General features: G+C 36.8%; 1 long non-coding RNA gene across 2 annotated transcripts; it reads right to left on the minus strand.

Moving 5' to 3' along the window:
* Positions 1-1634: 1634 nt before the first annotated feature.
* Positions 1635-26189, minus strand: LOC147575947 (uncharacterized). 2 transcript variants are annotated; one of them, XR_015241980.1, is made up of 4 exons: positions 26023-26189; positions 10976-11066; positions 8387-8464; positions 1635-1974 (listed from the first exon to the last, which is right to left on the minus strand). It is a non-coding gene; the product is annotated as an uncharacterized LOC147575947 (long non-coding RNA). The 2 variants fall into 2 exon arrangements; XR_015241981.1 differs by lacking the exons at positions 1635-1974; positions 8387-8464; positions 10976-11066 and adding an exon at positions 14902-15263.
* Positions 26190-72089: the final 45900 nt, after the last annotated feature.

A 72089-nucleotide genomic window follows, 5' to 3' on the forward strand; every position in this document is an offset into this window, starting at 1 on the left:
TATTTTTCAGAATCCAGTATTACTGATAGGAAGTTTCATGTACATCTCATTGTCTTCTCTTTGTAGATAAGTATTTTTTAATCTCTGGAATTATTAGGATTTTTTCAAATCCCTGGAATGTTTATCATTTGAATGTGTGTAAATAGATATTGGACTTTTTCCATTTACACTACCCTACAGATTAGTCTTGTTTCTTTATTTAGGAAAGTTGATCTTCTGTTACTTCTTTGATAATTTCTTCCCTATTGTTTCTGTTTTCTCCTTCTGGAATGCTTTATATTTTCCATTTTTGTCTTTTTGATCTATGTTCTGATAGAGCTTCCTAACTTTCTCTTCCCGATGTCTGACTTAATCTTCAGATGATTTTATCTTATTGTTCAACTCTATCAGTGTTTCTTTTGGCCAATTTATTTTGTAACAAGCCTTTCTTATTAACTGCTTAATTAATTGATATCCCATTTTTTTCATAGCAGCTTGTTATCATTTGATGGATGCAATAGCTTTTAAAATTCCTTTACTATTATTCATAATTTTATCTTTCCTGATGATCATTTCTGCTTTCACTTCATTGATTGCTCAGTTTTTATTCATTCCTTCTTTCACTTTCAGGGTTTTATAATCTGGTGATCTTCAAAAAATAGGATGATTCTTTGTTGTCCATTTATATTTGCAAACAATGAACTAGGCTGGCCAAGAGACAAATTTGGTAGAGGTGTTCTGAGTTGCTGTCTACTGAATGAGAGAGTCGGTTATGGACCTAAGGACTAGGGCAGGATACATTTGTCAGATCAGCTTCCCTATGGGATTCAGTGAGGAGAAGCAGACTGTGATGTCAAGGTAAGGAGAGTTCCTCTGAGAGCTGGTGCTTAGGGTATTCATTCAGTCCTTGATAGAGCATCCTTGATCTATATTCTCTGTCATTCCCCAGCCCTGGCTACTGTAAATATCCATATCCACTCCTCATGAATGCTCTGACTTTCTTATACTTTTACTAGGAGTCTCACCCCACTCCCATCTTTCTCAAAAGTACAGCTCTCAGATTTTAGCTTGACATCATCAATGACTCTGAGTAAGGAAGCAGAGAAGATCCTCAACCATTTCCACTGTCCTGAGTAGAGTTAATGTGTAAATCCCTTGAGAACAACTTCTGTTTGCTCTTGCTGGTATGACTTCAGCTTCTATGGGGCTCTCACAGAAGGCCTGTGCTCACTTCTGCTTAGCTCAGGCTATTTTCTTCCCCTCTGGTTTCTCCACTGACACCAATCCTGCTTGTCCAATTCTATCTTCCTGAAAGTCCTCAAAAGTCCTGGTCCACCCCCTCACACTTTTCCAGTACTGTTTTTATTGTGTCCTCTTTGTTTTTAAAAATTAATTCTATCATTTCAAAGGTGAAATCTTAGTTTCTAGATCAAAATTTGAATCGAAAAACTCAGATTTCTTGGCTGTTCTGAAATATGTGGATTAAATAGAACAGCAACTGTTTCACATTATGTATAATAGTGGAGCAAAAGGAGAGTTCTATTAAGTTAGCAGTAATAGTAATGATTACTCTTCTTTAAAAAATTAAGTAAATTTCAGTGGTAATTATCAATTTTCAGACACTTCAAATTTTGTTTAACCTTTATTTATTTTTTTTGAGACAGAGAGAGACAGAGCATGAACGGGGGAGGGTCAGAGAGAGAGGGAGACACAGAATCTGAAACAGGCTCCAGGCTCTGAGCTGTCGGCATAGAGCCCGACGTAGGGCTCAAACTCACAGACTGTGAGATCATGACCCTCAACCAACTGAGCCACCCAGGCCCCCCATTTTTCAGACACTTCAAAAGCTAGCAAAGAAGATAAATCTAAAGTGTAGGTGAAGGACTTGGAGGAAGGTTGCCTTCTTCAAACTGCTTTCTTCAGGCTCTGGCTTCACCTCCTAAGTGATGCAGTTGTAGGCAAATTACTTAATCTCCTTGAGCCTTGGTTTCTTCTCTATAAAATAAGAATAATGATAGTACCTTTGTATTTATTGTAAGGATTAAATTGGTTGATATTTCAATAGTGCCTATAAAAATGCCTGAAATATAGCAGGCACTCAGTAAATAATTGTTGAATAAATAAATGAAGATATGCATGAGGGTTGAATAAACAACACCTTAAAACAGAATTGTGTGACTGCCCAGCTGGTAGATACCATAGCTGAGTCTTCTTCTAGGGCTAGCTGCTTGTAAATGATAAGGTAAGTAATAAAGCTGGTAAATGTCATTGGTATGAGCTCAAGGCCTCATTCCTGAAGGAGACGACAGATAAGTGGAGTCACTGCATGGTTGGTTGTGAAGATAACAGCAAGTCTGACAATGCTGGTCGTTTTTACTGCCTGGAATAGTGTGAGACTCATCTGCCAGGATTGCTGAGTAATTAAGATTTTGACTCTGGAGTCATAGGGCTTGGGTTTGAATCACAGCTCCTATTATGAACTGAATTATGCCCCCCACCCCAGTCTACATATTAAATCCTAACCTCTAGTGCCTCAGAATGTAACCGGATTTCAAGATAATATCTTTAGAGGTGATTGAATAAATTCGCAGCCATTAAGGTGGGTCCTAATCCAATTTGACTAGTGTCCTTCTAAAGGGAGGAAATTTGGGCACACAGGGAAACACCAGGGATGCACAAGCACAGAAGAAAGACCGTGTGAAGACATAACAAGACGGCAGTCATCTGCAAGCCAAGGACAGAGGCTTCAGAAGAAACTCAACCTCCCAATCTCAGACTTTTTGCAATCCAGACTGTGAGAAAGTAAATGTCTACTCTTTAGACCACCCCATCTGTGCTGTTTTGTTACAGTAGCCTGAGCAAACTAAACACTTCAAGCATGTGATATCTGTAAACGTGGGTGGGTAGGTTTCTCTCTCTGAGCCTCAGTTTCCTCATTGGCAGAATGAGGATATTAGTAGGACTTAATCCATAGATTTTGAGGATGAAATGAGATTGACATTTAGCACAAAGCCTGCCTCACAGGCAGAGCTAAATATGTTAGCTATTATTATTATTATTATTATTATTATTATTTTTGCTATAATTATAAAAAGTGATCTTTATTATTGCTGTTATTAGTGTCTTCAGAGGGACAGTTATCAGGTTCCCTCCCCATCTGATTGAAAAGTGATTCACACATTTGTTCTGAAACAAAATGTCACATCCTTTTGTAATCACAAGCTTATTTTATGGATGAGAAAACAACCTTCTTTCGAATGATTTTTGGGGTTTGGTAAGAAAGCCTGAATATTTACAAAAGTAAAGTATGACTATCAAACACAATATAATCAGCTTGAAAAAGAAAGTTTATTCAAAACACGAATTTAGATCATGATATTAGTTTATGTAGTTCATGTACTTGATTCATTTAAGTGGGCATTTTGACCCATTTTAAATTTTTTCAAACAAGCCTACGGTTACAGCTATGATTTGAATATACTCTATAGCATTTAATCATGAAAACTTATTTTAAGTTTTTTTTTTATTGATGTGTAGTTGACATACAATATTATATTAGTTTCAGGTGTACAACACAGTGATTCAACAATTATATACATTATTTGGTGCTCACCCTGGTCATTGTAGTTACCATCTGTCATCATACAAAGTTATTACAATATTATTGTCTACATTCCCTATGCTGTACTTGCCATTCCAATGACTTGTTTATTTTATTTTATTTTTAATTTCATTTAAATTTAAGTTAGTTAACATAGTGTAATAATGATTTCAGGAACAGAATTTAGTGATTCATCACTTACGTATAACACCCAGTGCTAATCCCAACAAATGCCCTCCTTAAATGCCCATCACCCATTTAGTCTATCCCCTCGCTCAACACCCCTCTAGCAACCCTCAGTTTCTTCTCTGTATTTAAGAATCTCTTATGGTTTGTTTCCATCTCTCTCTTTTTATTTTATTTATTTTATAACTGGAATTTTGTTACTTATTTTCCACTTCATCTATTTCACCCATACCCCTATGCACCTCCCTCTGGCAGCCAGTAATTTGCTCTTTGTATTTGTGAGTCTATTTCTACTTTTTTGTGTTTGTTCACTTGGTATGTTTTTAGGTTCTATATATAAGTGAAATCGTATGATAATTTTTTTTCATCTGACTTATTTCACTTAGCATAATATCTTGTAGATCCATCCATGTTGTTATAAATGGCAAGATTTCATTTTTTATGGCTGAGTAATATTCCATTGTGAATATATACTACATCTTCTTTATTCATTTATCTATCAGTAGACACTTAGGATGCTTCCATACTTTGGCTACTGTAAATAATGCTGCTCTATAAACACAGAGGGATGCATCTCTTCTTGGTTTAGTGTTTTTGTTTTCTTTGGTCAATACCAAGAAGTGGAATTACTGGGTCATGTTAATCATGGAAATTATTAACCACAGGAACACTAAAAGGAGTTTACACTGAAAAGCATTGTAATGTGTTACTTCCTATAAATGCTTCTTCTAGATATGATTTAGAAGGTGGGTAGGGTGCTGTGAAGAGATTGATGAGGTGGCAGTCCTAATGCCTTAGTTCTAGCCCTGCCTTGGGGTCTTTCTTTGTAAAATCGAGCTGAAAGGGCCAGCCTTGCACACTCCATGATCCTTAAAAGAATCACATGAGGAAATGAACATGAAGATGCTCTGTGAAAATACATTGGGGTCAAAGTTAGCATTACAATGCCAAGTCATGATGATAGTATGTGCCCTTGATGTGATGTGATGAGAATGGCACCTTATCTCTGAGGTCTTCCTCCCCAAAGCCCATACTCCTAGTCCAACCATGAGACAAACTCAAAATGAGGGACATTCTGTTGGATACCCTACCAGTATTTCTCAAAATCGTCAAGGTCATGAAGAATAAGCAAAAGACTAAGAAACTCTCACAGACCAGAGGAAGCAGACAAGATAACTAAATGTAATGTAGTTTCTTGGATGGGGACAAAAAGCATATTGCTGGAAAAACTAGTGAAATCCAAATAAGGTCTACAGTCTGATTGCTAGTAATATATCAATGTGGGTTCTGTAGTTGTGACTAATGTAACATGGTAACATAAGTTGTTAGGAAGAAAGAAACTGGATGAGGGGTATATGGGAAGTCTTTGAATTATCCCTGAAATGTTTATGTAATCTAAAACTATTACAATATTAAAAGGTTTATTTTAAAATGCTTATAATATTTTATTTGGTTATTTCATTTTATTTCAAAGTAGCTTAAAAATTCAAATTCTCACTTTAAAAATATCAGATAAAGGAATTATGTGATAATGTGAGAATACTTGCAGAATAGCAGAGTCAATTATTCATTTGTCATCTCCCATAACTAGAGTCTCTGCTTTATTATCATTGTCATTGACAAAATTATCTCAGTGCTGAAGAGACCACAGAGCTTATCATTCTTCTCACTGCAAACTGAGGCCCAGAATGGGCAGGTGACTTGTCCAAAATCACAAGTCATTTAGTTTTTCGTGGTGGTAAGAATGTGAAAGAAAATATGTTTTTTATTGCATGTAAAGTACTAAGAAATATGAATATATACATGTGTTTGTGTATAAATATGTACATACATAATATATATCATATAGTGAATTATGTATATAATCTTTCTTTTTAATAGAAATAAAATGTAAAAGCTTAAGACAGGCTCCTTAGTGAGTCTGTTGATCTGGTGGGGGTGTTGTTGATCTGGTGTTTAACATCCAGCTAAGTTAAAGAAGGAAGTTTGAGAACAAAAACAAGTAAGTAAAACTGTGTCCCCTTTTATGTGACAGGTCTGCAGGAAGCATTGAGGATTTAAAGGGGATCAGACCCAGTCTCTAACCTTGAGGACTTCATATCCTGGTCTAGGAAGCAAACACCCAAGTGGCTTTACCCTAGAACCTGACAAGCACAGGGGCAGACATAGGTGCCGAGAAAGCTCCAAGGAGAGGCACCTAGTCCAACTACAGGACCAATTTTAAGGAATCCTTCATGGAAGAATGACCACCCTAGATGCCTTAGGAGATAATTGAAGAGTTAGCCAGATGGAGAGAAAGGAGGTAGGGATACCAGGCAAAAGTAATTTGTCCTCTGAGATTGCAAGGAAGGAAGGAAGGGTGTGAGTTTAGATAAAGCAGGGGTTGAAGGGCAATGGGAAGTCAGCCGAGATCAGCCCTGAGGACACCACTCATCACAGTGAAGTAGGATCTGAGACCGTGTGCTGAATTGAGTGGGCAACTTGGGGAGAGTGATAAAGATTTGGACTGTGGCTGAAGGAAAAGTCAAATGTAAGAAAAGGTAAATAAAGGGCTAGTGAACAATTCTGAGCTGGTTTGAACACAAACAGGGGAATAAGCAATTTCCTTTGGCAGCGTTCAGCTGTCCAAGTGTAGAGAAGGTACAGAGGAAGTGGATCTTGGGTTCAGTACTCCCAGGCAGGATGTGCAGACTATAGGGATCTAAAGGAGCCAAGAATGGCTGGTGTCAGTTGTTCAGTCATCAGCTGTAAAGTCCAGAATCGGCAGGGCAAAAAGGGAAATTGAAGAAGCCAATGGACTAAAAGAAAATTGAGGTAGCAAGACATTTGATGTTTCTCTAGGGATAAGGGCAAGTAAAAAGAAATCTCTTAAAAGAAAATTTAGTAGAAAATAAGACCAATCAATGTATGAAGCTTCTGAGTAAATAAAATGAGATGCCCAGAGAGTTGAGAGAGGCAGAGGCCGTTCAACCCAGGTGACACTGACTTCAACAGAGGATACCTGAGGGTAAGAACTCGATGGGGTGCCAGGAGAATGCATCCTGGGTGTTGGTGCTGTTGGGGGTGCAGAATGGCAAGGCAGTAAGGGATGGAAATGTAACAAGAAGAGGAGATAGGTGGAGATGCCTTCTGCCTAGTGACCAAGGGTTACAGAAATGGGAAGAATGGCTAGAAGGGATTGCTTCTAATGTGGCCAGGATGGAATCAGTTCATGTTGAAGGCATGGGCTTTGGGATCAGGCCAACCTACCTCTGTTAACTACAGGCAAGTACATTAACTCTCTAAGCCTCCCTGTCCTCACTTATAAGAGCTTTGCTCTCAGAGGCTATTGTGGCCCTAAAGAAGGCCAAGCGCTTGTACCACAGTAAGTGGGAGATACATACTAGGTGGGAGCCAGTGGGTTTTTTCTCAACTTTGAGTGTGGCTGAGCGTCCTGGTGGCCTGGCCTGTGTATGCAAGGCCTGCACACAGTGGGCAGAGAGCCCCAGTGGGCAGAGAGCCCCATGCTGCTGCCCTGGTGCCAGGCAGGGAGAGTAGCAGTGGCAGGTTCTGGTATAACTAAGGGCTCTGGTTTCAAAACCAGTAAGCAAGAGTTTAATATTGAAGGCTGTTTTGAGATACAAAACATGGGAGAGGCCAACATCCCAAATCATTTCTGTAGATATGTGTTCTAAAAACAATTCCCTTTGTGTCCCTGATTGTTTTCCAAAGGGCTAATCTCTTGTCCACAGGTAGGGGGGAGGCATAGACACAGTAGGAAATAAGGAGAGGGGAAAGAAGTTGAATTGAGGAAGTGGCAGGAATAGAGATGAGAAAAACCTGTGTAGAGGCAACACTGTCAAGTGAACTCAGTAGAATTCCATGGCTCTGGGTTTAGATTGTGTTTGTAAGGAAAGGGCCATTCATGAGATCCATGGGGTCTTTAATTCTCATTATATATAACATGTTGGTTATATTTATAAAATAGAATCATAACTACATCTGGAACCTTTACACAGAAATTAAGGTTGACGTATGTGCCAGATTGATTTATATTCTCTGATAAGATGGTAAAGTAAAGATTTATTTTACTTTGCACTCTTACAGCTTGGATTATTATTCATACTTTATTTTGCAAATTGGTGGTAACCCAACTGCAGCCAAATCAAGAGTTCACATGCCAAGTTTTGGTCTGAAAAATTTTTTGCATCCAATATATATTTGGCCACAAAAATAAGGAGATCGAATAATAGAAGAGAAAAGAAAGTGCTTTATGTACTTTGGAGGTCAAAAACAGATGTGAATAGGGTTCTCATGGAGTGTGGCTAGCTAACATCTGGTAATCCCTAATGCATTTCACTGTCCATTTGTAAGTTTCCCCCAATGTTTAATATCAACAGCTATATAGGAACGTAGTGACTTGCACAAAGAATAAAATTTATAGATATCAAGGACAAAGCCAGAAAATTACTCTGTTCTTGGCATCCATCCTTCCTGGGCAAGGACTTCATATTTTCTTTCTGTTGATGCTATGTTTAATAAAGCTATGTGATTGGTTCGGTTGAGACTGAGCTGAACATGTTTTGTTTTGTTTCTTCTCTACGACTCAGTGACAAAAGAAACATAAAACCTTCTGCTTACTTTAATCACAGACCTCAGGTTTCTTCTATGAAATCTGAAGAAGAATTGAGAAAACATCCCCAGAAGGACTAGTTGTACCTATAATGGGGGAGGAGGGTGAAAAAAAGGTGGTGAGGAATGTGGATAATTTAGCTTATTTTCTTCTCTTGGCACACAATCCGATTTCTTGTTCCCTTTCAAACAACTCTCTTCTACAAAGACAACTCCCATTTGCAATGAAATTTGCAGATGACAGCTGACCTGTCTGCATTTCTGACCACAAAGGTTAAAGATGGTGGGGGTTGTGCTGCAAAGCAGATGAAGAAGTTATGATTCTTATTGCTAAATGCAGTCACTGAGATTGGATATATATTATCCATCTCATCCACAGATCCATATTGCATTACATAAATTAACAGTAATCTACACATTCCTTTGACAGAGCAGGCTGGGCTGCAGAATTTCTGGATTTGTAACCAATTCAGAGATGACAGCAAGGTGTCAACTTGTGTGCCTACTCAGGTCCACTGATAGTGTCTGCCAGGAATAGGAGACATTAGAAGAATCCCAAAGTTCTTCACAAGCTCTGTGGGAAAGTGCCTTGTTGGTAGGTTTGATATGTTTGCCAAAGAGTAGGCATGGAGGGTAGCAGCATATGATCCCTGGTTTAACCAAAAGAGATTTTCATAATAAGATCTGTTTCCTAAAGTTGGGAATTTTAAATTTAAGATCAGCCTACAGTAACAAATGAACATGTGTATTATGCAGTAATAGTAATACATCCAATCATATGATGATGCTTTGTATCTTCAGAAGAATTTTCACATGAGACTCTAAAGTGATTTCATGAGATAAAACTGGGATGTATTTTTATCCCCATTTCCAAATGAGGAACTGAATTTCAGAAAAAAATAAGCAATTCATGCTAGGTCATGCAGCCAGTAAATTAGAGAATTTAGGAAATATTTTGTCATCATTTGAATATTTTGTAATCACTCAAATTTCTGACTCAAATTAGGAGTCAGAAAACTGTAAGAACTATGGCTATGATTTTCTGATTCCTAAATTGTGCAACAACAAACTGTAACCCTGACTACATAGGAGACATTTACAACAAATGTGTGCATATACGATTAAATGACAATAAGTTGGAGATAGCTGACCTTTGAAAGGTAGGGATGATTGTATCAGTCAACTTCTCCAGAAAAAAATACATAAAGAGATTTATTATAAACTGTTGATTTGTGTGATGATGGAGGCTGGCAAGATTAAAATCTGCACAGTTTGTGTCCCAGTTGGAATCTAAAGAATGGCAGGCTAAAGAACCAGGAAGAACAGATGTCCCAGTTTGAAGGCCATGAGACAGGAGAATTCACTCCTACTTGAGGGAGGTCCAGACTTTTGTTCTATGCAGACCTTCAACTGGTTGGATAAGGCTCACCCACATTATAGAGAACAATCTGCTTTACTCCATCAACTTAAATGTTAATCTCATTTAAAAACACCCTTACAGAAAAACCCAGAATAATGTTTGATTTGACAAAAAATCTGGGCCCATTCAAGTGGACACATAAAATTAGTCACCACCAGGGGCGCCTGGGTGGCTCAGTCAGTTGAGCGTCCAACTTCAGCTCAGGTCATGATCTCGTGGTCTGTGAGTTCGAGCCCTGCGTCGGGCTCTGTGCTGACAGCTCAGAGCCTGAAGCCTCCTTCTGATTCTGTGTCTCCCTCTCTCTCTGCCCCTCCCCCACTCATGCTCAGTCTCTCTCTGTCTCAGAAATAAATAAATCTTTAAAAAAATTTTTTTAATTAGTCACCACCAGTCCACCCTTGTCAACTTGTCACCCTTACATTTCTCCTTAAACCATACTTAACCTTAAAATAAGGCAAATAGCAAGATCGTTCTTCTACCTAACACAATATAACTATCCTGGGTACAACCCAAAATACTCTAACCCTTTTCCCAGAAGAGGAAACAAAACCCTTGAGTGATATTTACTCTTCTCTTTGATATCTCATAACTTAAGTACTTGGGAAATCAGATGTTATAGACTGAATTCCCTCAAAATTCCTGTATTGAAATCCTAATCCCCAATGTCACTGTACTTAGAGAAGACTTTTAAGGAGGGAATTAGAGTTAAATGAGGTCATAATGGTGGGACTCTAATCCGTTAGGACTGGTATCCTTGTAAGAAGAAGAGACACCAGATCTCTCTCTCTTTCTCTCTCTCTCTCAATCTGTGCATGCACAGAGGAAAGACCATGTAAGGACACAGCAAGAAGGTGGCATTTGCAAGCCAGGAAGAGAGGTCCCATCAGAAATCAACCCTGGAGACACTTTGTTCTTGGATTTTCGGCCTCCAGAACTGTGAGAAAGTAAAACTCTGTTGTCTAAGACCCCAGTGTGCGTTATCTTTCACAGCAGCCTGAGCTGACTACTACAGTGATCAAGCCTAACCTGAGATATTTGTTACTATCACAGAAGAGGGAATTTATTTGAAGTATATCAGTCCAATTATTGTCTGTATGTCTTAAACAATTCCATTAAACTTCCAGTCTGGCACAAACCCTAAATGAGGCTTTTTTTATAAAGGGTATCTGAAGACATACTTTCCTGGTATTTTGAGGGCTGGATTGCAAATTATAAATTTCTAAATCTTCCCATGTTTCTTCAACAAAATTTCCAATAGTAGGAGGATGACTGTGAAAGAGAAGAGACAGTCAATATTATGGGGTGTTTACCATATGTTGAGCCTGGTAGATAAAATGGGGGAAAGACACACTTTATCCCCATCCTCAGGTACTGTTCTAGTGAGTGCCTTAGATTCCAGGGTGGGGATAGAGTATTTCTTCCTCTGAATCTTTTTTTTCTAATTTTATTTATTTATTAGGTGGGGGAGGTGCAGAGAGAGGGTGAGAGAGAACCCAAAAGAGACTATGCACTGCTAGCACAGAGCTCAATGCTGGGCTCAAACCCACAAAACTGTGGGATCATGACCTGAACCAAAATGAAGAGTTGGATGCTTAACCTACTAAGCCACCCAGGTGTCCCCTTCTTCTGAATCTTTAAGCTGTCATGGTAAAAAAAACCTGATTTTAAAGGGCTTATTTGGAGGGTCTAGCAGAGACCCCAGCTATGTGAATAGGCTTAATTGGAGGTTATTCCTCTCTGGCTGTGGGAATGATGCACTTATCATCTTTGGCCATCACCAGGAGTAACAGATGCCCTAGTTTGATCACCTTGACATCTCGACTTCATGCCACCAGCTGGGTTATAAAAAGTGTGATTTAGGTCTGAGGAATTTGCCATCAAAGACAGCGTGTGTGTGGGTGTGGGTGTGTGTGTGTGTGTGTGTGTGTGTGTGTAATTTAAAATTTACTTAAATTATAGTTACAGAGCCAACTTCTAATTTGTTGCAAGGCCCATGTTTGTATGGAGGTGGTTTTAATTCTTTGGACTATTTTTTGACAAAGTTGAAGAGAGAGCTCTTGAAATACTTTCAATGTTAATATAACACCTTTATGCAGTATGTCTTAAGGAAAAGCCAAACAAAGGCTGGTCTATAACAACACTAGGTGTTTCAAATTTTCACTGTGCTGCATTCATAGATTTTGGAGATGGCCTATGAAACTGTAAATAAAAGCAATACAATTTTTCTGTGAAACAATTTCTGAACTCTCCAATAGGTACAATGTTAGATTCATTTAATAGATTGGTACAGACTTTCCTTGGGGAAACTAAAGGTTTTTTTTTCCCCCTCTTTCTGTATCAAAAGTTGATAAAGCAGAAATATTGCACAAATTCCATGGCTACAGAATCTTTTCTTTTTATTGAACAGCAGTTGTGGTTTGAAGAGTAACTCTCTTCAGAAAATTGTGGAGACTTCATAGCAACGGCTGCAGCTATTTGGACTTGCCAAATTACCTAATGGAATAGGTAAGCTTTATGTCTTTAAAATGACCCACTTTTTTTTTCTTTGAAGCCTCTGGTACAGAATTTTTCAGCCCATAATATTCTTCAATTGAGTATTGAGTATGAAATTGACTGTAATTCTTAGTGTTTCATCTTTTCAAACCCCCAATATAGGGGGAAAAATTGGAATTTTTTAACAAGCCCACGATCTAAGAATTACACCAATGCTGCCTATGTTTCCCATAGACCCTTAGGAAAAATCATATATCAACACAGCTACGGCTAAGTTACTAACTTCTATCAACTTCTACAACAATGACGACAACAAATTCCCAAGGTTGTGGTGGTTAAATGAGTGATGAATGATGAATGGAAACAGTAGGGAGCAGGTTAACAGACAGTGGTACTCTTTACAAGAAGTTCAAGAAACTTCAAAAATAGCCTATGATCCAATCCAATCCAATTTTGAATCAAGGACATTTAAGACAATTTTTATCATTTTCTAAAACTACTAAGAGTTGAAAATTTACTCACATATGAAGATATCCTTAGTGGAATTAGCTAAACATAGATTGTAATAAAAGAAGATCTTGGTATGGTTGACCATATAAACCTATCAAGAAATTTGGAGGCCAGAGTTGAGGCTCGGGCATGTTAGCATCAGAGGTAGATGACAGGTCCCTTTCCTCCACATTTCAAACTCCCTCTGTATCCTTTTGCCTCTACTCCCAGCTCCCAGTCTCACTCCAATTGGACCCAAGGAAACTTGTTCTCCTGCCTTTGGAGAAAAAGAGACTGTTTATTCTTCCCTTACCACCCTACTCTCACACTGCACATTCCCCACTAGTAAACCTAGTCATGCCCCAGGCTTCTGTGGGACCCATAAATCTCAGAAACTTGAATTCCATCCACAGCAGGGATGTAGTTTGATGGGAGGTGAGTGTAAAATGAGAGACACATGGTAGGAGAGCCACTACAAGGAGGGCCCTGAGAGAAATCATTCGCCAAAACTGATGAAGAGTTCTGGCTCTGTGAGTCAAACTCAGATAAGCAGTCTGAGCAGGTGAGGGAAGAACAGTCCTGTGTGCTCTACAAGGTGGTTCTGTAACTCCCGCCCTGAGTCACCTGCATGCTTTGGGTGAGTACCACAACCAGCCATCACTAAGGAAACAGGTCACTCCACCATGGCACATCACCTGGAAGCATAGGTGTGAGAAGGGAAAGGCATTCTCCTACTATCTTTTGGAAGAAAACCAAAGAGCCAAAGGCAAGTGGCGATGGAGCTCCAAAGGCTGTGTGGACCTGATGATGCTCCAGATGAGGATATCAGCAGGTGATCAACACCACCGCATGAGTAGCCAGAGCAAGAGCCCCAGTCTGTCGAAAGGACACTGACACTCAATAAAGTACAAATGATATGCAGGGCATCCACCTGCCCTCAGGGACTTGAGGGAAGACTTTTGATGACTTTATCTGCAAACTGGAGAGCCACAAAAGCCACAAGTCCAGCAACATTTGAGTTTCTTACAACTAAAAACACATTTGATAAAAACTTGTTTAAGATTATATAGGGCGCCTGGGTGGCTCAGTCAGTTGAGTGTCCGACTTCGGCTCAGGTCATGATCTTGTAGTCCATGAGTTTGAGCTCCACCTTGGGCTCTGTGCTGACAGCTCAAAGCCTGGAGCCTGCTTCGGATTCTGTGTCTCCTTCCCCCACTCATGCTCTGTCTCTCTCTCTCTCTCTCTCTGTCAAAAATAAATAAACTTTAAAAAAAGATTATAGAGCAAACCAAGGTTAGTTTAAGAATATATATTAGACCCTTTACTACTTCTTTCATGGACCACCTGCTCCCTTTATCTTTTTATTTGTTCGTTTGGGTTGTTTCAGTTTTAGTCAAGAAAGGGCAAAAGTGAGTCTATTTAATTTTTAATTCTACACTTTTTCATAGCAAAAGAGGACCTTGTTTTAAATTCTGCACTCCTGGGGCGCCTGGGTGGCTCAGTCGGTTAAGCGTCCGACTTCAGCTCAGGTCACAGTCTCACGGACTGTGAGTTCGAGCCCGGCGTCGGGCTCTGGGCTGATGGCTCAGAGCCTGAAGCCTGCTTCTGGTTCTGTGTCTCTTTCTCTCTCTGCCCCTCCCCCATTCATGCTCTGTCTCTCTCTGTCTCAAAAATAAATAAACGTTAAAAAAAATTTAAATTCTGCACTCCTAATCAAATACTATCCCTGTGAATTAAAACTTGTGCCTTGACGCCAGAACCCACAGTAGTATAAAGACAATAGTTGAATTCTGGGAATAGGAGGTAAGGAGAAAGAGTAGAGGGTTGAGGACTTAGCCTTTGGGAATGCTTGTAGTTAGGCAGTGGAGGGACCCTAGGAGAAGCAAGAGCTCAAAGCCAGTCCCCAACCCAGTTGTTTATAGTAACCAGTAAAAATACTGATGCTTGTGTATACTTTAAATATAGAACAAAGTGGACTTACATGGACATATATAGAGATGTACATATATGAATGAAGAATTTCTTTCTCTACATAAATCTATACAGATGATAGATAGATAGATAGATAGATAGATGATAGATATCACAAATGCATATATGTGAGGTAACAGCAAGAGGCAGGAGAAAATAAAATTTATTTTATTTTAAAAGAATTTATTCCCTCTGATTCCTTCCAGTGTCACCCCATTTCTACCAGTGACTCTTTCTGGGATTGCTGCTTCAATCTGATGGACTTTGTTTCATGGCTCAAAGCTTTGTCTGGGCTTCTTGTCCTTGTTCCTACATGTAAGCTTGAAGGAGATAACAGCTTCCCAATGGTACCGATCCCAGGGTGCTTTAGCACCTTGTATGGACTCCTTTAATTTTACCAACACCTTTGTAAACTGTTTCTCATTAGGCTTGTCTCAGTTAACATTTTGAGGGTTCCATCTGCTTCATGATGAGACCCTGAGTGTGATAGGATCCATGTTCTTGTTGATTTTCCTATAAGACATCCAAGTGAAGATATAAATAGGCAAGCAAAAATGAGTCTGGAGAAACCCTAAAGCTGGGAAAGTTTGGGCTAGGGAAAATGACATTTAAGAATCTTCAGCATACAGATGCAGAAGGGGATAGGTATGACCTTTTAGTCTTGGGGAAAGCAAGCCTCCCCTCTCACAGAACTGCCCACTGTCTTGAATTACCATCTTGCTGAATTCAAGGCAGTCTTGGACTGCCCCACCCTCACATTCAAGAAGCCTGACATCTCGGATTAAAGCCTAAACTAATTACCATCCTCCTTCTTAGTGTCTGTCAAGACTAATTTCTCCATGCCTCACATCACTGTTTACCTTGCTTATGAACAGAAGCCCAAATTTCCCAGGCATCCACTTTGGCCAAGGCTCTCATCTCCTTACTGCTGTGTAAATCCCCATAATATGAACTGATTCCTCTCTCCCCTTCAAACTCTTTTACTTGAAGCAATTTTAGATTCTTAATCATATATTTATTTAGTCTATGCCCATAATGGACTATTCAAAAAGATGGCTAACATTTGTCCAAGAAGAGCACAAAATAAATTCACTTAAACCATTTGTTCATAATTACAATAGACACAATGCACTTCATCACTGAACAAACTCCATAATAAACATTTGGCCATGGGGACAATGAGGCAACTTATACTGATCATTTCTTTACTATTTTGGGTTTACACTGACATACATGGCCACATACAGTTAATTGGATCTGTAAATACTCCCAGTTAAGTTTAATTAGTTCTCTGTGCAGGATCTAAGGTTATGATAGTTCTGGTGATAATTTTCAATATTATTTATTTAATTCTACAGGATGTTTGTTTTAAAAAATTGACCTAAAATGTGCTCTGAGAGAAAAAAAAAAAGAAAAAGAAATTGGATAAAGGAGTGAGAAATAAGAGTATGAAAAGATTAGTTACTCTGTAAAAAAAAGCCAATATGATTGTAGAAGTATTAAAATCCCTGTAGGAGATTTACAGAGAAGTCTGCCCTGGATTAGAATTTGATATCAAATAACTTAACTGAAGTCATACAATTTCTGTGCCATTTGTAGTTGAGTTAATAGCATATGTTCCTGGAGGATTACAGCCAATGATTAAGGAAATTAGGTTTTGTTTGAATTTAATTTAGTTATATAAAGCTGCTACTATAATTTACAGCTTTGATATTTAATATTTAATAACCCAGATCTTAGAAGAATACTAGATATAGCTGTGTCATTATGCCTTGAAATATTATTCCCATAAGTCATTTATATTTGCTGGCTGATAGAGATGTTCATCAACTAGATGGACTCATCAGGAGTCCACTGATAAAGCCACTGCAGTTTTACAGTTTGCTGAGTCCCTTGTACGTTTCCACTCCATTTCCCACACCTGTAACTTACTGAATCATAATTTATCTGGCCGGTCAATTGTCATAATAAAGAAACATTGCAGCCTTACTTCAGCAGCCAGCTGTAGGAATGACTCAACTCTGCCGCCTTTCTCTCACATTTTATGTATCTGTGTCATTAAAAACCATAGGAATTTCTCTGTGACTATTGCTCCCTCAATATTTTTCTTCCTAGTTTTTCTTTCATTGCTTTGCCACACTTTTTCCGTATCCATCTCCTTGACTTTTTGCTCCTTTTATTCCTTCATTGTTCAGAGACTCTGTAGTAATAATCTCAATTTCTTTCCTGTATAGATCTGTATCTCTTTGTAGAAACTGAATTTTTTCTCTAATTTATAAAAATTAATCTGGAATTTCTGGCCCTATAGATTAGCATCTAAACATTCCTAATTTTTTACTCCCTCTATATTTATACTACTTCAACTGCTTTTCTCCTTCAGGGCTTGTGATTTAAACCTTTTATCTCCTTTATTCACATGTCTTTTATTGTCCTTAAGAATCCTTCTCCTCACTGTTCTGGTTAGTTTTGTTCCTCACAGTTGCTTTTACTTCTTAGTTTGCACTTCCTTCAAAGACAGGTCAAGTCAGCCCTTCAGAAAATTCACAAGGCACAGTCTCTAGACTCAAAGATTTTAAAGTCTGAACAGAGAATTTACTCAGAAATACCTACCCTAACAATTTATTATATGTATATAATATATATATGTATATATAATATCATATAACTAATATAACAATATGAAACATACATATACATATGTAAATTATATATATTCATTATACATTATACATATACAGAATATATATATATTCTATATTCATTATACATTATATATATACAGAATATATATATATATATATATATATATATATATACACACACACGCACGCACACACATATATTCTATAGGTAGATGGCAAGGAGTAGAAATTTATAGAAATGAAATAGTTAAAGTTGGACAATACTTAAACATGCAAGTTAAAACATCAAGAGTTTGTTTGAAGGGAATGAAGAAATACATTAATGCATTATAAGAAATGAGGGTTTTTTTTTTATGCTTTCCTGCCAACCCTCTAAAAATTTCAACTTCGTGAGCACAATTAATGATGATGACGATGATAATAATAATAATAATAATGAAAACATAGTGATTAAGCACTTGGTTTCTTTAGGTAGATTGGCTGGCTGGCAATCTTGGCTTTGCTGCTTTATAACTGTGTGACTTAGGATAATTTCCTTAACCTCCCTCTGTCTCAGTTTTCAAATGTGTAAAATGAGAATAACAATAGTTCTCTGTTGACAAAGTTGTTGCATAAAATTTATAAAATGCTCAGAATCCAGTGTTGGATATAGTAAACTCTTAATAACTATTCAATATTGTTGTTTATTATTATTATTGTTACTGCTAATGCAAAATAAAGCACTAATTAGTAGGAAATAGTGGATCGAAGTGAACATTATGAAACAAACAACCATCCTGACAGTAATTGTAAAGTCATTTACCTAATCTGTATCTTTTGACATTATTTTGCTATTTTTCTGGAGTTAAGAATTCTTAGGCATTCTTTGGAGTAGCTCCCAAATAACACAAACTGAAGTCACCAGAAAAATATCAACAACCATTCTTCCTGGCTAAAAATTGGTCCACATGAGGAATTGAAGAAAAATCCTGCATCAAGCATATTTGAGATACAAAATATTTTTCTTTTTAAAATTTCTTTTTTAACTTTTAATTTTTGGTAACTGGAGATAGTTGCTTCGAATCCTACAGAGCTTGGAGACCTGGTGGTTGTTAAAATTTTCAACACAAGAACTAGAGAAACAGTACATTTGTGCTAATGTAAAAAACAGTACCATAAAGCAACATCCAGAAGTAGATCAAAAGCTCTCACAACTCAGGTTAGAATTCCATAATTTATTTTAAGAGAATTCACTGAGCATTCATTGAGTGCTGACTATAGAGAAGTCACTGGATTTTCCCCAGTAAGGAAGTTAAAAGCAGAAGAGGGGGTAACTGAAACAACAGTTCTAATCCTTAATACCTAATACAAAGGAAATGACAGAGTTTATTGTGTTCCACTGAGTCATGAAATACACCAGAACACTCCACGAAAGAAAGAAAATTCAGATTGATCAAGGAGAGAAACAAGATTGACTTTCTCTAGCTCTATTTTTATTTATTCACAAACTGGACCCAATAGCATACTGGAAACGGTAAAAATCTACATAGTGACTAATACCAAATAAAACATCGCCAGCTAAAGGGGATTATGGGCAGAATCTACAAGATATAGAAAGACAGCAGCAGGGACAAGAAATCTAAGTTTAAGTTATCTAGAGGAGAGAGGACAGTGATGGGCATTCCTGGGAACAGATTGCCAATAGTAAGAAATAAGGCAGTAGAACCAAACCTAATAGTTATAAGGTTTTAGGAATTGCCAATGGTTTTGAATCAGGAAATTTGGGTGTGCATCACAGCCATGCCATTTATTAGCTCCCTGATCTTGAGCAACATTAAGCCTGTGGAGTTTTATTCTCTAAGTAAGGACAACAGAAATAATAGTATCTCTATGCATTACCACCTTATAGGATTTGAGGCTAGTTAAATGTAAGTATACTTTGAAAGTATAAATATAAATATATGAAAGCATAAATTAAATTTATACTTTTTATACATATAGCACTATTGGAATATAAATTGTTCTTTATTTGAAAGAGAGAGAGCATGAATGGGAAGAGAGGCAGAACGGGGGGAGAGAGAGATAGAAAGAGAGAGAGAGAGAGAGAGAGAGAGAATTTTAAGCAGGCTCCATGCTCAGTACAGAGACTGACACGGGGCTCCATTCCACAACCCTGGGATCGTGACCTGAGCCGAAATCAAAAGTCACATGCTGAACCATCTGAGCCACCCAGGTGCCCTGGAATGTGAATTGTTAGTATGATTCTGCCTTTGCTTGAGTTTTCATTGGTGAGGATATTACTTTACTTAATCATGTTATTTTATGAATTGTTTAAAGGGAACTATCTGTCCAATACATGAAAAAAAATCTAATTTCTACACTGGTCTTAACTATATCCCCTCATGCATCACAATTAAATTTAATCTTCTATCTAATGTTATTTCTTCAAATATTAAATGATAGCTATCATGATATCCTTTAAGCTTTATATTCTATCTATTAGAGAGGAAAATTCAAGGATTGGTTCAGTTATGTAATGACATTAGAGCTCTGGATTGTGTCTGGTTCCATTATTTACTCAAAATATGATATAGTTTCCAGGCCCTGGAAATCCTGGTCATTTTCTGCTAGATTCCCTTGACTTTAATATCCTTCTCAAAATTTGGAGCCTATATCATTGACAGACTCTTGCCTAGGTACACATTCCCACTCCTGTTGACCTTTCTCTTTGCCAGCAGAAGCCTGTTTGGTTCTGGTATAGGAGGGTGGTGTGCTCAAGAAAGGCAGCCTCCCTTAGCCTTACCCCCAAAACCAAGAGGTGAATATTAACACGTTTAAGCCAATCATGGCAATTTTATTACCCTGCCTTCTTCACAGTCATGTGATGGAGTCTTGGCCACTGAGATATAAAAGGAAGTCGTTAGGGGGGCTTTTTAAAAAGTTCTCACTCCTTAGAAAAGACCCTAGGAGGGGCGCCTGGGTGGCTCAGTCTGTTGAGCCTCCAACTTTGGCTCAGGTAATTATCTCACAGTTTGTGGGTTCGAGTCCCGCATCAGGCTTTGTGCTGACAGCTCAGAGCCTGGAGACTGCTTTGGATTCTGTCTCCCTCTTTCTCTGCCCCTGCCCCACTCACACTCTGTCTCTCTCAAGAATAAACATTAAAAAAAAATTAAAAAAAAAAAAAGACCCTAGGAGCACCTGGGTGACTCAGTTGGTTAAGCTTCTGACTTCGACTCAGGTCAAGATCTTACAGTCTGTGAGTTCAAGCCCTGTGTCGTGCTCTGTGCTGACAGCTCAGAGCCTGGAGCCTGCTTTGGATTCTGTGTTTCCCTCTCTCTCTGCCCCTCCCACATTCGCACCTCTGTTTCTCTCTTCTCTCAAAAGTAAATAAACATTAAAAAAGCTTTTAGAAAACTTCCAAGTCCAGGTTTAACCCCTATCCTGTCTGTGGGAAGCTTGTTTCTGAAGTTGTGAAGTTTGAACCTGCTACAGAGAACTAGAGATGATGGCAGCAGAAAAGTCAAGGTTATTGTAAGGCCACCAACCCATAGCTCCTTATCCATGAAACCACTGAATTCACAAACATTCATTTTTCCCTTTTCCAGACATTCTTATGCAGGATAATCAATTGTAGTCGTTGTTTAAGCTCCATTTAAATGTGTAGCAGAATCTGTTGATTCCCCAACCCATCCCTTCTGCCCACCTGAAATGATCTGTTGCTATAACAGCCAGTTGTCAACACTCTGATGTTTTTCTAATCAAATTCCCACACCTCTTCTCTTCCTGAAGGTGCAATGATGAGATGGGAGAGGGTAAGTTTGAGCCTCTGCTTTCTAACCCTCAATCAACAGAGAATGGGATTTAATGGAGTTAGGGATCAAGCCGCTCCACAGTCTGGTGGGGCATTTCTGAAATGCATTATACACCAGTTCTCAGAGGAGTCCAGCAGAATCCCAATAGCCCAAAGCAGAAACCCACTTAGTAACACAATCTTTGCTGGCTTATTTCCATTCTTTTGCTCACTTTTTCTCCCCTCAAATTGCTTTCCTTGACCTTGGGATCACCTTTTAAATAAATTTTATGTGCATAAGACCTTGTCTCAGGGTCTATTTTTGAGGAACCCAAATTAAGACAAGTTGGGTATTGTATGACTTGTAGCTGAAAGCGTTCTGGTGCAAATGTGGTAGAGTACTACTGCCCAACAGAACTTTCTGCGATGGTAGAAATGTTCCATATCTGTGTGGTCCAGTATGGTAGCCATTAGTCACATGTGGCTATAAAGGTTGTGAAATGTGACTAGTGTGAATGAGGAATCGAATTTTTCATTTCATTTCACTTGAATCCACTTAAATTTAAATAGCTACATGCTGCTAGTAGCTACCATATTGGCAAGTACCGTATTGGCCAATTGTGAATCAAGTGAATGAGAGAATTGCCTCCTTATTTTTTTAAATGCCAGAATTCTATTCCACAACCATACATTTTGCGCAGTGAAGACTCATATTGCCTAGGCTTTGTGAAGAATACAAAGAAGAACAACATAAGCACCTTCTGCTTTCTAAAACCCAATCCAGTCAGGGAAACACACTAAACATCTAAATATGTAAGAACAAGATACATGTTGTAAGAATGGTAAAACAAAGCACTATGGGGAATAAAAGGATGCACAATTAATTTCTGCCATAGAAATCCAAGAATACTTCACTGAGGTAGCATTTGAGCTGAATCATGAAGATAAATACAGTGTCTTTAGGGGGGACAGGAAAAGAATTACATTTATAGATAGAGAAAGGAAACATAGGGAAGCAGTACAAACAAGAAGGAGAATGCAAGTGGCCCAACAAAGCTATAGAACAAAACGTCAGGTGAGGCCGAAAGTACACAGAGCATTGCATCATGTTAAATACACTTAACTTTCATTCTATGAGGGATAGATAAGTCTTCAAAGTGTTTGAGCACAGGTGGTGATGACTGTTTGTTAGTAGCATAATTGGTTATAAATAGGAATAATTGGAAACTCAGAATTCAGTTAGAAGTCTACAACACCAGTCCACGTAACAAATGGTGTTGATGTGAACTCTGTCCATAGCATTGAGAATAAAAACAAGAGGCAGGTTCAGACTTACCTAACACGTAGACGTGCTAGGTCCTGACCACAAACTGAAAGATGGTTATGAGACCAGAGTAGGAGATGGCAAGAGACTCAGGGAGGGATGAGGTTTGGGGGCAAAAGATACACGGACATGAAAGAGGTGCTCAGTAGACAACTGGACAGACAAATGCCAGGTGTTGGTGGTCAGCTGCGTCAAAAGATGCAGAGTATGAGCAGGAAGAATGAGAGAAGCTCTTGAAGTTGACTTGTAGCTCAAAAGGATGAAGAGTTTGGAAAAACCAAAGTGAAGCAAAGGGAAGGATTAGCTTTTGTTTTGTTGTGCTTTGTTGTAAGAACCACAGTATTCTTCTAGCTAATGTTGGGTAAGAGATGGGCACTGTTTAAGTTCACTTGTTGATTTGACTCATTATTTCAGGCTACTGAGTTTATTTTTTGACTACCAGTTACTGCACAGAAAAGTGACTGTGTTTTTCCAGTTGTTTGTTTTTGTATTTCTAGCCTGGGTACATTATTTAAAATATAAAATAATTGAATACAAGGAAAAGCTAATCACTTTCCTGAAAGAGGAAGTGGTATTATAAAAATTGTGTAGTGGATGCTGTGGTACACAGCCTGTACTGTGGTACTGTCAGCTCCTAGCTGAGTTCTTTTCCAGGAACTATCCTTGGCCTTGACCACTATACTTCTTCCTTGGAGGCAGCCTGTAACCATTTACTGGTTGATGTAGCACTTTTGTTTCAATCTTGGTCAGTTCGGCAGTTTCATCTCAGCACTTAGCTCCCTCAGGGATCAACTGAAGCCTGTGTTGGAACTTTGTGGCAGATCAGCTTCTCCATCGCACCCCTCACCCAGTCTCTCCCACGCATTATTCCCAGAGCACTCCCAATCAAACTAGGTGCACGCAAAGCTCCATCTTGATGTCTGTTTTCCTGAGGAACCCCACTCAAGGTGAATTGCAGAACAAAACCTTGGTATTTTTTTGAACTGATTTCTGATTTTTTAATTTAATATTATTTTTTGAGAGAGAAATAGAGAGAGCGCAAGCAAGGGGAGAGGGGCAGAGGAATAGAGAGAGATTCCCCTGCAGGCTCCATGGCTCAGTGCAGAATCTGAAGCAGGGCTCAATCCCACGACCCTGGGACCATAACTTGAGCCATCTGACTGAGCCACCCAGACGCTCTCTGATAAAACCATTTTAGATATCATTTGAAGTATCAGGATTCTTTTTACATTTGAAAAAGAAGATTAATGAGGTTTTTAAAAAGTTATGTTAATTTAATCAGCATGGTGCTGGTGCAACAATATGGAGATAAATGAATAGAGAGAACAGATATCTCAGAAACAGATCCTCCTGTACACAAGAATTTATTATATTATCAAGGTCATTGACATCACAAAAATATGGTAAATATTAATGGCATAACATTTAAAGAGGAAAGGAATGACTATTCACTAAATGGTGCTGGAAACACTGGATAGGAAAAAATATTTAATTCTTATGTATTTAAATAAATCCCAGATGGGTTAGCTCAATTTCGCCAATAATCAAGGAAACAAATTTGAACATCCGTGAGATATTGTCTTTGACTTGTCATATTGATGAGGACATGGGGATAAAAGAGTGCCCTTATATACTGTTAGTGGAAATGTAAATTGCTGCAGCTTTTGAAGGGCAATCTGATATGTATTATGAGAAACTTTCAAAGTGAAGGGCAATCTGATATGTATTATGAGAAACTTTCAAAGTGCATATCTTTGATTTAATTTATTAAACTTTTAAATGGAAAAATAATATAAATATTAGGAATAACATATATACATGAGAAACTTTATAAAACTTAAGAGTTTTTACAAATTTATTCACTTGTGCACGTGTAAAAATAAGCATGTGCAATCACATAACCACCACCCAAATCAAAATATGAAATGCTTTCAGTACTTTAGAAGTCTCCCTGGTGTTCTCTCCTAGATAATATTCCCCTCTCAATAAGTGAGTAAGACAGACACATTCTCTCATGGAACTTATGGTCTATTGGGGGAGACACTTTTTTTTTTGAGAGACAGAGTGTGTGCACATGCATGCATGCGAATGGAGGAGGAGCAGAGGGAGAGGGAGAGAGAATCTTAAGTAAGTTCCACACTCAGCACAGAGCCCTACGAGGCAGGGCTTGATCCCACTATCCTGGGATCATGACCTGGGCAGAAATCAAGAGTGAGACATTTAACCCACTGAGTCACTCAGGCACCCCTGAGGGAGATAAATATTAAGTAAATAATTACACAAGTGGTTATTAACAATTTATATCAATATTACAGTGAAAAATTATAAGTGCAAAAAGAGAAATACTATGTATATTGGGGAAACTGAGGGAAGACACATCAGAAGAAGTGATATTTAACATGAAAGATGAGAAGGAGTTAGTTAGGCAAGGAAAGTGGGGAAGGAAAAAACCTTAAGGAGAGGGAACAATGTGTGTTCTGAGTTGGAAAAGAGCTTCCAGGGTCTGAAAAATAAAAATAGTGTTGGTTAGCACAAGAGTCAATGAAGGAGGCTGCAGAAACAGACAATAGCCAAACCCTGCATTAATAAGCTAGCAAAAGATGCTTATTTATACCTAATCGTAATGGAAAGCCACTCTATGGTTTTAAAGGAAAGTACAACTTAAAATGATCATTTTGGACCACTGTGAATACAATGGGTTGTTGGGAAGACAGTGGAATTTGCGAAACTAGAAAACAAAACGAAAGGAAACAAAAAATAGAGAATTCCAAATGTATTTTGAAAGTTGCCTCTACTGAGCTCAATGACCAAAAGGATGAGAAGGCTGAGAACAACAGAGATTTACATTTATGTAAAAGAAGAGCTTTGAAGGATCTACATAAAACTGCTGGCTATTACCTCTGCTTTGGGTTTGGATGAGGGAGAAGGATTGAGGTAGAGTTTCACTTTCTACTCTGTACTCTCCAAACTAAAATGGTGGTGGTGGTCATGATGATGGTAATGGTAGCTTCAAGTTATTTAAAGGACCTTGCATTATTACCTGTGATTAATTGCCTTATTTAAAAGAAATAAAGGAAAGGTCATTAATTTGACTTCATAAAATAATTTTTATTCTATAAATTAAAGATAACATAATTCATATTAAAAAGCAAAGTATAAAACTGAAAGCAATATTACTACAAGTCTGATAGTGGATTGAGATAATTATTGAGTGGATTGAGTCAAATTATTAAGGTTTGGATATTTTCCACACTAATCAACAATTCACAAAAGGATAGAAATACTTTTCCTAGCTTTATTGAGATATAATTAACATATAATATTGTGTAAATTTAAGGTATTAAGGTTATTGATACACGTTTCAAAATGATTACCACCATAGGGTTAGCTAACACCTGCATCACATTACATAATTACCATTCCTTTTTTGTAATGAGAACATTTAAGATCTAATCTTTTAACCACTTTCAAGTGCATAGTACAGTATTATTAACTTTCTTAATCATGCCTTACATGAGATCCCCAGAACTTACTCACCTTAGAACTGGAGTTTGTATCTTCTGTCCAACATCGCCGCTTTTCCCCAATCCTCCAGCCCCTGGTAACCACTATTCTACTCTCTGTTTCTACGGCATTTTTAGAATCTACATATAAGCGATGTCATACAGTATCAGTCTTTCTCTGACTTATTTCACTTAATATAATGCTTCAAACTCTATCCATGTTGTGGCAAATGGTAGGATGTTCTTTCTCATGTCTGAATTTTATTCTCTTGTATAGATACACCACAAATTTTATCTATCCATCCACTGACAAACGCTTGTGTCATTTCCGTATCTTAGCTATTTTGAATAAGTTTGTAATGAACATGGGAGTCCAGATATCTTTTTTGATACCCTGTTTTCATTTCCTTTGAACATATGCCCAAGAAGTTGGATTACTGGATCGTCTGGTTTTCCATAGTGACTGTACCAATTTACATTTCCATCACATCTCAACCAACACTTGTAATCTCTTGTCCTTTTGATAATCATTCTAACAGGTGTGGCTTGATATATTATTGTGGTTTTGATTTGAATTTCCCTGATGATTAGTGATATTGAGCCTCATTTCATTTACCTGCCATTTGTGTCTTCTTTGGAAAATGTCTATTCAGTTCCTCTGCCCATTTTTTTAATCACATTGTTTGGATTCTTTGCTGTTGATTTGCATGAGTTCTTTATACATTTTAGATATTTATCAAACTGAGATTGAAGAGTCAGAGGGAGGTGGAGGAAGGAGTGAGATGGGCCATCTCAAGCATCAATGTAGTAAGTTAAATTGTTGTGAGTCTGGCAGTTAGGCACTACTGTATATGTGTCATTACAATTTTCATATTCTTTGACTTGAACTTTTACCCCAGGGACTCTATTCTCATGAAATAACACAAATATTAAGATGTCTTTTTGCACTCTCTGTAGCCATTATTTGTAATACAACATTGGAAACAATACAAGGCACAACAATACAAGGTAAATGGTACATCTATGATTATCATAGTTATTTAAATTTACATGGAGAAATGCTTAAGCTGTCATTTGAAATGAAAATATATTTTTTATGTCTTCTTGATGCATTACCCTTTTATGACTCCTGCCTATGCAGGCTATACATGTACGTAGCCTTAGTCCTACCAGTATCAACAACCAGATTTTACCACAATGCAGCCACTTGATTTTAATCTTGGGCAATCTTTGGAAGGCCCAATTTACATCCCTGTCTGCCTTATCTAGCCTCTCAGATCTCCAGCCATTCCATTTAAGATGGATGGCATTCCCTGCAGGAACCCTACAGCAGGATTCAGATCCATTGGATTGTTGTAATAACAACAATATGTTGTTATATATGGAATAACAAACACATTCCAGAAGAAATAAATTAGAAAGGTTAAACTTACTGTAAGATAATCTGAAAATCTGTTAAAAATAAAAAGAGGGCTGCTATAACAGTCAATGTAGATGGAAGAGAGCAACAGCCAGCAAAAGGGAGAGCCGAGAATTCATACTTGTCAGTGCAGCCAGTCCTCTGCCCTGTGTCTAACACACACTCCAAATCTGCTCAATGGCATGATTCCAGGTTAGTTTTGTGTCTGCACTGGACGGCAAAATATTTGAAGGTCTTTACCTGCTAACTTACTTATATAGAAACTTGCATAGCATCAAACAGTTTATATTCAAAATGTATTTATTCTATTCCTAAAACATCTAACCTTGAGAGCAGGAGACTGAGAAAATTCAGACCCCGTAATCTCTGGAGAATGCATGGGGCAGGGGTGAGATGGGGTGGGGGAATAATAGAAGACTGACCGTCATTCTCCCCTTTGTTCACATACTTCATACATTATGGTTCCGTATTATTTTTTGACAATTTAAATAATGAAATACATCAGTTTCATTAAAAATACACATGTAAAAGCATATTACTATGTTTCCTATAATCTTTCATTATTTTTAATGATATAGGAGTTGGAAGCTGGAAGAATGTATAGGTATGGTTTACCTGTATATAAATTTTTTAAAAATATTTATTCATTTTTGAAAGGTAGAGAGAGACAGCACAAATAGGGGAGGGGCAGAGAGAGAGGGAGACACAGAAACAGAAGCTGGCTCCAGGCTCCGAGCTATCAGCACAGAGCCCGACGCAGGCTCAAACTCATGGACTGAGAGATCATGACCTGAGCTGAAGTCAGCCACTTAACCCACTGAGCCACCCAGGCCCTACTGTTTATCTGTATTTTAATCCTATTCAAACCCAGGATGAGAAGTAGCTGCCTGAAGCAAACCCAACAGAAGAGTAGTGCTGTTAGTGGAGGTGCTGGCAGTGGTAACAGCAGGCGTAGTAGCAGAGGTAGAATTAGTGGCTATGGCAATAGCGGTAGAACTTTATGTGTGTCCATTCAGCCCTGTGGATTTTTGTGACCTTCTTTATCATCATCATCCTAATAAACAACACTGTGACATCACTGTGAAATCATTCCCATTTCACTGAAGGGAAGAATGAGGCTCAGAGCTTTTGCCTAACAAATACTAAAACCAATACAAAATTCTATCACTTCATTCCTAGACCTGTCAGTTTCACTATTTTTCCAGGAACCTTCATATTTATTCATCCCAAGCCAATACACACAACAAATTGGCACAAGTATATTATAAATTCAAGTGTGCTGTGTTTCTCAATATGAAAAAATTGAATCCAATAATTTTTAATTATTTAATTGATTTATTCTAATCAATAAGTCTAACAGAATAGTGATGATTATAAAGCCTTCTGATTGTATTTATCTCATTGTCAGTGACCTTTTCCCAGAAAAGGTAAAACTGGAAAGGTATGGAAATGAAGTTCAGTGCGTCCTTGGGACACATTATCATTTTGAAGTAGTTCTGAGTAGGAAATGATCTACTATTGTGGCTGAAAATGAAAATTGCTGCAGGGTCATCTGGATTTCAAAAATTATTCTAATGAATCCTAAGCCTAACATAAACTTTATGTGAGTTATCACCTTATAGTAACTGGTGCTAACAGACGCCATCCCTAAATACTATCATTTGATGACAATTAATAAGCCTTATAAAAGTTTTGCTCCTGAGCAACTCACCTCCTGCTAAAGAAACTGTAAATCTTCACTTTACTCTGCGATTTCTGCTGAGACACACACTTCAGGAGTTAAATTGGTGACCATTTTAGAATTGTGAATTTTAGCATCCATGAAGTCTGCCAGTTTGTTATTTTCATGTTGCTGTGAATCACTTCCTAACTGTCATTTCCTTTTACTTTTCCTGTCATTCCTAAGGCTTCGCCACAGCCTGATACTCACTGGAATACCTAATACTCTGTTGTTTCTGTAGTGGCCAAGCCCTTTTCTCTGTGACATGAGATGGTGCACGTGCCTCCATCACTACTGCCATTACTGCCACCATCACTCAGGAAACACTTGCCCAGCACCTCCTCCTTAGCACAGTCTGGATAAAGCCTGCTTCTTTCCTTGAAAAGGGACCATCCTTCTTTGTATGTGCAGATATTCTTCCTTAAAGCATTTTTTTAAAATTTTTATTTATTTTTGAGAAAGAGTGTGTGAGCGGGGAAGGGGCAGAGAGAGGGGGAGACACAGAATCTGAAGCAGGCTCCAGGCTCTGAGCTGTCAGCACAGAGCCCAACGTGGGGCTCGAACCCATGAACTGTGAGACCATGACCTAGTCCCTTTAGAAGTTTGACTCTATAACCATGGGTGTAAGTTAAAAGGAGAGGGGCCCCTCAGTGGCTCAGTAGGTTAAGTCAGAGTCTTAGCTGACTGAGTAACCCAGGTGCTCCTTCCTTAAAGCATTTCAATAGCACTTGTACATTTATTTTTTGCATCAATGGGCTCTATTTTCCATTTAGATTTTGATCTCATGAAGATATAGGAAAAAGATGAAACTAATGATACTGATGATTTTAAATGCTAACATTGTGTAGGGAGTATTTTACTGGGACTAAACATTTACGCCATGCATTTACTTCAAGCAGAAAGATGAGAAAGTGAAGCATCAAGAGGGGATACCATGACCAAGAATTTTTAGGGCCCAGAAATAATTTCCAGCATTAGACTTTTCAGAAGAGAATGTGAGATAAAAAAATAACTCCCCCTTCTTTTATTCAGATATTGTGCTCCTTGTTTTGGTTGTTACATTTTTCTTCTTAACCTAGCATCTTGGGTTTGGGGGGGGGGTGGGAGAGGGGGATTCATTATGTACCAAGAATGCATCCAAGCATTTTACATGCAATATCTCATATAAATGTTACAATAACTTAGAAACAAAGGCTTAGAGAATTTAAATAACTTATTCAAATCAAATAGCTAATAAGAAGCAAAAGCCAAGACTTAGACACAAATCTTTCTCTAAATAGAATTTAAAGCTTTAGTATTTTGGAAAAATATACCAGGAGCTTCTACTTGATTCAATAAAATTTTTTTGTGGGACATATTGCCTAAATCATATTTGAGTTATTTCACTCAGCAAATTTATCTTAAGCACCTATTGTGTATTGGGCACTATTTAGATATTGGCATGAAAGTTCGGGCATTCCAGATACAGAGAAAAAAAATAAACATAAAGGAAATTGCATACGGTGAATTATAATGAAGTGAATGTCACAAATTATGGCATAAGAATACAAAAGGCCTGGCTATGCACAAAAATAGCAGAAATTATATGAAGCTTGTAGCAAGATTGATTACAAGTTTTAAGGTATCAGTCAGAAATACAATCCTGCTTGAAAATAACACAAAGACATGACATGAGTAATTGCAAATAATCTTCTATCTGTATTTAGCGTTGGCTGAGCTTTTATGAGAACAAGTTGTTCCAGTGTGACCACATTATAAGCAAGATACAAGAAACTTGGAGAGAGTCCAGAGGTCTATAATGAAGATAATTAAAATGTAAAAAGAAAAATCCTTGAGGAAATATTAGAGGATTTGGGGCTATTTTGTCTGAGGAGAGCAAGAATGTGAGCAGGGCAGCCTTCATAAGTATGTCAAAATACAAAGAGAATTTTCAGAGAATGGGAAATAGTTGTTCCCCTTTTACACTAAAGAGAGAACAAAAGAAACATGTATTCCCCAGATGGCAACACCATAAAGATGATATTATCCTGTTTAAGGAGAGTCATCTTCATTCTCCCTCTTGGGACTTGTAAGTAGACAGAAACAAAAACTTTATGACCAGAGGACAGAAGTTTCTCTTCTCACACCTTTCCTGACACACATAGCCAGAGTATCCACCTACCAACCAAAGGCATAACTCGGCAACATAAACGTTCCTTCATTCTCTGGAGGAATGTACAGCAGAGGCCAGAGGTCTGAAACTCTTTTGGCTGGTCATGTATTTTATAAAATTGAATTATTTACCAAAATTAAGAAAAATATTTTATATAATAATAGAAATCCCTTATTCCTCTAGTTAAAAAAATATTCAGAATACCAGAGAAACCTGGCGCCCAGTCTTCCTGAGCGGAGGGTATATAGTTCACATTCAGTAGTTCACATTCAGTAGTCCATGTGCATGGAGTGCCTGCGTGGCTCAGTCGGCTCAGCATCTGACTTTGACATAGGTCATGATCTCATGGTTCGTGAGTTTGAGCCCTACATCGGGGTCTCTGCTGTCCGCACAGACCCTGCTTCAGATCCTGTCTCCCTCTCTCTCTGCCCCTCTCTGCTTGTGCTCTCTCTCTTTCAAATATAAGTAAACAAAAAAAATATAGTCCATGTGCAGTGTGCCCAAGTCCCCACCATCTCCTATACCACTCATACCTTGCTTCTTTCACTCCTTCTTGCTACCTGCCTAGTCCCTTTAAACATTTGATGGGTGTGAGTTAAAAGGAGAGGGGTGCCTGGGTGGCTCAGTCAGTTAAGCATCTGTGGGACTCTTGATTTCTGCTCAGGTATTATCTCACAGTTCATGGGTTCCAGCCCCGCATCTGTCAGCACAGAGCCTGCTTGGGATCCTGTCTCCCTCTCTCTTTGCTCTTCCACTGCTTTCTCTCTATTCCTCTCTCTCTCTCTCAAAATAAATAAATAAACATTAAAAATTTTAAAAAAATAAAAGAAGCAGTGAAAGGGGCCTTTGCCAAACCTAACTGGCTTATGGAGTTGCCTCCTGGTTCCCTCTTGCTATCGATTTATTTGGAGCTATGCAACGTATTAGTGCTGGTATAGGGTCCCTGAGCAATAGTACACGAAGAGGAGATACCAAAAAGAGATAATCCTTCATGGTCTTCCAAAAGTATTCTACAGAGCAAGGCTTTTCTAAGATTGGGACTGTGTAGTAGGGACCTCTTCAAGACACAAAGAACTGTAGCACTGGATTTTCTTGGAGAATCATTTTTATTCAATGAGAAGTCTTTTTAAAAAAATGATTACTATACTAAAGCAAAGTATTATATTATGCAAAATTCAAGAGCATTTACAAGATAAAGTACAAAAGTTAAAGCCATTTGTCACTAGTAACAGAGAACCAGGTTTGCATATTTCTGCCTTTGGTGGTAATTTTGTTGGCAGACTTTGAGGAGCATGACAGATTTCTGCCAACTCTACATCATTTTAACTTCTATTTCCTGTAGCTTCAGCCTCTCCTGAATCTCTTCTTGGAATTCTTATAAGTATAGGGTGTGTGTCCAAATCACAAACAAATCCTAATTAAAATTATTCCCACAAAAATTAAGGAACTCTTGATTAGAAATGTTATTTTAAAATTTATCCCCAATTTGGGGCACCTGGATGGCTCAGTCAGTTACGTCCCACTCTTGATTTTGGCTCGGGTCATGATCTCATGGTGTGTGGGTTTGAGCCCCGCATCAGGCTTTGCGCTGATAGCATGGAGACTGGGGATTCTCACTGTCGTTCTCTCTCTGTTCATGCTCTCTCTTGCTCAAAATAAATAAACATTTAAAAATCTCTTCATCCAGGTGGCCCCAGGCTCCCTACCACTCAGTAGCTATGTGACTTTGAACTATGATCTTCAATTTCATCGGTCCTTCATAAGATTGTTATGAGATTTAAAGGTGTCAATATTTGTAAGGCATCTAGAAAAACACTTGGAATATAAATCAGTGGTACAAATCCTGTTGTGGGGAAGTTTGAATTTTCTAACGTTTTATTTTTAGGTAGAAGGGCTATAGCTATTCAGATAAGGAGCTTCATCACCTCAGACTGAGGTGGTAACCTTGGTTTGAATATATCTGTCAACCAACTCTCCAGTGATCCAACCTGTAGTAGCATTAGAAGAGAAAGCCAAGTGCCAACAAATAGAACTTCTAACTCCAAACAACTATTTAACTATGTTTGACATCCCAAAAAGCAATAAAAAACTAGAACAAAAGGAAACTCTGCCCAAATAGTATGTATTTTAGAAATGGGAGAGACTTGGTCTCTAAATTTTATTTTGAAAAATCATATTTTAAATAAACGGGGAAATATTTAGCCCTATTCTATTCAGGAGCATTTAAATAAGGCCAACTCTAGGTATTTTTGGTATTTGTTAGGGGATGATGAATTGTTTTTGTTTTTGTCTGAAAGATTCTAAAGGCATAGGTTCTATTCTAGATATCATACTCAAAAGATTAACTAGACCCCATTAAAAACACAAGATTATGCTAAGAGTAAGAATCCATGTGTTTGCTCTATTATAATATACTCCATGATTAAATGGCAGTAAAAACCTAGCCAACTTCAAGCTTTTCTGATAAGCTTTGTCTGGTAGTTCTTAAACTTTTTGGTCTCAGAACCACTTTACATTCTGAAAAACTATGAAGAACCCCAAAGAGCTTTTGTTTATGTGGATTATATAAACAATTATTTATAGAATTGGAACATTTAAAAAGAAAAATGTAAATATTTCTGTTCATGCCATTAAAAATAACATTAAATCAAATGGATGCTAAAATAAATGACATCTTTTTATGAAAAAATAACTACATTTGCCAAAGTCAAAAATGAATAAGTAAAACCATTAGTGACAAGCGTGGCATTGTTTGCAAATCCCTCTAATGTCTGATTTCAGACAATATGGCTGAGTTCTCATATCACCTACTGCATTTAGCTGCTACAATACATGTTTTGGCTGAAGTACGTGAAGATAATCTGGCCCCCACAGATATTTTGGAAAGGAAGAGTGTTTTAACAGCTTTCTTAGACAATTTTGTATATTCTTTTTTGATAGTATACTCAAACCTGGAAAGTGGTAGTTTCTTAAAGGTTAGTTGCAATATGGAATCGGAAACAATATCAGTGAGTTTTTTGCACTCATTGTAATTATATCTATATATCTGTCTTGTATTTTCAATGTTTTTTTTTATCCATGCATAATTTTGTAACATTATGCATCGGTCATTTGGAAAATTTGACTCGTTGAAATATGTAAACAATCCAAATGATAACACAGCAATGTCAAAAAACACAGTTAATTCATATACCATCAATCTTACCAGAAAAGCCTTTCAGAATTGAAATACTTTGAAGCTCATGGTAACAGATAAACATTTTCTGAAATTCTAATTTTATCTTGAGAGCACCAATTTTATCATTAAGAATGAATGCTGTCATTTGTTTTCCTAGAAGTAGGAGGCTCACCTGTTTATTCGTAAGAAAATGTTCAAATACTCAAGTCAGAATAATTACAGTTTGTCAGTTCAGCTTGTAACAATCACACAAGGGGTTTCCTTCCTGACAACCATTATGCTCTGGGATGCAGCAGAAATGTTTCACACACACTTCCCTCTTCACCACATAGAATATTAAAAAGATTTAATAAAATCCAGAGTTCGGATTTAATAAAACTAATAATTTCTGTCGCTTCATCAAGGGCATTCTTAAGTAAAACTGGCATTTTCTGTGCCTTTCTTTTTCCCCGGTGAAGGCTGGTCATGGTGCATATGACCTCTACAGCCACCGTACCCTTTGATGCCCCTGCCCTGACGCATGCTAAGGTGCCAGCTGTTTGATCGTTGCTTTTGCACCATCACTACATGTAGACCGGGGGAGGGTCGGGGCGGGGGGGGAGTCAAATACCATCTTAGCATTATTATTGAAACAGTTTTGACCTCACGGACCTCTTGAAAAAGTTCCGAGTCAAACTGCAGACCACAGTTTGAGTACCGGTGACTTAGCTTCAGGACATTCTCTCTTCTCTGAATTCCTATAGTGACTATCGCCTTTACAGTTTGTTTAATACTGCCTCTTTTCACATCTCTTTTGTCATCATCTCGAATTGCCATTTGCATTTTTTATTATTATGGTTATCTTTCTGCAAGCTCTGCTTGGTTCCCTCCATGGGTAGCAGTGTCTCGCTACTCCAAACCTGGTGCGTGGATCGGCAGCATTAGCATCACCTGGGAGCTTGTTAAAAATGCAGAATTTCACCCTAGCATTATCGAATCACAATCTGCATTTTAACAAAACGCACAGGCGATGTGTATGCACCGGTGTAGTGGAGACCCAGAATATTCACCTCTCACTCTCTTTTTCAGTGTCTGTCATTACTCTATTAAAAAAAATACTCCAATTCCATCACATGAGGTTGGCTCCACGTTTCCCTTACAGAGGTGGGTGTATAAGTCAGGGAAGCTATTTAGAATACTCCATCTCTGTGAACAGAGTGATTGGTCCATGGATGGGCATGTGTAAACCAGGCCAATCAGAGTTGTTTTTCAGAAACATCTGGATGCTAGAAGAAAGGAAATGCCCTTTTCTCTAGGATTGTTAGCTGTAAAGTCAATGTAAATCTAAAATTGCTGCTGGCCATTTTTGGTGCAACAAGAAGGAAAGCTCTCTGAAATGATTGCAAAAGAGGAGGTCAGAAGTCAGAGATGAAGTGAGACCCTTGATGACATCATTTGAGCTCCTGGATCCAGCTCTGCTTGAAGTCATATATCCTCATGATTTGCAGTCATATGAATCAATAATTCTGCTTCCTTGGCCGAAGTTAGTTTGAACTGGTTTTCTGCTTCTTGCAGCCAAAAGAGTTCTGACATAAGGTGAAATAATCTGTAAAGCCAAAGCATATAATTTGTATTTTTGTAACCCTAGCAAGTGCCTTGAATATGATAGTCATTGTTATTCATCAGCTCAGCCCTCATTTAGTTGAATCTCCTCATTTTATACCTTTCTAGAATGTTCATTGGATAATGTCACACCTGGCTCAAATACTACAACTGATACTAATCAGAGCAGGGAGGAGTGAGTATATATGTTTAAAAAGCTTTACACAATTAGCTGTACCAACTCTTAACAGCTTTTCTGTTAATTCTTCTCCACCTGTACCCTTTATCCCATTTTCCGGTTCTTGAAAGAATCCTATACTTTCATGCCACCAAGACTTTGCACATGCTATGCCCACTATACCCTGGATATCTGATGATCTCCTATTTGTTCTTGAAGAGCCTTTTCAAAGATCACCTCATTTGGGAAGTCTTTCCTAATGCCCACTCATTCCCTCCCTGAAATTCTATTCCTTCTGGGTTCTTTATCAAGCCTTCACAAACCGTATTTAAAATTTCTTGCATATTTGTCAGTGTAGGCCACAAAATTGTGAACCTCCTGAATGCAGAAATTTCATCTTTCATCCCTGTGTTCCCAGGCTTAGTAGAGAACCTGACACTTCCTAAGCACCCTTTAAGTTCTTATCAAAATCAAATTATAAAAATAGCAAGTAAGACAAGGATTTTAGTCATTACCCTTGAACTCTGCCATTTATTTGCTCTGTGACCTGAGTTAAATCACATATGCTACTGAGATCCTGCAGTTTTTCCTCCATAAAATTTTTCATCTCCTTGTCTAGTATGATAATTCCATAGACTAGCAGGCAGGAAAATGACTCCCCCCACCGATGCCTATGCCTTAATCCCTAGAACCTGTGACTATGTTATATTACAAGGGAAAAGAGACTTTGCAGACATACTGGAAGTTATAGACCTTGATATGGTGAGAGTTTGGATTATTCAACTGGGTCTAATCTAACCACAAGAGAAGAATATTCTTAACTGAGAAGCAGAGGGGTAGGCAGAAAGGAGGGATCAGAAAGTTTCAAAGCTTGAAGAAGACTTGATCCACCATTGCTGGCTTTGCAGATGGAGAAAAGAAGCCATGAGTGAAGGAATGTGGGGAGCTTGTAAAAATTGAGAATAACCCCTGGCCAGTAGCCACAAAGAAATGGGGACCACAGTCCTACAACCACATAGGCATGAACTCTGCCAACAATATGAATAAGCTTGGAGAAGAATACATCTCCAGAGCTTTGAGGAAGGACAACAGCCCTACAGACACCTTGGTTTTAGCCTTGTGAAACCCGCATCAGAGAACAGCTAATCCAACCTGCACCTGTACTTTTGACCTACGAACTGTGAAACAATAAATAGCTGCTGTTTTAAGTCACTACATTTATGGTAATTTATTATGGCAGCAATAGAAAACTAACACATATGTAATATAACATTTTATAACTAAAATTTTGTGCAAATATGTGCTGTTAGAATTTGATACTGTGATCTATTGGGGATTTGGGGTGAAAGAATGTGCTGAACCAATGTTGGATCTATTATAAGGAGGATAAGGGAGAGAGAAGAAAGGAAGTGATGTTAACGTCATGAATTTAGTTTGCTCTTCAAATGTTTAACTTTGAGGTTGCCTCTTTCCAAATCCCTGGAGATTTGGCCTTCCTGCATACAGAGAGGTTTTATTAAAGCTCAAGTCTCTTGTAAAAGCTTTTAATAGCTTTCTTTTTAAAAAAAATATCATCCTTAGCTCTCTCTTCTGCCCTATTCTCTTAAATGCCAGAGAGCTCAAAGATACGAAAGAAACACAGGAGACAAAATTAAATCAGGGGTCCTCTAGCTTCTCCATTATTCAAAGCACTTAGTGAACTAGAAATGATTTAAGAGTGATACAACCAGACTTCCTAGAGTAAATAGTTTTTATTTTCCTGATTGGTAAGCAGGAGAAAGAAGATTCCATATTCTCATTAGCAAAGATTTTGAATTATCTTTTGCCAAAACAAAGAGAGCATCTTTCTTCCTGTCTAGGCTACTTTTTTAAAATATGGAGGCAAATCAAGAGAAAAGGAAAGGAGATTACAACTTTATTACTGCTTTTATTGGATAGCTATGATATGCCTGCAGGCTACTGGGCACTGCACAGAATACAGAAATGAGACCCTGAGTACTCAATCTGTAATGTAAATGAAGCCAATCAGAATGTAATATCGTTACAAAGTTCAAACCAAAGCTATGGTGTTTCTCATAACTGCACTTGGAGAGTTGAGCAGTTGAGACTCACAACATGCTTCATAAACATTAATTAATTATGCTGGGTTTAAATTTAATTCCTCCAGTGGAGAGAATGTATGCACCGAAGATGAAAGGGTCAGCCGTAACCTGATGCTCATTCTAATTCTGGATTGTAGGATCAGCTAACAATAATCACAATAATAGCTGACACTTGTAATCGTCAAAACACCCTTTAAGCATTTATTAATCAACCATCCTGCCACCCTGTGGGAAAGATAAATATTATTGTCCTTATTAATAGCCCAAGAAGTTGTGGCTTCAAGAGGAATGGTTTTTCCCAGGATTTCCCAAAAATATTCCAACTGAAGAATCAAGGATTAGAATCCCTATACAGACCAGGAGCAGACCTTAAAGGTTACCAATACCACGTGATGGGAGGTGGTTCAAAGTGGTAAAACTTACAGAGGGCTTCTGTGCCTGATAAATGGTCCTAGGGTACCCCTAACAAAGAGGGGAAAGGGTGATGAATTGGAACACTGATGTGTCCCCAGAGAGAGTTTCCCCCTTAGGGAGTTTCTTGTGAACAACAATGCATGTTTTCCCAATTTCCCCACCATGACCGGTCCTGGAATGCTCACGGACTGGATTTAAAATAGAAGTTAAAAACTTCAAGCCCTAAAGGCAACACAGAGCCCACAGAAGTGACTGACTAGCCCCGCATAGTGTATTATTTTTAATTAAACATTTTTAGGTGCCAGCAGACTTGTATGCTCTCCATTGGATGTGAAACAATGCGTTTGACACCCTGGGTATTAGCATATGTAGAGCACACCATTCTGGGAAGCTCCAGGAGGATGTGTCCTTCAGGGAACCATCCTTGGGAAGGATAGCTCAGTGGGGGCACTAGGGCACCTCCGGTTTATAGCCATCAGTGCAGTTTTTTCTCTCCAGTCTCTGACCCACCTCTTATTTTTCTTCCTTTTCAGCCTTGATCTTTCCACCCATGGGTCTGGCCTTCAGACTTCCAATTCAGAGCTTTTACACTGACTTTCTGTCTCCTGGGAATGTTCTTAGTCCACAGTCTTAACCCCTTATCCAGTCAGATGTAACTGCCATCCACCCTATTCCTTCCCTTGCTTTATACTTCTTCCTAGCAATTATCACACCTGAGGCTACATGATATATTTGTTTGTTTAGTTACTTTTTGATTTTCTGAATCTCTCACTAGAAAGCAAGCTGCCTGAGGACAGATCTCTTTTGTTCACTACTGAAGCACTCAGCTCTAAACCTGATGTACAATAGGTATGCCACATACTTGGTGAACCAATGAATTAATAAATTGCTAACATATTTCCATGTCAGTTCTTACATATACATCTTCATTATTATCTTAACAGCTGCATAATATGCCACTAACACCTGAATTTATTAAACAGTCTTTGTTTTTTTGGAAATTGAGGTTGTTTCCAATTTTTCTTCTTTTAAACTAGTGTAACAGGAAAAGCGTGTTGGGGAGGGGTGAGTGTAACAAACAGGAAGGGATCAGGCTGATCCCTTGGTAGTTAGGGGCTGCTCTGCTACCTCACAAGCCACCTGATTCTAGAGACTACATCTCTTTTAACCCTGAGTTCCTGCAGCAGCCCCTCCCAGGCCCGCGGCTTTCCTGCTGCGACTTGTTCCCGTGTCTAGTTGTCTGGGTCTTAGTTCCTGCTTAAGGATGACAAGATATGGAGCTATACACATGAAGCATGTTCTCTGTAAATGTCAAGTCCCTTCCTACCCCCACTGATCAAAGGGGAAGGCACTAAGTTCATGATCCCTTTCCCCTGTGGTCTTAGCCTGTGCCTTATCCCCTTGGGAGCTAATCATGGCTAGAGTAATCTAATTACACTAATTTTGGATAATGCATTAATGCAAGAGGTTTTGGACGGCCAAATAATTATCTGGTCATTTTGGAGCCTTTAGGAGAGATGATCAGGCATTGTGATTTTCCAAAACAGTTCTGGGAGGGGCCCAAAAAGTTAGGAGGGAGAGGGAGGGTGTCAACGGCTACTATCAAGTAAGTCACGTTACCTACTCGGTTCATAGAAAAATCTAATCCAATGCCTTATTTCCCCAGCTCCTCACTTACACTATGTCAACTCAGCCATAAGAATATTTTAGGCCTGTCCTAAATACAGCCCTCAGTTTCTAGACAGCAGCTAAGCACGGGAGCAAGTTGGAAGTCAGTGCTCAGACGTTGCCGAAAACAGATTTTGATCTTACGTTGCTGAGACCTCCCCATTCCACAATGCATACTGAAATATAGCTTTTGCTTCTCATATAATGCTAAAATGCAAAATTGCTGAGTTTATTTCCTAGAGGCAAACGGTATTAATCTGCATACCTGAAATGCTGTTTCAATATTCATCTTTGTAAAAGCATCTGTAGGTTTTGTCATAAACACATAGTGTTTAAGGAAACTAAATTAATTACATGCACTTTAATATTGAAAGTACAAAATAACAAACCTTTCCTAGAATGCATATTTTATCTGTCTTGCTGAGAGGAAAGACAGATGAAAGAAAAATGTGTACTTAAGTATTCATTTAATAGTGTGGATGGTAAGGGGCAAACACGTGTGGATGAAAAATGAATGCTATCTTCAGATATTTGTGAAATAAATGGAATAGAAATATTTGTGACTAAAAGTATAATCTCGGGAACTACTGAAACAAATATCATCACTAATAAGATATTTCTGAAGGCTCACAAAAATATAATCAATTTTTCAGTTCATAAAATTTCAAAAAATGGAATTTACATTTGCTAAAGCAATTAACAAATTCTAATTTACACAGTGTTGATGCTTCTAATTGGCAGCCGTGCATTTTTATGAGGCTTCTTGTTAATCTCTTATGGTAATCAAACTCACAAATTTAAAATTCATTGGTGTTCTTGATACATGTAACTAGTTAAAATTCTTAATTAAATTAGGGTGACTAAAGGAAAAGTTGTTTTAAAAGTAAAATTATAAAGTGTTATGACTAATGCTGTACAAATTAGCATAAAGTAGGTTTGGGAAGAATCATTCCGACGACTTTGCAATTAAGAGCACCTGCTATTAGTGCACTTGTTAAACTTTTATCAATTAATCATTACTCTCTCAAATAGCAAGAAAAATTGAATGTTGTGAATATGAAGAGAGTGACTAATTGCAAGTGGCAAATTGCTGACTGGCTCCATTATTACCTGTGCTTTAAGGATTTTTGGAAATAAATGTGTATTATCACTTTTGTGAATACATAAATTTTACTAATGTGTTCAGTATTGGTTGGTTTTCTATCTTCCTTATTCAGTAATAATTGTTTTCTCAAAGTATTAAAGATGACTTAGAGAACATGGATTCTGTAGTAGGATATTATTATGGCTTCATCAAAAACATTTAATGATTGTATTATTGAATCTTATCCTCTAAATGTACACCATCCATATTTTCCCATCTCAAAAAGCATGAGAAGAGGGAAAAGTTGTTTTCCTATGGTGTAAAAACCAATCCTTATTTGAAGTACAATTTAGGATTAAGAAATATAGTACCGTGACTTCAAAATGGTAATTAATTCTCAATTTGGCCTGCTGTTCTCAACCTAAGCCTTTAGATTGCAAAGGACATTTTTGTTAAGGCTCATTTTATTACAAGTTAAAATTGCAAAAAAAAAATTGACTTAGAAATGTGTTTCTAAATCAATGCAGCAATGGCAGAGTACCTAAAGTATTTGCTTGAATGTACTTTTCATTATTCCAAGATTCACACAGGGATCTCTAATGGTCCCTGAAAATCCAGAGATTATCAAGAAATGTGACTTTAAGTACCATGAAATTGCTATAGCTATTTATCTTAGCCACTCATAGATAAAGCCATATAACTGTTAGATGGAAAGAGTCTCAAATGTAGGAAAGACTTCAGCTATATTTCATATTTAAAAAAAAAAAAAACTACAGGACATTGTTCTAAATTAACAAGAAGTGTCGAAGGTTGTCAGGGGGAGGAGATGAACTTTAAACCAAACCTTTACAAATTCCAAATTCAACCAAAAAGTAATAAATTTCAAATAAGAATTCTGTTCTTACCTTCTGAGAAAAAAATTACTCCACACTGTATTGCCATCCCTTAAAACTCTGAGATCATGAACTGCATCCTCACATTTACTTGAACTCTTGTGTTGGTCTTTCAGATCATGTTTGTTCATGACTGTCTGAGCCATTAGAAGGAAGTCACTATGGATGGTAACTATGGTAACCAGATTTAGTATGGTGATCATTTCACAGCGTACACAAATATCAAATTATTATGTTGACACCTGAAACTAATATAATGTTGTATGTTAATAATACCTTAATAATAATAATAATAATAAAGACAGGTATAGATCAGAATTTTTTGTACTGGAGCATTCTTTTTTTTTAATGTTTATTTAGTTTTGAGAGAGAAAGACAGAGCATGAGTGGAGGAGGGGCAGAAAGAGAGAGGGAGACACAGAATCTGAAACAGGCTCCAGGCTCTGAACTGTCAGCACAGAGCCTGGTGTGAGGCTTGAACCCATGAACCGTGAGATCATGACCTGAGCTGAAGGTGGACGTTTAACCCACTGAATCACCCAGGTGCCCCTGGACTGGATCATTCTTTGTTGTGGGGGGCTCTTTATAGTAGAGGATATTAAGCAGTGTCTCTGGCCTCTAAAGAACTTCTGCAGTTGTGACATCCACAGGTGTTTCCAGATGTTGTCAAATATTTCCTGGGTGGTAGAATTGTCCTTCATAAAAAAGCACTGGTCTAGAATGATCTAAAATTCTAGATAATTTTAATGCAGTAAATCAGATAGATTAAGCTCCCAGCTATGGTTTCCCCTTTCAGATGTTGTCAACTATACCACATGGTTTCATTTTCTGGTTCTGCTACTCACTATCTGTGTGATTTTGGCTATCTCCAAACTTTAGTCTGTTCATCTATATAATAGGAATGATAGAAAGTTCCCACTTAATAGGATTATTGTGAAAAGTAAATAAGATAATGAATATAAACACATAACCATGTCTGGCACATTATTAACCCTCCATAAAGTTGGTTGTTATTTTTGCATTACTATTTTAAGCTATTATTGATCCAGTATTATTTCTAAAACTGTGGAATCCTAATTGTCTAGATGTCTTCTTGAGTTGTACTAGAGAACGTTTCAAACATAAATTAATGGTAATAATATACATTTGTTTTGTCCTTTAGAGGGTCTAAATCCTATCACAGAGGTTATTTTTAGTTTTTCCATCAAAGAATATTTTTAGGATCAAATAGTCCGTTGAACATAGTGAAGGAGGACAAAAGAAATAAAAGTTGCCAGAATTGCCTTGATTCCAAAACCAGACAAAGATTACACTGAAAAGGAGAACTACAGACCAATTTTCCTGATGAACATGGATTCAAAAATTCTCAACAAGATACTAACCAATAGGATCCAACAATACATTAAAAGAATTATTCACCACGATCAAGTGGGATTTTTACTTGGGATGTAGGACTGGTTAAATATCCACAAATCAATCAATGTGATACAGCACATTAATAAAATAAAAGATGTGTGGTTACATGATCCTCTCAATAGAAGCAGAGAAAGCATTTGACAAAATACAGCATCGTTTCTTGATAAAAAAACCTCAAGAAAGTTGGGATAGAAGGATTATACCTCAAGATCATAAAAGCCATTATATGAAAGACCCACTGCTAATATCATCCTCAATGGGGAAATTGAAAACTGAGATCTTTCCCCCTAAGGTCAGGAACACAACAAGGATGTTGACCCTCACCACTGTTACTCAACATAGTGATGGAAGTCCTAGGCTCAGCAATCAGACAACACAAAGAAATGAAATGCATCCATGTCGGCAGGGAGGAAGTCAAACGTTCACTCTTCTCAGACAACGTGATACTCTATGTGGAAAACCCAAAAGATTCCACCAAAGAACTGCTAGAACTGATCCATAAATTCAGCAAAGTCACAGGATATAAAATCAATGTTCAGAAATTGGTTGCGTTTCTGTACACCAATAATGAATTAACAGGAAGAGAAGTCAAGGAATCAATCCCATTTACAATTGCACCAAAACACATAAAATACCTACGAATAAACTTAACCAAAGAGGTGAAAAATCTATACACTGAAAACTATAGAAGGCTTATGAAAGAAATTGAAGAAGACACACACACAAAAATGGAAAAATATTCTATGTTCATGGATTGGAAGAACAAACGTTAAAATGTCAATACTACTGAAAGCAACCTATATATTCAGTGCAATCCCTATCAAAATAACACCAGCTAGAACAAACAATCCTAAAATTTGTACGGAACCAGAAAAGCCCTCGAATAGCCAAAGCAATCATGAAAAAGAAAACCAAGGCTGAAGGCATCACAATTGCGGACTTCAAGATGTATTACAAAACTGTAATCAAGACAGTATGGTATTGTCACAACAACAGACACTTAGATCAATGGAACAGAATAGAGAACCCAGAAATGGATGCACAAACATATGGCCACAAATGTATGGCCCACAACTAATCTTTGACAAAGCAGGGCAGAATATCCAGTGGAATAAAGACAGTCTCTTCAGCAAATGGTGTTGGGAAAACTGGACAGTGACATGCAAAAGAATGAACCTGGACCACTTTCTTATGCCATACACAAAAATAAACTAAAAATGGATGAAAGACCTAAATGTAAGACAAGTAGCCATCAAAATCTTAGAGGAGAAAGCAGGCAAAAACCTCTTTGACCTCAGCTGCAGCAACTTCTTACTCAACATGTCTCTGAAGGTAAAGGAAACAAAAGCAAAAACAAACTCTTGGGGTATCGTCAAGATAAAAAGTTTGTGCATGGTGAAGGAAGCAATCAGCAAAACTAAAAGGCAACCAACTAAATGGGAGAAAATATTTGCAAGTGACATACAGATAAAGGGCTAGTATCTATAAATCTATAAAGAACTTATCAAACTCAACACCCCCAAAAATAATCTAGTGAAGAAATGGGCAAAAGACATGAACAGACACTACTCCAAAGAAGACATCCAGATGGCTAACAGACACATGAAAAAATGTTCAACGTTACTCATCAGAGAAATACAAATTAAAATCACAATGAGAGTCTACCTCACAGCAGTCAGAATGGCTAAAATTAACAACTCAGGTAAGGACAGATGTTGGCGAGGATGTGGAGAAAGAGGAACCCATTTGCACTGCTGGTGGGAATGCAAACTGGTGCAGCCACTCTGGAAAACAGTATGGAGGTTCCTCAAAAAATTAAAAATAGAACTACCTTCTGACCGAGAAATTTCACTATTAGGTATTTATCCAAAGGATACAGGTGTGCTGTTTCAAAGGGGTACATACACCTCAATGTTTATAGCAAAACTATCAATAATAACCAAGGTATGGAAGGAGCCCAAATATCCATTGACAGATGAATAGATAAAGAAGATGTGGTGTGTATATACAATAGAGTATTACTCAGCAATCAAAAAGAATGAAATATTGCCATTTGCAACAATGTGGATGGAATTTGAGTGTATTATGCTAAGTGAAATAAGTCAGTGAGAGAAAGACAAATATCATATGAATTCACTCATGTGGAATTTAAGATAAAACAGATGAACATAAGGGAAGGGAAGCAAAAATAATATAAAAACAAGGAGAGGGACAAAACATAAGAGACTCTTAAATACAGCGAACAAACTGAGAGTTGCTGGAGGGGTTGTGGGTGGGGGGATGGGCTAAATGGGCAAGAGGCATTAAGGAGGACACTTGTTGGGATGAGCACTGGGTGTTATATGTAGGGGATGAATCACTGGGTTCTACTCCTAAAATCATTATTGCACTATATGCTAACTAACTTGGATATAGATTTTAAAAATTAAGAAAAAAAGAAGTCTAGTTTGGGGCTTCAAAGAACTTAAAACCTAGTCAGGAAAAATGTGTTCTACACATAAAATCACTAAAGAAAAATAGATGATGTTGTTTCATACATATTTACTACATTGCAAACTTGTTGAGGATAGTAATAGTCTTGGACACCTCTTTAATTCCATCACTGGCACTTTAGAAGCAGAAGCAGCTCCATAAATATTGGCGGGATGAAGGCACGGAAGGAGTGTCAGAATAAAAAATGTATTTTCTTCCAAAATATCCCTGACTTATTACATGCCCTTGTTGAAGCCAGTTCTGTAAGTTGGTCCCTCAATAAATGGAGAAAATAATAATGCCTAATACCTGACATTTATATAGCCCCAAATAGTTTACAAAGCATTTTCACTTACATTATCATATCTCATGATAATATATCATCAGCCCCATTCTCCTCCAAGAGCTCAGCAATTTAATTACTGCAGCTATATCATGGGTCTTGGCCCCAGAGCGTTTCTCAGCCTAGGATATATTTCAGTCCCTAAATAACCTTGATCTTATAAGACTATGTTTTAATAACACGAGGCAATTTTATCACATATAATATTAAGTTATAAATACAAGATCCCTTAGAATCTTTGTCTGGTAGTACAGAACCACGAGACTAGGTACAGCCCCAAGAATCAGTTTTGTCTTATCCTTTTACAGACAAGGAGATTCAGACCCACAGGCAAAGAGAATTTCCCAAGTTCTCTTGGTGAGTCACTGGCCAAGTCAGAATTAGAAGCTGATTGTTCTTTTATTGTCTCATGGTATTAATCATTACAGAAGACAAAGGATTTAAATCTAACTCAAATTAGTCAAGCTTCCTTTGGCTCTGTGAAAATATTTCACTTGTAAGAGCGTGTATATTTTTAAGCCTCTCATTTATTAACTCAATAAACTAATGAGCACATAATTTAGTTAGCCAATATGGGACGTAGTAATGTAATGCAGCTGACATTCCTTTACTAGTTATTTGCTTATGAAATTTAAATGGAATTTCTTTCTTCTCAATTTCTGTTTTAACATCTAATATACATTGAGGCAATCATCTTCATTTTAGAGAAATTTTCAACTGTCATTAAGTGAAAATGAATCAAATATTTTCAAGCATTATATGTACCCATCATGAACTTTTATTTTCATTTTACTCTCATTTGATATTTTTGGAGATCTAATAATCATGCAGCAAGCTTTATATGCCGCTTGTGTTATACAGCTCCTCATAGATTTAGGCAATGAGTCTCTTACTCCTTTTGGACACAGACATGTAAGATGAGGCCAATAAATATCGAAAATGTTGTTGGCTGCCTGCTAAGACTTAAAGAGCCACCAATTATAATTATGCACTTGTCTAGTGAGTCATCGTCATACAATTTGAAACTTTATAGGGTTCTTTACATAGAAAAGCTTTAATAGCAAATATATACAATGACATACAAGTGATTCAACCTGCAATAATTATATTTAAGGATAGAATGAAGGACCTTAGGGAGTTAGGTATGTAATCATTGGTGAGTTATTAAAACAGAAGTTAAACTTTTGTCTAACACTTTCTGAAACTGGAGGCACTTTTTGTGCTCAGGTTTGGCTGAAAATAAAAAGATTGTGATAAGTTGTAAGCTTCTAAAGGACAGAGACCATATTTTATGCATTTCTCTATATGTTATCATGTAGTAGACATTTAATAAATTTTTAACTGAACCAACTCTGTCTCTAGAACATTAGGTGAACTATTAGCCCTTCTCTGAAATCTAAGGATGGCATAGCTTCTAAGGAATCTTCTGCCTGCTCCTTCACGCACAACTAGATTTAAGCAACTAGATTACATATGTGGATGCCAACTCGTTGCTAAGTTTACCTGTAAAGTTTCTAGAAGTTAGGTTGGCTAATTCTTTGTCACCATTGAGATTTCCCACCATTTTTTAAGCTAAGAAAAATGACTTATTTAAATAGTAAATCTCAAATCTTAAATCCTAAATCAAGAGAAACATGGTATTCTAAAAATACCTGGCCACCAGGGCCAATTGCTGCATGTGTATCAGCAGTATTATTAAGAATTGGGGCACCTGGGTATCTCAGTCGGTTAAGCTGCTGACTTTGGCTCAGGTCATGATCTTGTGGTCTCTGAGTTGGAGCCCTGTCTCGGTATTTGTGCTGACAGCTTGGATCCTGGAGCCTGCTTTAGATTCTTTGTCTCCCTCTCTCTCTCTGCCACTCCCCCACTCGTGCTCTCTCTCTGTCTCTCAAAAAATTAATAAACATTAAAAAAAAAAGAATTAAGGAGAACTTGCACAGAGAGGAATCCTAGTAGAATTTCGTAAATGAGATCAGTTGTGGAACCCTCTTAATTTGTCAGAGCCCATGATAGGCTGCTCAGGGAAACAGACTAACAAAACTTGAGGAGAGATCCATTTTATCACAGTCAACAGGCTTACCTTTCTTAGGAAAACATTATGGCTGGTATTCTCCAATCCTTTGTCTATGCCCCTAAGGGAGAATAATTTAATGACCCACAGAAGTTGCATTCCTTGAAGGGTGATTTAACCAGCCTTTGATGCCTACACCCTAATAACAATAGTTAACTCATCCAGAAACTTCTATCATGTCTCCTTGCAAGGTTCACCAATACAGAGGCTTGCTTTTTGCTATGAAAGCCTTAACACAGTATTATATAAACTGTGAGCCTGTACCCAGCTTCCCTTATCCTCTCCCAGATTGAGGAATTGCATATTCTTACTGTCATGCCCCTCAGCCAACACAACTCCCCTGGGTAAAAGTCCCATCATTTTCTGGCCGTGACTAACTGACCAGTATAGGTAACCATCCCAGAAGCCCTGGAGTTTCAAAAATGCAAACTCTTGCTTATAAATGTTCTCAAGAGACAAAATGAGATTGATTTGCCAGGTCGAAGATGAGCTCTCCATTGGGAAAAGTGGGTTCAGGGAATGCTCACTGCACAGTAAATCCAACAATTTCAATGATTTATGCCTGACAAGCTCACTTGCATTGGGTCACTTGCAAGTACTTCTTGAAAGGCAAAGTTTGTTATATATGCCGGAATGTTGTGGGTCCCAAAGTTAAGGAATCTAATGCGCTGAACTTGATGGTGGTGAACACAATTTCTGTATGAAAGATCTTAACTTCAGAGTGTCCATCTCTCCAGAATTATAGCATTTGATTCTTTATCTGTTGGAAGAAAATGTTTTTAGAGCATTGTCCATTCTTTGTCCTGGTTTGAAAGGACTTTCTGGTAGCAAAATAAGCCACTCGCAAAATTGGGAGGAGCTCATATCACCAAAACATCTATTCCAGTGTGAGCTTTTATCTGGTATGGTGGATGCAGTTTGTTATAACAGATAAATTCCCTTGTCAGAGAAAACACCACCTGCCTAGATGAGTTATTTTCGGTCTTGGCTGCACATTAGAATCACCTGGACAACTTTAAAAAATACTGATGACGAGGCCCCATTCAAGATATTCTTATTTAATTGATCGGGGCAGTGCAAACCCTTTAGTATTATTTTTTTCTAATTCCCCAGTGAGTGCCCAGAATTGAGAACTTCTGCTTAGATTTATAATCTCTCTTTGATAATCTTTTAAATTTATTTAGCTTTACTATGTTCTACAAAGATAATCTTCCCTAGAGGACTGAAGGGGAAGATTGATGATGAACTCAGTAATTTCCCTACCTGAAGCCATTGGGGGAATGGATTGGTCATCACTTCCCACTGGGCCACTATTTTAGATATAGAAAAATTAACCTAAAAGGGATATTTATCATTAGATGTGTTCATGAACTGAAGTTGGTGGTGCTAAATGGTAGATATAAATCCAGAGGAAATATTACACTTGTCCCTAGATCAAATATTCTCACTTATCATTTATCATCCAAAGACATATTAAAAAAAGTCTGCTTTAGTTACTCAGGGAAGAGGTTTCTCCCCTCACTTTCTTTTAACAGATTAATGATGACTTAAACCTGGTCTGCCCTTGATCTTGTAGGGTCTGATTTGACAAGGAGGGTTGGGCAGCCAAATGAATTCCTGACCAGATTTGTGTGCAACATTTGAAGTGAAAAATAATAAAGGGCTGATTGTGGTTTTACAAATTTCCAATCCTTTTATGATAGGGAGGTCTGGTTCTGCCAAGGTGGAGTAGCCCATCCTTCCCAGACCCCTCCCTTCACAACTAAACAACCCTGAACATAACACAACAAGCAAGCATAGGAATTCTCTGAAAGGTGGAAGGAAGTCTGGTTGCAAAGAGACCTCAAGACCTGAGAATAACATGCCAGTGAATTTCCTAGTCTCCTTATTGCCTGACATATCCTCACAGGTCCCAGAGAGGGCAGTGCAGAAGCCTCCAATAGGCACAGACCAAAAACCAAACAAACAACCAAAAAAGACAAGGCAAAACACACAAAAAAGAAAAAGAAAACCTTCAACAAGAGCGCACTCATCCCAAGCCGAGGGACCAGAAGATGTGGGGCCTCAAGTTAGAAAACCTTGGAAATACCCACCCTACTCTAGTCAAACACCAAGGGGGGGAAAAGTCACGCTTTGTACCCATGCAGTTCAGTCCTGGAGTGGAATTTTGATTTACCCCTGTCCCTACCCAGGCAAAATCAGACAGCACTTGGATTCCCCCATTGATTGATGTACAGAGAGAAGGGAGCTGACCTTTGATCTCCTGCCCAGTGGAAGTGGACAGTGCTCCAATTTCCCCACTGGGGTGGTGGGGTCTTAGGGAAGCTGAGCACCCACACCCACCTGGTATCAGGAAACACTAAACAATGGGTACTAGTTGGAGCTGATAAGTGCTCAACTTTCACCCCAGCCCTGGAGGCAACAAGACTAAGTGGGGAGCTGAACCTCTACACCCACTTAGCACTGGGGTGGTGGAGTGAAGTAATATAAGGCAGGGCAACTGACAGTCCGCTAACTCCACAGGTCCCCGTCCCTGGTATAAGCAGGGCCAAACATGGAGCTGAGCACCCCTAACACCTGGCATCAAAGAGGCAGAAGAGGCAGTAGTGCATTGCAGGAAAAATTGGAATGCCTCTGGTGTCAGAGGAATCCAGTGTGGAGCTGAGTTTCCAACTGGTGTAGTGCCTGCAGGCAACAAAGCAGTGTGAGTCATGCCACTTTTGCCAAGGTGAAGTGGACCAGGTCCCTCAAGAAGCTGAACAAACACAACCACCCAGACCTTTAGGTGCAGTTTAATAGAGGCATGGCTTGCACACACACAAAAAGATGATTAAATAGGAGCCCGAGTCCCCTAATATAATTTCCAAAGCGTCTAGACTAGAATCAAAAATTATGCATGAGGCACCTGGATGGTTCAGTTAGTTAAGCATCTGACTTGGCTCAGATCAGGAGCTCACTGTTTGTGGATTCAAGCACCACGTCAGGCTCTGTGGTGACAGCTCAGAGCCTGGCGCCTGCTTCTGTGTCTCTCTTCCCCTTTCCTGCTGGCGCTCTGTCTCTCTCTCTCAAAAATAAATAAACATTAAAAATTTGTTTAAAAAATTATGCATCGGATCCAGAACCAGGAAAATTATGACATGAATTAGAAAAGCAACAAACAGGGGCGCCTGAGTGGTGCAGTCGGTTAAGCGTCCGACTTCAGCCAGGTCAAGATCTCACGGTCCGTGAGTTCGAGCCCCGCGTCAGGCTCTGGGCTGATGGCTCGGAGCCTGGAGCCTGTTTCCGATTCTGTGTCTCCCTCTCTCTCTGCCCCTCCCCCGTTCATGGTCTGTCTCTCTCTGTTCCCAAAAAAATAAATAAACGTTGAAAAAAAAATTTAAAAAAAGAAAAAGCAACAAACAGACACCAGCACCAAGATGAATCAGATATTGGGACAATGTGACAAATACTGTAAAACAACCATCATAAAAATGTTTCAATGAATAGTTACAACTTCTCTTGAGACAAACAAACAAACAAAAATAGAAAATCTCAGCAAAAAAATAGAAACTATTTTTTAAAAGAATCAAATGGAAATTATAGAACTGAAAAATACAATGAGTGAAACTGGACAACTTACTGAATGTACTTAGTAGTTGAATGGGAATGACAGAGAATAGAATCAGTGAACCTGAAAACAAGCCGATAGGATTTATCCAACATGAACAGTGAGGAAGTAGACTGAAAACAGTCTTGGGGACCTGTGGGACCATAACCCACAGAAATGTACAGATTCAAGAAGCCTAGCAAAACTCGGATAGAAAAAAACAAAACAAAAAACAAAGAAATCCAAGCCAAGATACATTGTAACTAGATCTCTGAAAACTGAAGACAAAGAAAAAGTCCTCAAGGCAGCCAGACAGAAATGGCATGTTATTACTTATGGGAAAACACCAAATCAAATGAAAAGCCCATTTCTCATCTAAAACCACAGAGGCCAGAAGAAAGTGACACAACATTTTTCAAGTACTGGAAAAAAAGAATTGATTGGTGGATTCCAATTTGATAAAAATATCCTTCAAAGATGAAGGGGGCATAAAAACATTCTGAAAAGAAGGAAAACTAAGATAATTTATTGTTAGCAAATCTGTTGAAGAGTGACTATGGAATGTCCTCTAAACAGAGAAGAAATGATAACTGAAGGCTTTGAACTTTAGAAGGCAGTAACATCAGAAGGGGTAAAAATGGGTAAACACAATAGGCAATCCTATTTCTCATGAGATTCTTTTATCATTTTTGATGATTAAAGCAAAAATTATAACACTATGTAATGTGGTACTTAAAGTATGTGGAGTAAATACTAAGGACAATTGTGTTTAAAAGGTGAGGAGGGAAATAGTTCCATTTGAGACAACATGGATGGACCCAGCAGGCATTATGCTAAACGAAATAAGTCAGAATGCAGAAAGACAAACACATATGATTCCACTCATAAATGGAATCTAAAAAAGGAATAAACAAACAAAAGACAGAACCAGAACTATATATACAGAGAACAAACTGATGGTTGCCAGAGAAGAGGGGGTTGGAGGATTGGGCAAAGTGGTTGAAGGGGAGTGGAAGATACAGGCTTCCAGTTATGGAAGGAATAAATCATGGGAATAAAAAGCGCAGCATAAGGAATACAGTTAAGGATATTGTAACAGTGATGTATGGTGACAGATGGTAGCTACACTTGTGGTGAGCACAGCATAATGTAAAAACTTACCAAATCACTAAGTTGTACACTTGAAACTAATGTAACATTGTGTGTCAACTATACTTTAAAAAAAAAAGTGATAAAGAAAAAAGTGGAGATGGTAAAAGGACATAAATGGAAGTAAAGTTTTAAACTTCACTCAAAGGGGTAGAATGTTGATAACAGACTGTGGTAACTCACATATGCATAATATTATGCCTGGGACAACCACCATTAAAAATAAAATACTGTAAATAAAAATAAGGAATCCTTAAAAAGTGTTCTAGTAACCCAGAAAATGTTTTAAAAGGAGAAATAGAGGAAAATTAAACAGCAAACAAACAGAAAACACATCTTTTCTTCTATACTTTTTGTTGTCTTAAAAATATATATATATCAAGTATCCATGTAAGAGTACCTGAATTTGGCAGTCAGATCTAATCACAAGGAAGACTCTGAAACATTATTACCTAGAGTATAAGTTCAGTAAATGCACAAATAAGCTTTTTAAGTGAGAGATTAAAGTAAGTACTCAAATTTTATTCTGCCCTCAAAATGGTAGACTTCATATTAGTCAATTTTTGGTTGTTTATATAACTAGAATTAAGTTATGATCCCACCTCTTTAGATTAAAATGAGATATTTACTATTTTTAAAGAGCAACCTTTTACTCTTTCAACATTATAGAGTCATTAGCTTATCAGAATAGTTATGTATGTCAAGTACTTCAAATATTTTCAATACAAATGAAATAAAATGTAGTAATAAATTGAAAGCTAAGGTTCTCAGGCCAACATCCTACTGAATGAAAAGATATATAAGATCCTTTTCTTTTTTTCTAATTTTGGTCACTATTAAATTTTTTAAATCATCTGGTGAAAAGATTATTCAAAGTAGTAAAAGACGGGTGCTTCCATTAGCATTGTTATTTTAGTGTGTGTGTATATATATAAATATATATATATATATATATATATATATATATATATATATATTTGCTCATTTGTACTTTGTAAGATTTCCTCAGTATGCACTGGTTGCATAATAAGATAAATATTCCAGGTTTCCATTATATAATGGCCATTAGCAAATTCTAATTTCTCTGTACATACTCTCCCAAAAAAACGTACCAGTAAGGCAGGCAAGCAATTAACAACCTCATATAGGGGATGCCAAAGGAGGAAAATACTCAAAGTATTTTTAGGAGGTGAGTACAACGTTGAACCTAAAGCTGAAAACTCAAACAATGAAAACTACAGATAATGCAAAAATCTAAAATAAAATATTGGCAAATGAAATAAAACAGTACATTAAAATATAATGTATCCTGACCAAGTGGGGTTTATTATAATAATGCAAAAATCATACAACAACATAAAAAGCCTTAATTATCATTAAATACATTAATACATTTAAGGAAAAATTATCATACATCTCCCTAGATACTTAAGAGGTATGTGAAAATTCAACATCAATTCTAACTTAAAAACAAAACAAAACAAAACAAAAAAAAACAGGGATGCCTAGGTGACTCAATCAACTGAGCATCTGGCTCTTAATTTTGGCTAACATCATGTTCCCAGTGTTGTGGAATCAAGCCCCATGTCAGGCTCCACGTTGAGTGTGGAGTCTGCTTGAGATTCTCTCTCTCTCTGTCTGCTGCTCTTCCTTGCTTGTGTGCTCTCTCTCTCTCAAATTAAAAAAAACTGGGGTGCTTGGGTAGCTCAGTTGGTTAAGTTTCAGACTCTTGATTTCTGCTTAGGACATGATCTCACAGTTCCTGGGTTTCAGTCCCACGTTGGGCTCCACACTAGTGGTGTGGAGCCTGCTTGGGATTCTCTCTCTCCCTCTCTCTCTGCCCCTTCCCGCTTGCTCTCACTCTCTCTCTCTCTCAGAATAAATAAAAATAAAAAAATAAGAAAATAATTAAAATAAACTTTCTGAAATAAGATTTAATGAATTCATCCTGAAATGATTATGTTGTGTGTAGGTGCATGTCTGTCTCTGAGTGTTGATGTTTCTATACCTCAAACCAAAATGTAACATTTATGTATAAGGAAACACTCAATAAATTCTCACTGAGACAGAAATAATGGAAGGATGGTTATTGTCTACATTACTCTATACTCTTGTGTTAGAAATATTATCCAATGTGATTAATAAAAATTAGAAGCATAATAATTATAAAAGATAAAAACATATCTTAATATATAAATATATATAATATAAATATGTATAAAAATTATATATAAAATAAAATGTGTATAATATAAATATGTATAAAATAATATAAATATATAAATAAATATAATAAATGAATTATGGTAGTGTGCTTGAAAGGATCAATGAAAATGGGATTATAAATAGTAATATAATTCTATGATGTGTCAGTATCTAGAAATAACATGTAAAATTAATATGTCCTATGTGTAAAAATTGTTAGTTAGAAAAATTGGTGGAAGAAAAGATCCCACAACAAAAAAAGTAGGAGGAAACAAATAAAATAACAGATAAAATCTATACATGGAAAATAATAAAACACTAGTGCAAGGTGCAAAAATAAACTTGAACAGATAGAAAGGCACTATATGTTTGGATTGGGTGATTCAATTCCTAACAAGTCAATATTATTTGAGTTAATGTAGGAAATGACATATAAAACATGAACACAATAAAAATGCTAATATTTTTTGTAAAGCTAGAAAACTTGAGTCTTGAAATACAGAAGCAAAGAGTCAAGAAAATGTTGAAAAAGAAGAGCAATGAAAAGTATATTGAATCACACTATTGTAAAGTCATTATATTTAAACAGTGTGATATCATGTCCAAGAATAGACAGACAAAACAATGAAAGTGAATGGAAAGTACAAAAATAGAGCAAGTATATATGGATATTTATAAACGTGGCATTTTAAATTACTGGGGAAAAGCTAGCTTTTACAGTAAATTGTCACAGGACAGTTGGAAAATGGGAAAGCCTTTCCAATCATGATTCAAATTATGAAGCAGTAACGGAAAATATCAATAAATTCAGCAACAAAAAGTCTTTTGCATAGAGAAAAGGAAGAAGAAATAAAGCACCATATGTAAGTCAAAATACAAATCTATTCGTCAACCTTCCTCAGTGGAGAGCAACAACAACGTTTTTTTCGCACTTGGAACTCTGGATTGGCCATGGCTTGTTTCCACATCGCCCCGCCCCCTTTCATGGAGCCATCCCCTTCTGAATCACTGCCATTCTTCCAACTGTCATTTAACACTCCTACGTGTGGTTCATGAGGTTTCCATTTGTTTCACATCTTTGCCAACACTTGTTTTTAATTTTTGTTTTTCTCGTGGGTGTGTGTAGTAGTGGTTTTAATCTGCATTTCCTTAGTGACCGATGATGTTGAACAACTTTTCCTGGACTTGTTCATCTGCAAAGCATCTGCACGTTTTTTACTTGGTTGTCTTCATACTATTGAGTTGTAAGACTTCTTTGTATATTCTGAATCCAAGTCATTTGTAACATGTACATTTTGCAAACATTTTCTCACCATCTGTGACTTGCCATTTAATTTTCCTAATGGCATTTTTGGACAAGCAAAAGTTTTTAATTTTGGTAAAATTTAGTTACAAATGTGTTTTTCTTTTGTGACTCATATATTTTATGTCCTATCTACACTACTTTTGCCTTACCCAAGACCACAAAGATTTTTCTTGTATGTATTTTTTGTAGAAGTTTTAAGTTTTAAAACCTTTGTGTTGGGGCTCCTGAGTGGCTCAGTCAGTTGAGCATCGGAACTCTTAATTTCAGCTAAGGTTATGGTCTCACAGTTGGTGAGATCAAGTCCACCACTATCAGGTTCTGTGCTGACAGTGTGGAGCTCTGTCCCTCTCCCGCTTGGGGTGTGTGTGTGTGTGTGTGTGTGTGTGTGTGTGTGTGCATGTGCATGCTTGCATGCTCTCTCTCTCTCTCCCAAAATAAATAAATTAAAAAAAACCCAAACCTTTGTATTTAGTCCATAATCCATTTTGAATCAAATTCTGTGTATGGTATCAGGAAAATGCCAAAGCCCTCTTTTTTCCCATATTGATACCAGTTATCCCAACACCATTTATTGAAAAGACAATTTTTATGTCATCAAATTATCTTGGTAATTTGTCAAAAACTAATTTACCATATAATCATACATCTATTTCTCAACTCCCAATTCCGTAACATTGATCTAAATGTCTATATTGATGCCAATATCATACTACCTTGTTTACTGTTTGAAGTCATGTTGTATAAATCCTCCCAATGCATTTTTCTTTTTCAAAATTCTATATTCTATATCTTTTGTATTGGCATATAAATTGTATAATCAGTTTAACAATTTCTTTAAAAATTTCTATTGGAATTTTAATTAGGGTTGTGTTAAATTTATAAATAAATTTAGAGAGAATCAATACCTTAACAATATTCAGTGTTCCAATTCGTGAACTTTGTATGGTTCCCCAATTATATATGTCCTCTTTAACTTCATTCAGCAATCTTTCAGTTTTCATTGTAAATATATTGTACATGTTGTTAAAATTATCTCTAAACATTTTATGTGTTTTTAATGCTATTATATCTTCATTACTAGTATCTAGAAACAACTGATTTTGGTGGTACTAGTCTTACGTTATCATGTGATACTGTTATATTCACTCACTAGTTAAAGTAGCTTTTTTTCATTTCTGTAGTGTCCTTAGGAATTTCTATGTACTTCATGATGATATCCACAAAATAAAAGCAGTTTTATGTCCTCCTTTCCTGCATGTGTGTGTGTACTGCATATCTGTGTGTATTTATTTTCCTTGCTTTATTGCACAGGCTAGGACTTCCACCATAATGTAGAATAAAATAAATGTGGCAGAGATTCTTGCCTTGTTCCCAGTCTTAGAGCAGAAGATTATTTAGTCTTTCACTACTACGTATGAAATTAGCTGAATGTTTCCTTCTCTTTCCCTAATATTCACATTTGGCCAAAAGCTTTTAAGAATTAGTGGATGATGCATTTTGTAAATTTTTTTTTTACTACATCTATTGAGACGATCATATGCTTTTCTCTTTTATTCTCTTTATATGGGGGAATTACATTAATTGAGTTTAGAATGTTAGACTAACCTTATGATCTTGGGATAATACCACTTAGTGGTTATGTATTATCTATTTTTTTGTATTGCTTGATTTAATTTTCTAATCTGGTTAAGGATTTGCATCTAGTTTTATAAAGGATATTGGTCTTTAGCTTTGTTTTCTTGTGATGTCTGTGTCTGAATGTGGTAACAGGCTAATGCTGGACTCATAAAGTGTTTGAGAAATTATTGCATTCTTCTCTATTTTCTGAAAGAATTTATGTATGATTGGTGTCATTATTTCTTTCTTAAATATTCAATAGAATTCTCCTAAGAAGTCACCGGGGGCTGGAGTTTTCTTTTGGGAGAGCTTTTAAGTAATGAATTCAATTTATTTAGTAAATGTAGAACTATTCAGGTGTTTGTTTCTCTGTGAGTCAGTTTTGTAATTTACACCATCAAGGAATTTGTCTGATTCATTTATGTTCCCAAGTTTATTGGAATTAAGTTGTTCATCATATTTCCTTATTATCATTTTAATGACTGTCAGATCAATAGTGATGTTTCTTATTTTATTCCTGATAGTGGTCATTTTTGTTTTTTTATTCTCTCTCTCTTTTTATGATCCATCTACTTAGTTTATCACTTTTTTCTTTTTTTGCCATTTCAAAGAATCAGCTTTGAATTTTATTGATCTCTATTTTTTCTGTTCTTTTTTTATTTATTTGTTCTTATCTTTATTAATTTGCTTAAATTTTTATTTGTTCTCCATTGTTAGCATCTTATAATGGAAGTTTAGATCATTGATTGTGTACTCTTCCATTTTATTTATATAAGCCTTAGAAAAATATAAGCAAAGCTTTAACTATATCCCACAAATTTCAAAATGGAGTTTTTTTCTTTATATTTACTCCCAAAGATTTTCTAACTTCTCTTGTAATTTCCTTGTTGTCCTAAGGACAATTTAGAAGTGTGCCAGAGGTCTACTGGCCATTAAATCTACTAAGTGATCAAACTTAGCATCACCAATATTAAGATAACCTGACATCACGTGCCTCTTGATATGATGCAAAGTACACACCATTACCTATAAAATACCGTCTTCAAAAACATTTACTGTGAGTATGGTCTTTAGATGCATCTTCCAGCTTTCCAGAAATAGAGGATAGAGAAAAACAATAAAAACACCAAAAAGTAGGGTGTCTGGGTGGCTCAGTTGGTGAAGCATCCAACTCTTGATTTGAACTCAGGTCACGATCTTATAAGCTGGGTGTGGGGCCTACTTAAGATTCTCTCATGTGCTCTCTTTCTCTCTCTGAAAACAAAAACAAAAATAAACACAAACAGACAAACAAAAACACCAAGGAAACAAACTGATACATTCAAAATGTGGGACATTCTGAAAAAACTGACTTGGTCTTTTTAAAAAGTCAATGTAATTTAAATACCTAAATAAATTAATTGCTAGGAGACTATTCTAGATTTAGAAATACTAGAAGCAGACAACTGCAAATATGGCCATTACCTATTGCTGAATCTTGATGATGGAATTTAGTTTCTTAGTTTTTCTGCCTGTTTGAAATTTTTCATAATAAAAAATTAGAAAAAAAATCTAGTTGTTTGACATTATTGACTTAATTGGATATTGATCAGTTCAGTCGAAATACCTAAAATGAAAGTACATCAATTTTATATACTGATTTTTCTTCTCTTCGTGATGATCTAATTATTTAATAGGATGTACTATTTTAAGGGACTTACTTCATTAATTTACCATTACACTTGCAGAAGATAAAGCAATGGTCAAAACTAAAAAAATAAAATATTCATCATATCAGCAGGAATTTCTGCTTGATTTATTATGCAGAGATGATGGCAGGGTTGTGATTTGGGCAACATAAAAAGGAATAGAAAGCCAGAATAAGTAAGATCCTCCAGTCTTTTTTTTTTTTTTTTCAGTTTTAATTATGTATGTCACCCACAGTTCAAGCCAGCTGGTATGTTGAACTCGGAGTAAAAAAAAAATAAGATAACATTAGGCATTAATTCTGTTTGCTTCTACAAACCAATGTTTTGTCTCCTTAATTAGGCTTGGTTTTTGCTATTAAGAAAAGAATGTCTAAAATTATTCACCCTTTTCCCTCACCCAAAAATAAACAAGATGCCTTTTATTTATTATTTTTAATGTTTAATTATTTATTTATGAGAAAGAGAGAGAGTGAGAGAGAGGCAATTGAGAGTGTATATGAGCAAGGGAGGGGCAGAGAGAGACAGAGACAGAATCGCAAGCAGGCTCCATGGTGTCAGCACAGAGCTGGATGGGGAACTTGATCTCATGAAATCATAACCTGAGCCAAAATTAAGAGTCAGTTACTTAAGGGACTGAGCCACCCAGGTGTCCCTAAAGAGGATGTCTTTTAAAGCAAACTCTTTGACACAACTTCCTGGTAAGCAAGTTTAATTACAATTCTCTTTCTTAAAGTTTTACTATTTGTAACTTTCATCAAAATTTTCAGGGCAAGTAGGATAACAAAATGTCTAGCTGCAAAGGAATTCTGATTTCTTTTTTTGTTATTAGCCGTTTAAGTACTAATTTCATTAGATTATAAGATAGAGTTCTGTCTCAACATTTTATATCTTAAATTGGGAACTACTATAACACAGGAATAAGTAGAAATGGACTGGTGTCTGACATAGCACCATAAAACAGAAATGATTAATAGTAAGGTTTATATTGATGGTCATCATTTGATGGCCAATTATATCATGGATGTGGGCTTTGCTCACCTCCTGGGACTAGGAGCTCTGTTCACTCTATTTTTAGTTGGTCCTTCTCTGAGCAAATATAACTAATAATTTGCAAGGTAAGATGAAATATTGACAATAGGATAAAGAACATTCAAAATACCTTGCTTCTTATCAGCAGCTCAGCAACTGGTACTGTCTTCATAGACCAGAGGTTGGGAAAAAAAAAAATAAAAAGTTTTTCCTGCAAAGGGTCACATAGTAAGTAATTTCGGATTTCTAGGCCAAACCATCTTTGTCACAGCAACTGAACTCTGCCATTGTAATGCCAAAGCAACATAGACAATACATAGATGAAGCAGTGTGACTGTGCTCCAATAAAACTTTATTTATAAAAATACATAGCAAGTCAGAATCCAGTCATAAGCTATACTTGCCATCTCCTAGCATAGATGATCAAATCATTCAGTAAGCAGATGGCATCTGATGTAGAATTTGGTTCTTGAAAAAACACAATTGGGGAAGTTAAAATATTTTCAGAGGATAAGAAATTACTTATGATTTCCCATTTTGTCTTTTTAATGAATTAATTCTCATTTACTATTAGTATGAAGGTACAAAAGATAGAAAAAATAAGCTTTGAGAATTAAATACATATTAATGATTTGTATATTTTCATTCTTTTTGTCCCATGCAGCCATGCAAATTTAACATTTCCCTCTTCTCAAAAGAGGAAAATAATACCTTCTTGAGGTTTTGACTCAAACTTTATTGGACAAAGGTCAAACACCGAGCAACAGAAGTTACTTACATGTGAGGATTCTGTGTAGAAATGCGGCAAAAAATATGAAATGAATAGAATGCTTTTAATGTGTGCAGCATTGAAACATTTTGCTCCGTTGTAAAGAATTTTTTCAAGTCCAGCAGTGACCTTCCTACCTAATGGCTACTTTCTGACACATACATCTCATGAGAATTGAAGACAATTGTGGAATACCCAGCTCAAAGCCTGACATACAGTTTTTTAAAAAAATAGTTGTTCTATTTGAGAGACACATGCATAGACTCAGATGTGACCAGACAGCTTAAAATACTAAAATTGACTTTATGTGGCCAATAAAGCCCCCTGGAAATATCAGCCTGATACCTTGCTTACAACACTCCCAGGATTCTTACCAGGTGAGTAAAGAAGGTCACTTCCTACCAGGTGCAGGGATCTGAGGAAATACTAAATTCCAGTCAAAGCCCTTGGGAATATAACCAATGTTTCCATTGTGCCTACTGCATAGAGAACAAATTCTTACTGAACTATGCAAATAAGTATATTGCCATAAAATTTTTTAAAAATAGTTGTTAAAGGCCTGCTCTGAGAAGCTGTGTATGGATTCTAGGGACTATTGTCTGGGTGTGATTGCAGTTGTGTGACATTAGGCAAACAGCTTAATGACCTCTCCATAACTTAACTTCCCTCTCTGTAGAGTAGGGATCATAATATCAACCTCCTTAGATTATGTTGCGGAATAAATGAGTAAATATGCATGAAACACTTTGAAGCACTGTCATATAGTTAGGAAAATATAAGTATTGAATGAATTTATATTAACTAACCTACAATCTAAACTTGAAATTTCTTTTATGGCCCTTATGTAAAGAACCCTAGGGAACCATATAATTAATACTTATTTTTTTATTCTATTCAAAATTGATTTTTCAGTTTGTAGTAGATATCACTGCTGCTCATTTGATTCACCCACAGACATGACTTTTCTGGCCAATAATGTGTGACCAGAAATGAAAAGTATGAGGATGTTTCTTTTGAATATGAGATCTTTCTTTGGTAATAATCACGGTTATGGATAGGCATCACAATCTAAGAAAATCATGATGAACTCTAACCCTCGATGTAATGGAAATGTGAGTGCTTTCCAAATATTAATTATGTTAGGGAAACATTTGTTAATTTAATATACAAAATTCCTAAGAAACTTAAACTATCTGATCCCCTCTTTTGGTGCTCACCGAGATCAAAGAATTTAAAATTCCAGAGATTTCTCTAATTACTAGCTTTCACTTTGCTGAATATGATGGGTAAAAGCTGTTTCATGTGTTCCATCTTGTCTTTCTTTTCCATTTTCTTTTAATATAACACTGGCTCACAGCTAGGCTTTTTGGGGAAAGAAAGTCTTCCATTAGAGAAGCAAGATGTAGATTTTAAGCAAAAATTAAAAGAACTCCATTGAGTTGTCTATAGATTTCTTTCCGTTTTCCATAACCATAACATGATTTATAGGTTCTACAGACACTTCAAGTTTATATTCTGGGTCTATATTAAAAGATATAGATTAGCCCTGTGGTAAGCACATTATTTATGTACCTCTTTTCATATAGTCAACAACCCTCCTCTGAGAGCATATTTTACAAATAAGGATATTAACACTCTTAGAAATGCAATTTAGGTGCACCTGGGTGGCTCAGTTGGTTAAGCATCTGACTTCGGTTCAGGTCATGATCTCATGGTTTGTGAGTTCGAGTTCCATGTGGGGCTGTCTGCTGTCAGGACAGAGCCCACTCTGAATCCTCTGTCTCCCTCTCCGTCCCTCCCTTGCTCATACTCTCTCTCTCTCTCAAAAAGAAATAAACATTAAAAAAGTTTTAATGCCATTTATTGAACCACTAATATATGCTAGGCATTGTTACGGGTGTTTTACATTTGCTTTTTCATTATTTCATGCAAACTCTTCAGTGGTAGTGTTACCATATTTTCAGGTGAGGAACTAAGCTCAGAGGTCTTTATCTAAAATCCACACTTGCATTTAATCTACTCCAGTTTATATCTCTTCTCTTTCTACATTCCTTTAGCATTTTTTTAAAAGTTTATTTATTTTGAGAGAGAGAAGGAGTGCTAGTGGGAGGGTGAAGGGAGAGAGAGAGAGAGAGAGAGAGAGAGAGAGAATCCCAAGCAGATTCCATGCTGTCAGTGCAGAGCCCAGTGTGGGGCCCGAACTCACGAACAGTGTGATCATGACCTGAGCCGAAGTGAAGATTCAGATGCTTAATCAACTAAGCCACCCAGGCATCCCTCCTTTAGCATTTTAGAAAGGATTTTTATTTTTAATCGTTATTTTATATTTTCCCCCTTGTCTGTCAGATAAGAACCTTTGTGATAATTTATTATTCACAAAAGATAACTAATACAACTGTTAGCCAAGTGACATGCTAGAGAACTGGAACCTTTTCATTTCTGCTTCCCACAAATTTGATTTAACAGATATTAGAGGTTTTATATGTTAGGCATTAGATATTGCCCTTGTCTTCAAACAGGCTCTCATATAATGGGGGGTGGATGAGAGAAAAAAATTTAAATAAGGCTTTTCCAAAATTAAACTCAAAGTAAGAACAATCATGGAAATACTAAAGAACTTGCATAGATAAATGAAATTAAAAATAAACAGACAATAATCAATGAAAACAAAAGTTGATTCTGCACAAAGATTCACATAACTTATTAACCTCTAATTAGAATGATTAGGGGAGAGAGAAAATGAAAACATAAATTATCATATGAGGAATGAAAGAAAGAACATCACTACATATCTTAGAGATAAATTTTAAAAAAGATACTAGGAAACATCCATTCATGAAAACAACTCTCAACAGGCTAGGTTTGAGTAAAAACTTCAGAGCTAGTATCATCCTCAACTGGGGGAAAACTGAGAGCTTTCCCTTAAGGTCAGGATTAAGACAAGTATGTCCCCATTCTCTCACCACTTTTATTAACATATATTGGAAGTCCTATGCAATCAGACAACAAAAAGAAACACAAGGCATCCAAATCAGTAAGGAAGAAGCAAAACTTTCACTATTTGCAGTTGACATGATACTATATGTAGAAAACCTGGAACACTCCACCAAAAAACCTGCTATAACTGATAAACAAATTCAATGAAGTCACAGGATGCAAAATCAATGTACATAAATATGTTGCATTTCTATACAGCAATAATGAAACAGCAAGAAGAGAAATTAAAACCATCCCATTTACAATTTCACAAAAATAATAAGATACCTAGGAGCAAACCTAACCAAAGAAGTGAAAGACCTATACTCGGAAAATTATAAAATACTAATGAAAGAAATTCAAAACAATACAAAGAAATGGAAAGACATTCCATGCTGATGGATTGGAAGAAAAAATGTTATTAAAATGTCTATACTACCTAAAGTGATCTACACATTTAATGCAATTCTTATCAAATTACCCACATTTTTCACAGAACTAGAACAATTTTTAAATTTGTATTGAATCACACACAAAAAAATAATAACCAAAGCAATCTTTAATGAGAAAAGCAAAGCCAGAGGCACCACAATTCCAGATTTCAAGTTATATTACAAAGCTGTGATTATAAAAACAGGATGGAAATGGCACATAAATAGACACATGTATCAGTGGAATAGAATAAAAAATTCAAAAACGAATTTTATAGTCATTTCATAGTCAATTTATATAGTCAATTTATATAGTCAATTATATAGTCAATTAATTTTTGACAAAGCAGGAAAGAATATCCAATTGGAAAAAGATGGTCTCTTCAACAAATGGTGTTGGGAAAACTGGACAGCAACATGCAAAAGAAAGAAACTGGGCTATTTTCTTACACCATACACAAAAACAAATTCAAAATGGATGAAAGACATAAATTTGAGACCAAAAACCATGAAAATCCTGGAAGAGAGCACAGGCACTAACTTCTTAGATATTGGCTGTAGCAACTTTTCTCTAGACATGTCTCCTGAGGCAAGGGAAACAAAAGCAAAAATAAACTATTGGGACTACATCAAAATAAAAAGCTTCTGCATAGCAAAGGAAACAATCAATAAAACTAAAAGGTAACTTCCTGAATGGGAGAAGATATTGCAAATGACATATCTGATAAAGTGTTAGTATCCAAAATATTTAAACAACTCAACACTCAAAAAACCAATAATTTAATTAAAAATGGGCAGAAGAAATGAACAGACATTTATCCAAACAAGACATGCAGATGACCAACAGACACATGAAAAGATGTTCAACATCACTTACCATCAGGGGAATGCTAATCAAAACTACAATGAGCTATCACCTCATACCTATCAGAATGGCTACAATCAACCACACAAGAAACAACAGATGTGGCAAGGATATGGAGAAAAGCAACTCTCTTGCACTGTTGGTGAAATGCAAATTGGTACAGGAACTGTGGAAAACAGTATGGAGTTTCCTCAAAAAGTTAAAAATAGAACTACCCTACGATCCAGCAATTGCACTACTGGGTATTAACCCCCAAAATAAAAAAACCCACTAATTCAAAGGGATACATCCACCCCTATGTTTATAGCAGCATTATTTACAATAACCAAGATTTGGAAATAGCCCAAGTGTCCATCGATTGATGAATGGATAAAGAAGAGGTTATATATATACATATATGTGTATATATATATACACACATATATACATATATGTATACATACACACACAATGGAATATTATTCAGCCATAAAAAGAATAAAAAGAATGAAATCTTGCCATTTGTGACAACACGGATATAGCTAGAGAGTACAATGGTAAGCAAAATAAGTCAAGTCAAAGAAAGACAAAAACCATATGACACCTCTCTTATATGTGTAATTTAAGAAACAAAACAAATGAGCAAAGGGGGAAAAATGAGAGAGAGATCCAAACCTAGAAACAGACTCTTAACTTTAGAGAACAAACTAATGGTTACCAGAGGGAAGGCAGGTGGGGCGATGGGTTAAATAGATGATGGCGATTAAGGGATGAACTTGTGATGAGTGCTGGGTGATGTACAGAATTGTTAAATCACTATATTGCACACCTGAATCTAATATAACCTTGTATGTTAACTAACTGGAATTAAAATAAAAACTTCAAAAAAAAACCCAGGAAATTTTATGAACAATACTATAAAAATGCTTAGTCATAAACTTAAAAATATATGAGACTGATTCAATGAAAACTAGCATTGCTGGAAAAAATTAAAGCAGACCTAAATAAATGATAAGATACATCATGCTCAGGGATTGGAAGACTCAATATCATTAAGATGTTTATTCTCCCCAAATTAATTTAAAGATTTAACACAATCTCATTCAAAATCCTTGCAAGAATGTGTTTTAGCTATTGCCCAGCAAATTCTAAAATGTGCACAAAAATGCAAATGACCTAGAATAGCCAAAGCAATTTTTATTTTTATTTTATTTTATTTTATTTTATTTTATTTATTTATTTTACTTTTAAAATTTTATTTAAATCCAAGTCACTTAACATACAGTGTAGAGGTTTCAGGAGTAGAATTTAATGATTCATCACTTACATACAACACCCAGCGCTCATGCCAACACTGCCCTCCTTATTGCCCATCACCCATTTATTCCACCCCAACCAATCCCCTCTCCAGCCACCCTCAGTTGTTCTCTGTATTTAAGAGTCTCATGGTTTGCCTCCCTCTCTGTTTTCTATCTTATTTTTCCTTCCCTTCCTCTACGTTCATCTGTTGTGTTTGCTAAATTCCACATGAGTGAAATCATATGGTATTTGTCTTTCTCTGTCATAGTCATCTTTTGAGTCAGCTTGTAACAACTGCAAATGAGAGGTCTCAGGGTAACCACCAGTACTGCGCTTTGACTCCCAGCTGTGTCTCTTCTTTCCCCGGCACACGACTCATTTGCCCCTTCTGGACACCCTCAGAGCTCCTCTAACCAGGTTTTGCCCCTGGCCTCACAAAAGCTCTCCTGGAATGTAAACCCCAGCTGTTCCAGCCGCCCTGACCAGTCTAGCATCTTGCGGCAGCCATGCAGTGACACTTTCTTAGGCGTGAGTATCATGTTCTCTTATTCTGGTTGCATTTGTCTGGTTCAATGGATCTGAGGCCTGGCTTCGCATTAGAAACACCCAGAATCTTTAAACAAGTACTAATGGCTGAGTCTCATCCACAGTAATGGAATCAGCATCTCTGGCAGGGGAGCCCAGTGATTCTGATGCATGGTGAGGGCCCAAAACTACCAGTCTCGATCCTCCCTCCTACTCCGTTAGATTATAAAGTCCTGAAGGCGGAAGCTTTGGTGGTGGTGTGATGGAGCCTTCTATTTCCTTGACTCCATCAATGTCGGTGAACTCAGTACTCATGACTTGGTGCTGTGACTTCCCTGAAGGCTTGTTGGACTTGAGTGGCTCTCCCGGGGCCTTCTCATCTTCCTCGAATGTGGAGCAGTGGGTGCATTTCTCACGTCTGCCAGGATGAGGCAGCATTGCCCTCCTATCTTTTCTTTTTTTAATATGAAATTTATTGTCAAATTGGTTTCCATACAACACCCAGTGCCAAAGCCATTTTTAAAAAGAAGAACAAAGATGGGGCACCTGGGCGGTTCAGTCAGTTAAGCGTCTGACTTCAGCTCAGGTCATGACCTTGTGGTTCGTGAGTTCGAGCCCTGCATTGGGCTCTGGGCTGGTAGCTCAGAGCCTGGAGCCTGCTTCAGATTCTCTGTCTCCCTCTCTTTCTGCCCCTCCCCTGCTCACACTCTGTCTGTTTTTCTCTGTCTTTCTCTCAAAAATAAACAAACATTAATTTTTTTTTTTTTAAAGAAGAACTAAGTTAAGTGAATTACACTTACTTGACTTGAACGCCTAACATAAAACCACAGTAATCAGGTCAATGTGGCACTGACTTAAGAATAGGCAAATAGATCAAAATAATAGAATCTGGAGTCCAGAAATTCACCCATCTATATATAGTCAATTAACATTTTACAAAAACATCACAGCAATTAAATAGGGAAAAAGTCTTTTCAGCAAAAATTTTAGGGAAATTTGGGTATCTATAAAGAAAAAATCAACTGATATCCCTACAATACATCACATACAGAAAATAATTTCAGGTAAATCATAGACTTAAATATAAAAGCTAGAATCATAAAGCTTCTGGAAGTAAACAGAATAATATCTTTATGAATTGGAGTCAGCAAAGATTTCTTAGCCAGTTCACAGAAGACATTAACTATAAAAGAAAAAAACCTGTGAAATTGGGCTTTATCAAAACTAAAAACTTCTTTTCATTAAAAATTACCATTAAGAAAATAAAGAGGCAAATCACATCCTGGGGGAACATAGTTATAACTCATATATTTAGCAAGCACATATATCTGTAATATGAAGAATATCTACAATTCAATAATAAAAAGGCACACAACACAATTTTAAAATAGTTGATGAAGGGATATCCACATGGAAAAGAATGAAATTGGACTCCTATCTTAAACCACCCACAAAAACTAACTCTAAATAGACTAAGGACTTAAATATAATACTTGAAACCATAAAATACCTAAAAGGAAATATAGGGGGGAAAAACACCTTTACAATGGTTGTGGCAATGATTTCATGGCTATGACACCAAAACCACAAAAGCGAAAATATACAAATGGGACCACCTCAAACTACAAAGCTTCTGCATGGAAAAATAAATGATACTAAGATATTAGTACAGCTTAACACCGTACAATTGATATAATTCAATAGAACAAAATCTGATTTAAAAAAAAAACTGGTTTTTAAAACAGGCAAAGATCTTATATTGACATCATTTTAAAGAAAACATACAAATTGTCAAAAAGTACATGAAAAGGTGATCAATATTGCTAATCATCAGGAAAATGCACATCAAAACTACAGGGCTCGTATCACTTCACTTGTTAGAATGGCTATTATGAAAAAAGACAAGAGGTAAGTGTTAGCAAGGAATGTGAGAAAAAGGAGCCCTTGTGCACTACTGGTGGGAATGTGAATTGGTACCCCACTGCGGAAAACAGTATGGAAGTTCCTCAAATAATTAGAACTCCCTATGATCCAGCAGTCATACTTCTGAATTTGTATCTAAAGGAAATGAAATCACTACCTTAAGAGATACCTGCGCTTCTGTGTTTATTGCAGCATTATTTATAATAGACAAGACATTGAAACAGCAGAAGTGTCAACTGATGGATGAATGAATAAAGAATTTGTGGAATACATACAAAATAGAATAATATTCAGCCATAGAAGGAAGGAAATCCCGCCATTTGCAAAATATGGATGAACTTTGAAGGCATTATGTTAATTGAAAAATCAGAAAGAGAAAGACAAATACTGTATGATATCATCTATGTGTGGAATCTAAAAGAGCCAAAGTCATAGAAATAGAGACTATACTTGTGGTTACCAGGGCCTGGGGAGCATAAAGAAATGCGGAGATGTTGGTCTGAGGATACAAACTTTCAGTTATAAGATGAGTAAGTTCTGGAGATCTAATGGACAGCATGGTGACTATAGTGAACAATACGGTAAACTTTGGATCTTAAATATTCTCCCCACCACCAGAGCAACAGAAGTATAATTGTGTGAGATGATGGATGTGTGAGCTAACCTTATTGTGGTAATCATTGTGCAACATATATATGTATCAAATCATCACACTGTATACTTTAAACTTAGACAATATATATGTCAACTATATCTCAATAAAACTGGAAAATATTTTTTTAAATTTGGCAAAGGGCCCAAACGGACACATCAAAGAGGAAGATAGATGAATGCCCAAGAACAATATAACAAAGTATTCAACATCATTCATCATTAGGAAACTTCAAATTAAAACTTAAATGAGATACCGTTCATACCCAGTAAAGTGGCTGAAATTAAAAATGATTGGCATATTGAAAGATGACAAGGAAGAAGAGAAACAGGAACTTTCATACACAGTTGGTGAGAATATAAGATGCTAAATATCTTTGGGAAAAGACTAAGTAGTTTAACTCTTACAGAGCTAAACATACCTTACCCTATGACCTAGCAATTCCGTTCCTAGCTAATCATCACAGTGAAATGAAAATATGTGTGTTCCCTTAGGTCCCATGGCAAAACAAACCATCAAAAACTGTTTGTATTAATGAAACCTGCTTTTGGGATGTCTGGGATTGAGACATGTTTTAAAACACTACTTTTTCAGAATAAATTTAACTTCAAATAAAAAGTGTAAATAATTTCCTGTCCATTGGGAGATAATTTCTGACTGAAAGAGTCATCAAAGCAAAAGCTTAAAAGACTCAATTTTTCCCAAGTAATATTTTCATGGGGCTCACTCCATTCAACCAACATTATTCAATATCTTCTATGTACATCTATTTATCAGAATTAAAATGATAAAAAAATAATTATCAGCATTCACTGCACCCATAACATAGGTGGGTAAATGAACACATAAGTATCTTTTCTAAGGCAAACAATGACAAATGCTCAATGGAGCTAGAATGAATTTTCCATAAGAATATAGCTGTGAAAACAGAAATTAATTTGAGAATATAGGGAAATCATTTACAGACAATACAGAATTTGAACTGAAGTTTAATAGGCAGATACAATGACAAAAATAACAGTTGTGTTAATTTCGTAAAGCTTTGATGTATTTGTTAGTAAATGTTGAATGAATTCACTCAATAGATATTAAATCAGCAAATATTTACTAAGTGCCCAGTATGTCAAATCTGACAATTGGCGTGCTAGGTACTCATAGTTATATTTTATACGCTTCATTTCTGCTACAACCCTAGTCCACGACATCAGTGGTCTCCTACCTGCACTGAATGACTTCCTAAGTGACATCCCCTTTTTTGTCCCTTTAATTTCCTCTGATACATTCTCTTCACAGTAGAATGACTTTTAAAAACCCAGTAGGAATAGGTTATAAGACCTTAAAGTAAATGATACTTGTTCATGGAATGTTCTTTTTTTAAATTAAAAAAAAATTTTTTTTTAACTTTTATTT

Source organism: Puma concolor, chromosome D2, assembly GCF_028749965.1.
Source record: "Puma concolor isolate L17-30 chromosome D2, mPumCon1.1.hap2, whole genome shotgun sequence".
Lineage (NCBI taxonomy): Eukaryota > Metazoa > Chordata > Mammalia > Carnivora > Felidae > Puma > Puma concolor.